Source organism: Rhinoderma darwinii, chromosome 2 (genome assembly GCF_050947455.1).
Source record: "Rhinoderma darwinii isolate aRhiDar2 chromosome 2, aRhiDar2.hap1, whole genome shotgun sequence".
NCBI classification, from domain to species: Eukaryota; Metazoa; Chordata; class Amphibia; order Anura; family Rhinodermatidae; genus Rhinoderma; species Rhinoderma darwinii.
In genome coordinates, this window is record NC_134688.1 from 211235859 (window position 1) to 211307947 (window position 72089).

Genomic DNA, 72089 nt, shown 5'->3' on the forward strand with positions numbered 1-72089 from the left:
TCCTCATCTCTGCTACATCTATTGAGTCCACCTGTGGGGTCTAGTAAATGATGATGTGGGTTTTTTTAGTGAAAAATAACTGGACCTAAAAAATTTGTCTGTGCCGTCATTTAGCATCATTTTGCATCATTGCGTTCTGAGAGTCATAACGTGTTATTTTTCCGTTGACGGAGCTGTGTGAGGGCTTGGTTTTGTGGAATGAGCTGTAATTTTTATTGGTTCAATTTTGGGGTACACACGATTTTTTTTTTATCACTGTTTATTCCATTTTTGGGAGATGAGGAAACCAAAAAACAGCAATTCTAGCACTGTTTTGTTTCTTCTGTTTTACAGTGTTCACCGTGCAGTATAAACAACATGTTAACTTTATTCTGTGGGTCGATTCGATTACAGCGATACCAAATTTATATGTTTTTTTGACGATTACTACTTTCCCACAATAAACATACTCTTTTCTAAAAACAAAAATAATGTTTTAGTGTCGCCATTTTCTGTCAGCCATAACTTTTTTATTTTTCAGTTGATATTCCTGTGGGAGGTCTTCTTTGTTGCGTGACGAACTGTAGGTTTTGTGGGTACCATTTTGGGTACTTGCGACTTTTTGATCACTTTTTATTAGGTTTTTTTTTTAGACATGGTGACCAAAAAATATAAATTCGGTCATTGTTTTTTATTTAATTTTTTTACAGTGTTCAGCGTACGGTAAACATAACATGATATTTTTATAGTTCAGGCCGTTCCGAACACGGCTATGTTTTCATTTTTTTCCAATTATAAAGGACTTGATCAGGGAAACAGTGTGATTATTGTTTTTATTACATAAAACTTTTATTTATTTATTATTCTTTAAAAAAATGTTTTACTTTTTTTAGACTTACTATGGGATTTGAAAACCTGATCTTCTGATACAATACACTGCACTACTTATGTCGTGCAGTGTATTTCAACTGTGATTTTTCAACTGACAGAAGGCCTATTAGGTCCTAATAGGCTTCCATACAGGAAGTTGTTGCTAGGCTTCCTGGTTGCCATAGAAACCATCGGCACCCAAAGATCACTCGCGTGGGGGGTACATAGGAAGCAACCTCCCTCTGTCAACCACTCAAATTTGAAGAGGTTAAACGGCGGCAATCGGTGGTAACTACGATCGCCGCCGTTGCAGTGGGATGTCAGCTTACCCCAGCTGAAGATAAAGCGAGCATTGCTCCTATTCCCCGCTTTATCTTTTGGACGTGCAAGTTACCTGCAATCCTGACGTACTAGGCATGTCCATTTGCAGGAAGGGGTTAAGCAATGTTTATAAACACTGAATGAAAGATGCAGAAACTTTTTATAGATGGTTCTCAAATTTTAACCTAAATTAATTTTCATACAAACATGGTCAATAGATCAGTTCTAATTAGAAATAAGGAACATTGAAGTCACACCAAGACTCCTTACTCCATCTTTGTTCTTAGGACAGTGATAATTCTGTCTTGATGCAAAGGCCTTAAATTGAAAAGACTGGGGTTGTTAGCCAGAGTTTCCCGAGCAGCCATACTGCCAGGTATGGATTAGCATTTCACCTTCATACTGGATTATTAGGCCATGTTCACATAGGGCGGATGGCCATGTTCACACAGAGCGGATGGCCATGTTCACACAGGGCGGATGGCCATGTTCACACAGGTCGGATGCGCTGGGTAAAAGTACCAAATTGAGGTGCAGTTTTTCAGGCAGAATGTCCACTGTGATAAACTGTGTAGTCCAGCTTTTGTGATGGCTTCCGTGTGCGGTCCGTTGTTTTAATGGACTAAATTATTAGAAAGACTGAGACTGATACCGCGAAAAGCGGACAGGAGTAGGACCTGTTCTATTTTTCTATTTTAAAATAACAGAAGTGTACATGGCCCCATAGAGATGAATGGGTCAGTGTGCTTAAAAAAACGGATAGCACACTGAAGCATTTCACTGAAGTGTGCTTGAGGCCTAACGCCTCATGCACACGACCATATGCGCCGTCCGAGTCCCGTCACTGATCTGGGGAAAGATAGGACATGTTCTATCTTTCCTCAAATCGGAGACTCGGACCATTTTTCACGGACCCGATTCACTATCTAAAGTGAATGGGTGACTATCGGGTGACACTCGGATGCCATCAAAAACGGCCCGAGTGACACAACGGTCTTGTGCAAGAGACCTAAGGGTATGTTCACACAGAGTATTTTGCAGGCAGAAAAATCTGCCTCTAAATTCCTTCAGGAATTTTCACGCAGATTTTGACCTGCCGGCAGAACACTTGCCGCATTTTTCGCTGCATTTTTTGCCCAAGGCCATCGAGTGTGGCGAAAAACACGATCTCTGCCTCCCATTGATGTCGATGTGAGGTCAGAAATGGAAACGCACGAAGAAAGGGCGTGTCGCTTATTTTTCCCGCGAGCGTTTTTTACTGCTCGGTGGGAAAAAACACCTCCGCCTTGGAGGCGATTTTGGACGTTTTTCTTCCGCGTCAAAAACTCTGTTTCAACTATCCCTAACTGTGCTGACAGCAAAGAAGAAAACTTGGCAGCATTCAAGCCATATCATAGATAATATTGATGTTATAAAAACAAACCAAGAATGACCTAACATCATGCAATTGCGTGAATTTCATGGAAATTTGCTTGTTTTTCATGGCAAGGCTTTTGGTCAAGGCCAAAGTCAGGAGTAGATCCAAAATCTAGGTAAAGTATAAGGCTGGGTTCCCACATAGCGTAAACGCTGCAGAATTTCCGCAGCGGAAATCTGTGCGGAAAATCCACAGCATTTACAGTAGCAGCAGGAAAGTGGATGAGATTTGAACAAATGTGGTTTTAATGTGGTTTTGCCCCAACGAATGTAAGGCTGGGTTCACACGACCTATTTTCAGGCGTAAACTAGGTGTATTATGCCTCGATTTACGCCTGAAAATAGGGCTACAATACGTCGGCAAACATCTGCCCATTCATTTGAATGGGTTTGCCGACGTATTGTGCAGACGACCTGTAATTTACGCGTCGTCGTTTGACAGCTGTCAAGCGACGCCGCTTAAATTGACTGCCTCTGCAATTTTGCAACGTAATTTGAGCCGTTCTTCATTGAACTCAATGAAGAGCAGCTCAAGATTTATGAGCATCACAGACGCCTCGTATATTACGAGGAGGAGCATTTACGTGTGAAACGAGGCAGCTGTTTTCTCTTGAAAACAGTCTGTCTTTTCAGACGTAAATGCCTGCTATCGTGTGCACATACCCTAATGGAAAGGTAAAAGCCGCAACAAATATCAAATGTTGCCATTTTTGTGGCAGAAAAGCTGCAATTCTGCCACACATAATGCAAAACTGAAAAAAATAAACTTTTTTTGAAATTATTTTTTATATGGCATTGTCATAGCGGCTGTTCCTTGTTGCCCCGGCTGTTCTTCGTGCAGCCCGGCCTCCTAGGATGGAGTTTTATCCCATGTAACTTCAGCAGCCAATCACAGGCTGTAGCGGTCACATGGGCATTATCACAGGAGGCAGGTCTGCATGGAGACCAGGTAAGTATTGGCTTTTTTTTCTGCTGTTTTCCACAGCAGTGATTCCGAATGGAAATCTGTACCACAATTTGATGCGATTTTTCACCTTGAATTCCCTGCGGGTATTAGGTCGGATATGCTGCATACTTTTATGCGACCTGTATGAACATACCCTTCACACGACCTATTTTCAGTATTATGCCTCGATTTACGCCTGAAAATACGGCTACAATACGTCGGCAAACATCTGCCCATTCATTTGAATGGGTTTGCCGACGTACTGTGCCGACGACCTCTCATTTACGCGTCGTCGTTTGACAGCTGTCAAACGACGACGCGTAAAATTACTGCCTCGGCAAAGAAGTGAAGGACACTTCTTTGAAGCGTAATTTGAGCCGTTTTTCATTGAATTCAATGAAGAACAGCTCAAGATTACGGGCGTCAATGACGCCTCGCAAAATGCGAGGAGGAGCATTTATGTCTGAAACGACGGAGCTGTTTTTTCCTGAAAACAGTCTGTAATTTCAGACGTAAAAGCCAGTTATCGTGTGCACATACCCTTAAGGAATGACATATATTAATTTCTTATGTATCCACTTCTGTATTTTGCTCTAAAAACTGCATGTGTGAATCCAGCCTAAGGGTGGATTCACACACAGCGTTATTGTACGTTCTTCCTGGCATTTTTTGCTGGCGTATTTAATAGAGTTTTTTTGCGCCATATTTAAATGTGTTATTTAGTGTGGCCAGATGTTACATTAAAGTCTATAGAAAAATATAAAATGCACTACACACAACTGCGTTTTGAATTGTGTTGTTTTTGAGCCAGTTTTGTGATCAGTGGCACTTCTTTCCAAATACAGCATCCTCTCGGTATGGTGTATTTTTTTTTTAAGCATATTTTCCCATAGGCTTCTCTATAGGACTTCAAAAACGCAATAAAAAATGCACGTACACAATGACACCACATAAATGCACATGATCATTGTTTTCTTCAGTATTCTATTTGTTTTTTTGCGTATAGCATATTGAACTATTCATTTCTATGGGATCATGCACACATCCGTTTCCTTTGCGGATCCGTGCGTACGTTTCGAAAATTATAGAACAGGTCCTATTCTAGTGTATGGGTCTGAAAAAGAACGGACAGCACACGAAAGTCACTAGGATCCGTGTTTTTCGGTTAGCAAACAGGAACGGCAGTGTGCATGATGCTTAATCCTGTACAACACGTTTAATATTAGCTATGCACAGGAGCAGAAAATGCAGGACTTCTGAAAATCATGGCAAGGCTACACTAAATCAGATATTGGTCTGGCAAAATCCACAACACCATCTTTGTGGCAGCTTTAGGGATTTTCCACACGAAGCGGAATTGCTGCATATTTTCCGTCCGGAATTCCAGACGGAAAAAATGCAGCAGAGTACAGTAGCAGCAAAGTGGATGAGATTTAACAAATCTCATCCACACGCTGCGTTAAAATTCCGACCAGAAATTGTCTTGTGGTGCATATTTTTCGTACCGCTGCATGTCAATTCCTGCTGCGGAAAGTGGACTGAATAACAAAATATGCACAATTTTCTGCAGGAAATGATGCTTTTTTTTTTTCGCAGCGGAATATCTGCTACTTTCAATGGAATTGCTGCAGACATTTTCTGCAGCAATTCCGTTACGTGTGGACAAGCCCTAATTCTACACTAATTTAGTCTGATAAGCAACTGTTCGTAAACAAAATAAAGGATCCAATGTAGGATCCCACACCTCAGGTAGACAGCAGCAGAAATATCCAATATATCCATATTTCATTAATTACAGGTCACAGATTAACATTTGTAATAATATAATCTGACTGCAAACTGTCAAAATAAGTAGGCGCACAAACAGTATCAGTATCAGTACCACCTCATGAAGCGCAACCTGCCAATAAAGCCTCCAGCTATTTGTGGTATGCAAAAATAATGTGCTGCAATTATATAGCAAAGGATGTTCACTGGCAGTTACACAGATATCTGAATAAAAGTAAGAACAAATATACTGGAATCATTGTGTATAAATAGGAAAATAAATTAATTATGTTTACTTGAATTGAGAGAATCAATTCCTGGGAAGTTTTCCAGTTCAGTTTTACACTTGGGGGCAAATTACAAAACGACATTACTTAGAAAAAAAAGTAGGCAGGAAACAATCCCAGACCAAGTCTCCATTTCACGCTTTATTCGTCACCTTTTAGGCCAGGATCACACACGCAGCTTTGATGCAGTTTTTGGCGCAGTTTTTATGCATTTTTTTTAGCCTAACAGGTGTGAACACAAAAGGAAGGAGATGCATCAGTCTTTTCTTTATACCTTTGCTTCCTTACAGATCCACTTCTGGCTTTGGTTCAAAGTACTGAGCTAAAAGCTGCACCTGCATCCAAACTATGTGTGTGATCCTGGCTTTATGGTGTCTTTAACAGGGCCGGCCTTTGGGGTGTGCGCCCTGTGCCATCCCACGGGGCGCATCACTCCAGCAGGTGGAAGGGGGCACTGCGCTGGCTCCCTTCTCCTGCTTGTGAAGAGCCTGGGCCCGGTGACTCTGCAGCTGCCTTTCTGTCTGGGCAATCCTTCTCTGCTTAATGGCACAACTACCACTGTAGCAGCCAAAGCGGAAGCTAGCAACGCCACTGGGGGGACATTATACCGAGGGGCAGAAAAACGGACAAGGAGGCAGCACTTCCAAAATGTAGAAAAACGTTTATTCACCCATGCAACGTTTCAATCCCTCAGGATCTTTCTCAAGCATGAGGGATTGAAACGTTGCATGGGTGAATAAAGGTTTTCTGCATTTTGGAAGTGCTGCCTCCTTGTCCATTTTTATGCCTGATATTGAGGACCTTGGACCAGGTTCTGAAGAGGCGTGCACCCTCCTGGCGGTTCGGTGCTGTGGTAACTCTCTACTTTTCATTATACTGAGGCGGGCACTAAGGGGACATTATACTGTGTGGAGGGCACTAAGAGGACATTATACTGTGTAGGGTCACTACAGGGGGCAATATACTATGTGTGGCACTTAGGGGACATTATAAGGTGTAGGGGGCATTATACAGTGTGAAGGCACTATAAAGGCCATTATACTGTGTGGGGGGCACTAAAAAGAGAATTATAATGTAGGGGGGCATTATACTTTTTTATAGTGCATTTATTTATGATGGGGTGGGGCGCCAGAAGAAAATTTTGCACGAGACACCATCTATCCTAAGGCCGGCCCTGACACTGTTTTTCTGATTGACTTTAACATTAGTAACCATGGCATTTATTTATCACTGTTTCATATACAGCGCTAAAATATTCTGCAGCGCTGTACAGAAATTCATTTTCTTCAGTCCCTATCCGTAATGGAGCTCACAATCAAAATTCCCTTTTTCAAACAAACACACAAACTTATCACTATTTTTTTGGAGTGTGGAAAAAACTGTCTCAGATACACACATTTGAAACCAGGACCCCATTGATGCATGTTAACTTCTAACCATTGAGCCACCCTGCCGCCCCATGATGCAGTTTTCCATGTAAACAGTTCTAAAAATATTTTACTACAACAATAGTTTAGCAATATTTTGCAGTGTTGAAATAGAACAGCTTTTGGCCACAACAATTACCATCCCATGTGAAAGTCGTTTAAGCTTTCAGAATGTCTCCTAGAGGGTAGAAACACACAGCGTAAACATTGCGGACTTTTCGCAATGGATTAGTGGTGGAAAAGCTGCAGCGTATTACAGTAGCAGCAATGTGGGTGAGATTTCAACAAATCTCGACCCCACACTGCGGTAAATATCTGCCCAAAAAACGCACATAAATTGACCTGTGGTACGGTTACTTCAACCGCAGCATGACAATTAATTCTGCGGATGCGCAACTCTTCTGTTGCGGGTTTACACATTGAATTCAATGGGGTGCTTAAACCCGCAAAACAAAGCAGTGTGTGTTGCGATATTTGCGGCGGAATCGCAAGTAAGAATAATAATAAAGTTATACTTACCCAGATTTCCCTGCTTCTCCAGTCCAACCTCCCTGGATGACGTTGCAGGCCATGTGACCGCTGCAGCCAATCACAGGCCAATCACAGTGTCACATGGCCTGCAACACAATAGATTTGAAGAAAAAGCTGCAGCACTCAGATATCCAAAAAAGTGTTGGTCTTTATTCACCAAGCAGTAAAAACTACAACGTTTCAACCCCTGTTGGGTCTTTGTCAAATTTTTTTTTTTAACCAATAGTTTTTTCTTTGTAAAAGTAGTAAAATATGCTATTTTTTCCTATTATCTGTTGTCTAAAACCTGGGTGCATCTTATGGTCAGGTGTATCTTATAGTCCGAAAAATACGGTCCTTTCTACTTTAACTAAAAAAATGAAATGTGTCAAGAACTGCATCGCAAACTTCATGGATAAATCTAGCCTTTTGCCTCCTTCATTCAGCGTTTTGGCAATTTTTTTTTCTTTTAAAAATGCATTATCTCGGGCATTTTTCAAATTCTATAGAGAAACCCATGGGAATAATGGCCAAAAAATACAACGCCATACCCATAGTATGCTGCCTTTTGAAAAACTTACCTCAATAACACCACTAAAACGCTGCAAACCAAAATGCTTTGTAAATAGACTTTTCAATATTTCAGTAAAGACTTCCAGTAACATCAGGCCACAGCATTTTTTACCTGACGAGTTACCGACCCGGTTATTGAGGGAAAATTCGGCGAGGGGAATGAATGAGACCCAATCATATTGACAGTCAGAGATAAAACACCTTAAATATTGTTCTAAAGACTGATTAGTCCTCTCAGTTTGGCCATTAGTTTCAGGATGGAAGGCAGAGGAGAAGGACAGATCAATCTCCAACTTTTTACAGAAGGCTCTCCAAAACAAAGAAACAAATTGTACCCCTCTGTCAGAAACAATATTGACAGGGACCCCATGGAGACGCAGGATGTGTTTGACAAACAAGGTAGCTAACGTCTTAGCATTGGGTAGTTTCTTGAGGGGCACAAAGTGTCACATCTTACTGAAGCGGTCTACTACAACCCACACCACCGACTTGCCTTGAGATGGAGGCAAATCGGTGATAAAATCCATGGAGATATGTGTCCAAGGTCTCTGGGGAATGGGCAAAGAACGTAGTACAAACCTCACAAGCGGCGACGTAGGCCTTAACGTCTTTAGGCAACCCAGGCCACCAATAATTTCTGGCAATGAGGTGCTTGGTACCCAGGATGCCTGGATGACCAGATAGTGCGGAGTCATGATTTTCCCTAAGTACCCTTAGCCGGAATTGCAGGGGAACAAACAGCTTGTTCTCAGGAAGGTTCCCGGGAGCTGAACCTTGATCAGCAGCAATTTCAGAGACTAAATCAGAATCAATAGAGGAAATGATTATACCTGGAGGCTAAATACAAGCAGGATCTTCCTCCGAAGGAGGGCTGGCCATGAAGCTATGCGACAGTGCATCAACCTTAATATTTTTAGACCCAGCCCTATAGGTAACCAAAAAGTTGAATCTGGTAAAAAATAACGCCCATCGAGCTTGTCTTGGGTTTAGCCTCCGGGCAGATTCTAGGAAAACCAGATTCTTGTGGTCGGTAAGGACCGTTGCCTGGTGCCTAGCCCCCTCCAGGAAGTGGCGCCACTCTTCAAATGCCAATTTAATGGCTAAGTGTTCGTGGTTGCCAATATTATAGTTACTCTCAGTGGGCGAAAACTTCCTGGAGAAGTAGGCACAGGGACGGTGATGGGTGAGGGAACTGGTACCCTGGGACAAGACAGCCCCCACTTCCACCTCGGACGCGTCAACCTCCACGATAAATGGCTCCATTTGGTTGGGCTGAAACAGCACCGGGGCCGAGATAAAGCACTTCTTAAGGACCTCAAAAGCCTGGACAGCCTCAGGAGGCCAGTGGAGGAGATCAGCACCTTTGCGAGTGAGGTCCGTAAGAGGCTTAGCAATGACCGAGAAGTTAGCAATAAATCTCCTCTAATAATTAGCGAACCCCAAGAAGCACTGTAACGCCTTCAGGGAGGCAGGTTGGACCCATTCCGCCACAGCCTGGACCTTGGCGGGGTCCATGCGGAATTCATGAGGAGTGAGGATTTGACCCAAAAATGGTATCTCCTGCACTGCAAACACACATTTTTCGGTTTTCGCAAACAGTTTGATTTCCCGAAGGACCTGGAGCACCTTCCTGACATGCTCAATGTGGGAGGACCAGTCCTTGGAAAACACAAGTATGTCATCAAGGTACACTACAAAAAATACCCCCAGGTAATCTCTTAAAATCTCATTCATGAAATTCTGGAAGACCGCGGGAGCATTACACAACCCAAAGGGCATGACGAGGTATTCAAAATGACCTTCGGGCGTGTTAAACGCAGTCTTCCACTCAACCCCCTCTTTGATGCGGATAAGGTTATACGCCCCCCGTAGATCAAACTTAGAGAACCATTGGGCCCTCTGAACCTGATTAAAGAGATCAGGAATCAAAGGAAGGGGATACTGGTTCCTTACAGTGACCTTATTCAAGTTACGGTAGTCAATGCATGGCCTAAGACCACCATCCTTCTTCCCTACGAAGAAGCCAGCACCTACCGGAAAAGTAGAGGGGCGAATGTAACCCTTGGCCAGGCATTCCTGGATATACTCTCTCATGGCTTCACGTTCGGGACAAGAGAGATTAAATATCCTACCCTTAGGGAGCTTAGCTCCTGGTACCAAATCAATGGCGCAATCGTATTCTCTATGAGGAGGTAACACTTCGGAGGCCTCCTTAGAGAAAACATCAGCGAAGTCCTGAACAAACTCAGGTAGCGTGTTCCCCTCCTCAGGGGGAGAAATAGAATTAACAGAAAAACATGACGTCAAGCATTCATTACCCCATTTGGTAAGCTCCCCAGTATTCCAGTCAAACGTGGGATTATGAAACTGCAACCAGGGCAGGCCTAAAACCAAATCGGACGATAATCCCTGCATCAACAGTACAGAGCACTGCTCCAAATGCATGGAGCCAACAAGGAGTTCAAAAACAGGGGTATGCTGTGTAAAATAACCATTAGCAAGAGGAGTGGAGTCGATACCCACTACAGGGACAGGTTTAGGCAAATCAAACAAAGGCATAGCTAGAGACATAGCAAATTCCACAAACATGATATTAGCAGAAGACCCTGAATCCACGAAGGCACTGCCGGTAGCAGACCTATCACCAAAAGAGACCTGAAAGGGAAGCAAGATTTTATTACGTTTCATATTTACGGGAAATACCTGTGCGCCCAAGTGACCTCCCCGATGATCACTTAGGCGCGGAAGTTTTCCAGCTGCTTATTCTTACGCCTAGGACAGGTGTTCACTTGATGCTTGTCATCCCCACAATAGAAGCAGAGACCATTCTTCCTGCGGAACTCTCTACGTTGTTGGGGGGACACGGAGGCCCCGAGTTGCATAGGTACCTCCGAGTCTTCCGTGGAAGAGTGAAGCAACGGAACCTCGGGAGGCATCATGGGGGAGTCAGAGGGGAAAACACAAAAACGTTCAAGTTGTCGTTCCCTGAGACGTTGGTCAAGTCGTACCGCTAAAGCCATAACCTGATCTAGGGAGTCAGAAGAGGGATAGCTAACTAGCAGGTCTTTCAGGGCGTTCGACAGACCCAAGCTAAACTGGCACCTTAAGGCAGGGTCATTCCACCGAGAAGCTACGCATCACTTCCTAAAGTCAGAACAATTCTCCTCCACAGGTCTCTTACCCTGACGTAAGGTCACCAGCTGACTCTCGGCAAAGGCAGTCCTGTCAGAGTCCGAGAGCAGAAAAGAAAAGATCAACGGAGGAAAGTTCAGGGGCGTCAGGAGCCAAGGAGAAGGCCCATTCTTGGGGCCCTTCCTGGAGCCGGGACATAATTATACCCACCCGCTGGCTCTCAGAGCCTGAGGAGTGAGGCTTTAAGCGAAAATAGAGCCTACAACTCTCCCGAAAGGAGAGAAAAGTCTTCCGGTCCCCTGAGAACCGGTCAGGCAACTTGAGGTCTGGTTCAAGAGGTGAGGTGAGGGGCACTACCATGGTAGCATCAGGCTGGTTGACCCTCTGAGCCAGGGCCTGGACCTGTAGGGAGAGACCCTGCATTTGCTGAGCCAGGGTCTCAAGGGGGTCCATAGTATTGTGAGGGACCAGGGTAGACTAGGTAAAGGGCTTGTGATTATGTAATGATTGGGGTAGGGAAACAGACAAGTGAGCCCTAATCTACCCGCCACTCAGTCCGTGCCTACTTGCAACGACCCACCCTAGGCGACGGGGTACAACTGGGCGACGGTCCCTACGCTCAGTAAGTGCACGACAGACAAACAGACAAGGGTACACAGAAGCTAAGGGAAATGGGGCAGTTGCCCACGGCAACACCGTGAGCAACAAGAGTGGTGAACGAGCCGAGTCAAACCAGGAGTGTACGAGGTACCAAACGCAGAGCAGGAGAGTAGTGAACAAGCCAAGTCAAACCAGGAGTGTACGAGGTACCAAACGCAGAGCAGGAGAGTAGTCAGTAAGCCAGGGTCATATGAAGCAGGGTCAAATAGTACAGAAGTTGCAGCAGGGCTAGGAAACCAAACGAGAAGAATCACAAGCAAGGAGGAACAGGAAAGACAGGTATAAATAGACAGAGGGCGGGAGCTAGCTCCGTCTGGCCAGGCTGTGATAGGCTCTCCCACTCCTAAGCCTGCCATCCTGAGTGGTGGAAGATGGAGTCAGTCTCACAGACATAGAAGCAGGTGCAGACTGATTACCTATGGGCGTAGACACAGAAGCTGTGCCTGGCAGATCCTTAACAGTTGTGCAATATATTAGATAAAATGTTAAAAACAGCAATGAAATCTCAGAGTCCAGGTGTAATCTTGTACTCTAGATTCAGACCCCCTGGGGTACAAGGTGTCCAGCTCGAAAATCCAACGTCCTTTCTTTTTAGTGACTTCTGTCTGTCCCCTCCCCTTCTGAGTGTTGGGATACAATCTATCACCCTAAATCTTAATTTCCATGGGCAGAACAATGATTGATGTATATATATATATATATATATATATATATATATATATCAATTGTTTATTGAAGATGTATTGTATGTCGTTTTTATACACAGTTTTTCATTATATAACAAGTTGATTGATGTCGATGAGACTAATTTATAATTCACCTGAGAGACACTGATCACGATTTTCACAGGCTGAAATGTACCATGTGATTTTTTGTATTCACCTATTTAAAGATGATGTTTTTAGACATAATGTTAGGCTTGACAAAGACCCCACACTCACGACTGTTTGCCGTGGATGTTTTGACAATAAAGCCACTTTGAAAACCTGGAGACGTGTGCTGTTGTCCTACTACTTTTCTTGGAATATCCTGTGATATGTCATAAATGTTCATGATATGAAAACCCTTCAAGAAAAACATAAGCTTTATCTTATGTAATTGCTTTATAACTATGTCATTGGCCACAGTTTTGTGAAAATCGCTGCAAAAAATTATGATATATCCGTAACCTGTCATTAGATGCTAAATTTTAATTCCCCCCACATATAGCGTTTACCCTCATCCCGACAAACAAAACAATGTATTAAGAAGTCCCCCTTCCCAAAATAGTAAAATCTTCCCACCCCCACAAAAATACATAATTCCCTTACCCCGCACTTAATATTTACAGTCAAGTCCCCCCTCCCCCACAAAAACGATTTATAAAAAATCCTCTCCCTCACACATAATATTTACAGTCAAGTCCCCCCTCCCAAACAGAAACGATGTATAAAGAACCCACACACACACATAGCATTTACAGACAAGTCCCTCCTCCCCACAAAAACGATTATACACAATCCCCTCCCCCCACATACAACACTTACAGTAAAGTCCCCCTCCCCATAAAAACGATTTATAAAGAATACCTCCCACAAACACACACACATAACACTTACAGTTCCCCACTACTTGCTCAGAACCTACACAGCTATACTTACCAGTCCTGAACTCCATAGAGAGCGTACACATTGCAGGCAGGAGGAGAGCTGTATGCATGACTGCTCCTCACCTGCTCTTTCTTCCTCCATTCTCCCTGCCTGTCTGCAATGTAAGTAGCTGGGGTCAAACACGGTGCTCCCCTCCCCGGCAGAGCGTACGGCCAACTGCATAATATGACATCAGATGTTATGTATAATGCAGCCGCCCGGAGCATATATGCTCTGCCTGTTCAGAAGAACATTGTGCATTACATAACACAGCTCCCGCTCCTGTCCCCTGCACTGCCCCAGCTTTTTAAGAAATGTTACAGCTATTGGCGGCCTCACTGCTCCCCGGCCCACCCCGCTCCTGGTTCAGTACATACACAGATGTATGCTGGACTGTACTGGAGAGTGGCCCGTGCTCAGTGGAGTGGCTGGCCCACTGGGAAAAATTTTATCTCTGGTTTACTTTCATCATTAATTTCTAGGTTTAGTGTTCCTTTACAAATGACATCGTAAGAAATTAAGTCTCCTGAGACATGATTTATAACATTTTCATTTTATTAAACTACTGTTATTGTAAAATATAAAAATTTCCAATTTAAAAAATGCACTCAGTCTGACAAAGTGAGATCTGTACCTTAAATGTCTGACGTGACTTATACATGAGAGTTAATCCTTGGGGCATTCATTCATTTTGAAAGTCTCCACCACACCCTCCTCATACTTCATTACTCTTTACAAACTAAATTTAGCACTGGACATTGTTTGCATTGACCAGACGTGTTACCACCCTACAGCACGTCAACTGATATCTATCTAAGGTGTCTAGGAAGTAATAAAATGTATCACTTTCCATGCCATCATAGTAATTCCTACGTGAATTCTTAAAATATGTATGAGTGTATATAGCCTGAGAGAACTTGTAGGATGAAAGATATTTTCTTAGTTATACAAGACGCAAAGCATTTTCAACTCAGAAATGTTTGTCTCACACAATTTCCTATCTCTAGTGAAATGATTCCCATTCTAAAGGTATTTTTTTCCAGGAATGCTTTTGAGATGAACTACAACACATACATAAATCTGCTGTCCCTCTGAATGTAGTTCACATTGTAAAGGGTATTTCGTTTATGGGAGAAAATAGGGAACAAAGCCACGTAATGAAACATTATTGTATTTTGCCAGATAATGATTATTGATCTATGATGTGACAAACAGGTAAGTACAGTATTTCAGATGGAGGTTATTACTTCTACAATACAGGTACACTAAATATAAATAAATACAAAAAAAAAAGATTGATAATGTAAATTAACATGCATGTAGAGGTAAAAACAATGAAACATACTACAAGCTTCAATGAAAGAATAACTAATTTAACAGTAAAAAGAAAAACAAATATAAAATGTAAAATAATAAAAATAAAATATAAAATTTAAAAAAGTCTACTATCTGGAAAAAGACTGCATCAAAATATTTTGTGCTATAAGGATATAAGCAATAATAGTCCATGCATATATTCCATTATTAAAGGGGCTTTCTATTTTATAAATATTTAATTGAGGCATGGTGGTGTATGGGTCAGACCTGAGACCTTGACAAATACACTAAAGCCATTCCTTTATATTTACATAACCCTGAATCTTTGATCCTGCGCTTTATCAGCGCTCAATTTCCCTTCCATATGACATCATCACTGAAATCAATGGCTTTTTTTAAAATCTTGATTCATGGAAATTTGCAGGAAGTTTTGAAGGGGTTAAAGATGATTAAACAGCTCTACAGTAATGAACACGTTAGGATCCAAGGTAAACATCCTGCCTTAGCAGGATAACTATTAAAACATAAATAAAAGTATTTATCCCTATGTACCTATCATGTCAATTCAGGCTGCTGCATGGATGTGCATATTTGAACAGTCATGCCTCTTGCTGCTGCAGTTACACTGACCCCCACTCAGGGATTGCATGTCAATGTACAGTATACTATAGCACTAGATTATATTTACCATTATAAAAACATAAAGCAATAGCTTAAGTATTTCATTTAAATGTTTTCGCTATGTATTTAAGAAAACTTTCCTGGGACGGCCATTTTGGAGATACTCACTTCCTTCCTGTATTGACTGTATAGACAGTGCAGCAGTGTTTGTGTGCTTTATGGCAGCTGAAATTAATGAGAGTAAATTGAGAGAGAAATGTAGTAGATTACCACAGTCTTCAGGAAGAGACCAGTGATTAACAGGGGAGATGCATACAGAGCCTTATTTGTGTGTATAGTGTTGTTATTCCTTATCTAGGCCTCCAGCAGTACAATACAGCATCTACACGTAGGGGGACTTGAGCGGTAGTTTAATGGGATCATATCAATTTTCATGCTGTTTTTCATTCCCTCTTTTTAACTTTGGATATCCCCGTCCCTTTTTTTAAATTGATATTTGGATGTCACATTATAAAATATTTATTTAATGCACTTGACTTTTTATGTGTGTTACTACATTTTCATTATTACTTGTCTTCTGTATTTTATTTTTTGAACCCCTTTTCTGCACACCTTATCAGGGGATGAGTACTGCAGGAGGACCATTTCTACCTACACTCCTCAACATTAAAATTGCAACACCAAGAAGGAAAAATTTTGGAATTGTGGAAATCACAGGATCGATAGACATGTTAATGATATGCAAATGATAAAAAAAATAGAAACAAAATATTCCAAACATCTTGATTTATTCAGTATCGAGTATGAGCACCATGCGCAGAAATACAAGCGGTTACACGCCTTGGCATGCAATCAATGAGGTTATTAATGGTTGTCTGAGGAATGTTATGCCATGCTGAATGCACTTGGGCACGCAAATCATCAAGATTGGCTGCTGGCAGTTACCTCTGCAATTGCCAACGAATGACACCCCAGATGTGCTCGACGGGAGTCATGTCCGGAGACACTGCATGCCATGGTAGCACATTTAGGCCACGCAGGTTGCTCACATTAGCACAAGCAACATGTGGCCTGGTGTTGTCCTGTTGAAAAATGGCTTTTGGGACACTTTGGAGAAATGGCCGTACCACTGGTTCCACGACCAAATCACGGTAACGCTGAGCTGCTAGTGTACTTGAAATGAAGACTAGAGGGGTCCGGCTGCCGGAAGTAGAATCTGTGTGACACTCCCTTGTGAAGGCCACTTCATGGCGTTGCCCACGTGGTCTCCAGACCAATCACCGGCTATTATTGTGTCTGAGACAAAAGAGGGACTCATCGCTGAAGAGGATAGACCTCCATTCCAGACTACATTGCCATTTTGCTGTGAACCATGATAGGCTTTGAGAGAGGTGGACTGTGGTCAATAGTGAACCTGTAGATGAACATCTGGCTCTTAGCCCAATGTCATGCAAACACCTTTGGATGGATTGTATTGATTGTATTGATACTGGTTGCTGCCCTAGGCTTAGAATGGGATGTTGAATTTCACTTTCAAGACAGAATGGATCAGTACGCGCTATTCTTCCAATCAGACGATTCACTAACCCTAAAAATGCAAGTAAAAATAAAAGCCACCTCAAAAAAGCCATGTTCGTAGGGCATTTTATATTTCCCCATTTACTTTAAGCTAACATCTGGCTGCAGCATTTTTTGGCCGCAAGAAACGTTAGAAAAGATTGCCAAAAACGCTTTGTGTGAATCCCCCCTTATCCAAAACATTTGCACCACTGTTAAGGGACATTTGTATTATTTCCTACAGAATTTTAGAACTTAGTTTCTAGTGTTAAACAAATTAAGACTAGGAAAATGTATTTATGTTTGAATGCTGTACATTCATATTTCAATGATACATTTAAGTTTTAACTACAGTAAATAATTAATGTAAAATCAGCATAATTTATTAAATAGAAAACTAACCAGGTAGAACAGCACTAGTAACAGTAAATACATGCTCCAAGGGTATATTTTAATGAAACTGTCCCTTTAACCCGTTAGTGACCGGCCCATAGTCTTTTTACGTCGGTCACTAACGGGCCTTATTCCGATGCCATAGACTTTTTACGTTGCGGCATCGGAATAAGTAAACAGAGCAGGGAGCTGTCAAATCTCCCTGCTCTCAGCTGCCAGAGGCAGCTGAGGGCTGTGGGTGTCCCTGCTCTGCCGTGTGAGATCGATATAAGTATGGATCTCACCCGTTTAACCCCTCAGATGCGGTGCTCAATAGCGAGTACCGCATCTGAGTGGTTTTGGAGGGAGGGAGGGAGCTCCCTCTCATCCCACCAACACCCGGCGATAAGATCGCTGAGTGTCAGTGTCTCCGATGGCAGCCGGGGGCCTAATAAAGGCCCCCAGGTCTGCCTGTGGTGAATGCCTGCTAGATCATGCAGCAGGCATGTCCTAGCAGATGCCTGTCCGTTTTAAACGGACAGGCAGTAATGCACTGCAATACAAAAGTATTGCAGTGTATTATAATAGCGATCGGAGAATCGCATATTAAAGTCCCCTAGTGGGACTAGTAAAAAAGTAAAAAAAAAAGTTTCATAAAATTAAATTTAAAAAAAATGTGAATTAAAAATTAAAAACCCACTTTTTCCCGTTACAAAATGCTTTACTATTAAAAAAACAAAATAAAGTTAAAAAGTTACACATATTTGGTATCGCCGCGTCCGTAACGACCCCGACTATAAAGCTATTACATTACGGAAAAATTGCTGTTTTCTGTGAATCCGGACTTTAAAAAAATGTTATTAAAAAGTGATCAAAAAGTCGCATCTACTCCAAAATGGTACCAATAAAGACTACAAGTCGTCCCGCAAAAAAAAAGGCGAAAAAATAAAAACGTTCTTCAAATATGGAGACACAAAAACAAATAATTTTGAAAAAAATGCGTTTTTACTGTGTAAAAGTAGCAAAACATACAAAAACTATACAAATTTGGTATCGTTGCAATCGTAACAACCCGCTGAATAAAGTTATTGTGTTATTTATGCCACACGGTAAACGGCGTAGATTTAGGATGCAAAAAAGAGTGGCGAAATTTCAGATTTTTTTCTATCCCCCCCCCAAAAAAAGTTAATAAAAGTTAATCAATAAATAATATTTGCCTCAAAATGGTGCTATTAAAAAATACAACTTGTCCCGCAAAAAAAAGACCTTATACAGCTATGTCGACGCAAAAATAAAAAGGTTATAGCTCTTGGAATGCGACGATGGAAAAACTTTAAAAATAGCCTGGTCATTAAGGTCTAAAATAGGCTGGTCATTAAGGGGTTAAGGAGCACTACCAATTTTTTTTTTATTTTGTAGTTGGAAAGTAAGTGATAGATATAGATAGATACACAGATGATAGATAGAGAGAGATAGATAGATAGATACACAGATGATAGATAGAGATAGATAGATAGATAGATAGATAGATAGATAGATAGATAGATAGATAGATAGATAGATAGATAGATAGATAGATAGATAGATAGATAGATAGATAGATGATAGATAATCAGAGGCGTATCTAGGTTCTCCAGCACCCGGGGCAAAGATTCAGTTTGCGCCCCCCCCCCCCAACCTCTTTCCCGACATCACCTTACCCCTCGCCGTGTTTGTTTTCTCTACCAATCAATGGCGTGTCATTTCTTTTCAACATTTCTTTTTATGTGACTTGAGCATAAAAACATTTGTACATTTTACAAGCAATATAGTTCTATACACAACACCAGAACCAAGCTCAGTACATACATACAGCACCAGCACAAATACAGCTCAATTTAGTGCAACCCCTGCTGTATAGGTATGTACGGCGTAAAACTACAGCTCCCAGCATGGCCCGAACAATGGTAAGGATATGCTGGGAGATGCTGTTTCACAAAAAATAAATCATATCATAATCATACCACCCATCATCTTACTGCAGATCCTACAGTGACTACAGTACTGATTACAATTAAACATTTATATTAAGTGACTCACCGGTGACGTCTCAGATTCTAGTTCTTTTTCTCCATTCTGTCCAGACCTCTATGATGACTTCTCCCGGTCACAGCCCATTTCTGCAGTTTGCCGCTCAGATGTCTTCAACTTCTCATTTTTCCAACATTTCTACACCTATAAATAAAGATAAAGTTCTCATTATACCACACACTACGCCCCTAAATATAATAGCACCATACACTGCACCTCTTTTTATAATAGCACCATACACCATGTCCCACACACACACCCCTGTAGATAGTGCCCCTCATAGATAGTGCCCCCATATAGCCCACCCCTGTATATAGTGTCCCACAAATAGCTCCCCCTATAGTGCTCTACAGATAGCCCATCCCTGTATATAGCCGCCCTGTAGATATAGCCCACCCTTGTATATAGTGCTTCATAGATAGCACACCCCTGTATATAGCCCCCCTTTAGATATAGCCCACCCCTGTATATAGTGCTCCATAGATAACTCACCCCTGTATATAGCCCCCCTGTAGATATAACCCACCCCTGTATATAGTGCTCCATAGATAGCCCACCCCTGTATAAAGCCCCCATAGATAAAGCCCCCCCTGTAGATAAAGCCACACACTTTTTTATTACAATAAAATAACAAACTATTCAAACTCACCTTAATCCCGCTCCCACGCCGGCCGGCAGCAATGGAGACCTGCTCTCTTCTGCGCAGGTCCCCTGGGGTTGAACGAAGCATCTATGAAAGGCGCTGATTGGCTGGGCAGAATGACTTTCCCTGTCAGTCAGCGGCTTTCAGCGACGGAAGTGCAACTTGTACAAATGAGCTGAATGGTCGGGCATGGAATGTACCCGGCCATTCATTGATTCTAATTGTACCTGTGTCCTATAGACACAGGTACAATTATAGTGCAGGAGGAGGTGGCGGTGGCGCCCCCCTCTAAGTTGCGCCCGGGGCACATGCCCCACCTGCCCCCCTCTAGCTACGCCCCTGAGATAAATAGGTAGATAGATAGACAGACAGACAGACAGACAGACAGACAGACAGACAGATAGATAGATAGATAGATAGATAGATAGATAGATAGATAGATAGATAGATAGATAGATAGATAGATAGATAGATAGATAGATAGATAGATAGATAGATAGATATGAAATAGATAGATATGAAATAAATAGATAGATAGATAGATAGATAGATAGATAGATAGATAGATAGATAGATAGATAGATAGATAGATAGATAGATAGATATGGTTTGAATAGGTTTCTGCTTTGCTCTCACACTCCAAAAGAACACCCCCTAGAGGTTAATTAGCATTCTGTCAAACCAGCTCTAATGTGTGTGCTGTAGATTGGGAAGTAAGTATGTAAGTCCCATTGGGGACATGGACTGATGTGAGGGCATTCTCCTTACAGTCTGAAAGAATATGGAGGTGGTATATAAAGAACAGGTGGTGGCTGAAATCAGAAAAGCAATCTGTTTAAACATGTATTAACATTGCATTGTTTTTAGCATACCAGCTGGAAGTTAAACATTGCAGTATGGTACAGATGAGATTTCTAGAAACCGGCTCATGCTATATCTATTAAATTTTTTTTTATAGTACTGAATTGTTCTACACACACTAGATAGCAAAGGGTGATCCTTAGATGCTATGCTCCATCTGCTCCCTCCAATCATCCGTCACTTTTAATAATTTGCTGATAAAAACATAAAACTCTTTGACTTGAATGGGGATGGAACATATATTCGTCGGGAATTTCAATCACAAAAGGATGTTATTTAGAGCGCTAATAAGAACTTGGCTAGTGTTCATATTGGTAGGTCTGTTATTCTTAGGCTGTATTCAGACAAGAGTTGCAAAACCTGTCTGTGTTTCTTCAGTGAAAAACTAAAATTTTACAGAGTTGAATCAGTATTGTCAGATTGTGTTTAGTTTGTCAATGTCCGTGTAGCATCAGTGATTATTAGTTTATCACGTCCGTCAAAAATGAAACTTTATACCTTCTTTTCGGTGTCTCCTAGTAACCCATTCATGAAAAATGGAGCGCTCGGATGGCGTCCCTTTGCTGTCCGATTTCTTTCAAAACCCCACTGACTTGAATAAGCGAGTCAATTCTAAAAATCGGTGCATGCTGTGATTTTCTTTGCACAGACGCGCAGTCTGTGCAGACAATCTAACGTGAATTAGCCCATTGACTTTAATGAGTCAGTGTTCAGTCCGTGTACTGTCTGTTCTTTACTCGGAAAGCACACAGACATGAATAACACTTGTCCGAAGAAACCCTTAGCAAAACTCTGATAATCCAGCAATCACAGAACTAAAAAGGTTTCAGATTACCTGAATTACCAAATAAAGGGGGGGGGGGAACCAAATACAAGATTCTTATAGATGTACTTGTAGCTAAGGTTAGCAGGGGCTACAAGTATAGCTGCTATGGCGGCCCATCAACTAAGGAGGTCCACCTCTACTGAATGGTAAGGTGCAGTAACTAATAACTGTGGATGATGAAAGGCAAGAGTGAGGAAAAAAAGTAGATAACTGGGAGTCTAAAGAAGTAAGGAAAAGACACGGGACAGTGGAGACCAATAATAATTAAAAGTCTTTTATATCCTGATGGACGCCCCTCAAGGTTAGTGTACACCCCAAAACATAAAAACTTTAATACAAACTAAGTCTTGTAGATTACCTGTAACAGTTTACTGAGCTCCACAAGGCTCCAAATCATCTGCATACACATAGAAAACAGAACCTTCTGACTGCCTGGAGCCACCACTAGAGGGAGCTTAGAAGAATACCCCTTGCTGTCTTATAATTATAATTTTTTTTTTTTATTATACCATATTAAAGTACAATACTTGGAAACTAAAAAAAAAAATACATCACATCACATTATAAAAACTCTCCCTCTTGTCCAGCAGACCATTGTCTTATTATCAATTTCAATGCATAACAATATACAGTAAGTTCCACTTCCCCTCTAATGTTGGCTGCAGGCAGTCAAAACATGTTTTAAATCTATGTCTATACAGGGGATTTAGAAAATGGAGCTCTAACTGCTATAAAGATACTATATATTAAGGAGTTAAAGGGGTATTCCTTTCAGAAAATACGCAGTATTCCTTGTATAGTGAAAAGTTTTTAGACTATTCCAATATACCTTCTGTATCTGTATCAGTTACAGTGTGTATCAGAGCAGTGTCTACTAAAGATCCCAGCACCTGTGTACTCATCACATAACCAGGACAGATTTGTATCCCCTTGTAGTAAACAATGTAAGTTCCTATTAAATGACTGCAAACAGAGATCTTGAAAATAGCAATACATTTAGACAGAAAGTATGTTGAAAAATTAAATAGCATTTTTGTTTATACAAAAAAATAACATTTATTTGCTGAAACAAATACCACTTTAAAAAGCGGGATTTATCAGATTTATCAATGTGCTGATACAAATTTCTCATGTAAATACTTTAAAAAAAAAAAAAGACTTTCAGATCCAAGATTTTGACTCCATGCAACTCTCTTAGGCTATATTCACATGACAGTGAAAAAAAACGTCCATTCAAAACTGATCAACTGTCAGTTTTTCATGGCCGTTTTGCATCAGTGGGTCTCTAAATTTTCATCCATTTCCAGTCCGTCTGTCCGTTTTTAATGGCCGTTTGACATCCGTTTTGCATCAGTTATTCATGGCCGTTAAAAAAAACTAATGAATTTCATTGGTCAGACTTTTTTTGTCCCAGCCCCCTGAAAACACCCAAACGAAAGTCACATGTTCACCTAGACACTATTTACAGCCTCCCAGAATATGATGCCACACACCTCCCTGTATATGATGCCACACACCTCCCTGTATATGATGGCACACACCTTCCTATATATGCCGCACAGCCTCCCTGTATATGCCACACAGACCCCCTGTATATGATGCCACACAGCCTCACTGTAGATGCAACCACACAGCCCCCCTGTAGATGCCACACAGCCCCCCTGTAGATGCCACACAGCCCTCCTGTATATGATGCCACACGGCCCTGATGTATATAATGCCCTACATACTCACCGATGCAGCATCTGCTTGCAACAAACTCAGTATGAACCCAGCCTATAAGTCTCCTTTTAATAGCTAATAAAAAATTAATCTAGAAAAGTGACCGTGGAACTACCCATGCTTTTAAGTCTACATAGCAGTGGACCAATGTGGTCGTTGTTTATTTCTAAGTGTATAATAAACTCATAATCAACTACAGTATATTTTTACTTCAATATTCTAAGTAACAATTAAAGAACCAATTTTCTCTTAGTATCAGAACTCTGCTAAATAAGCATCGTATGTTAAAAATGTGCAGAAGCAGAAAAATGGGCCTGTCCTGGGAAAACTGGGACACATGGGAGCCCTAATAGTGTTTCTATATTACTCCGGAATATTCAGTGTTCCAGAACAAAGAGTTTCTTTCAAACTAGAATCCATTAGAGGACGAAAAATGACACTAAGAAAAGCATTTTCTTTCTGTATCTCCTAGTACCAAAGTCTCTATTCAATTGACAAATTTCATTTGATGCAGCTGCAAGCTGAAAATTGAATAGTATATCAGGAGCCATATTCATTTGACACATCGCTCTGAATTTACAAGACCTGAAATGTATAAGGAATTTTTAAAAACATGAATTGCTATATCAAGTTTACAAATATGTTCAGAGTTTTGTTTACATTCGAAATGCAAGAGATGTATTCTGATGATAATGCTGGAACCAAGCGCAGTAACCAGCTATATATCTATATAAATGGCCGAAGCTTTCAAACGTGTCTTTAATAACTGCACACACTAGGCAGTATAAACCGTAAATGAAATGTGTATTTATCTGTACTTAAAAACTTGGATCAGCCAAATAATTTATTAGGCTTTCACATTGTTTTAATTTCATTTACTTAGATGAGCCGATTTACTACAAGTACAGGTTTTCCAAACCTATATCAATTTTCTTATGCAGAGGAGAACATTAAGTCTACAAAGTTCATGCGTACATTCTGATGTTTAGATGTTTACAAACTCTCAATAGTAGTAAAGTACAAAACTTTTTGCACATATATTTTTTCTTAAGGTTCTCAGAAATAGACATATTTGAGCAGGGGCGTAACTAGGAAAGACTGGGCCCCATAGCAAACTTTTGACTGGGGCCCCCCTCCCCTGGGTGTCACACAACCCCCCCTTGTAGATAGTGCATTTTTTTACTGCCCTCTCCCCTGTAGATAACGCCATACAGCCCCCTTTGTAGATATCTACAGAGGGGGCTGTATGGCATTATCTACAGGGGGGACTCTGTATGGCGTTCTCCACAGTGGGGGCTGTATGGTGTTATCTACAGGGGGGCTGTATGGCGCTGTCTACAGTGGGGCTGTATGGCGTTCTCTACAGAGAGGGCTGTATGGCGTTCTCTACAGTGGGGCTGTGTATGGCGTTATCTACAGAGGGGGCTGTATGGTGTTATCTACAGGGGGCTGTGTATGGCGTTATCTACAGAGGGGGCTGTATGGCGTTATCTACAGAGGGGGTTGTATGGCATTATCTACAGGGGGGACTCTGTATGGCGTTCTCTACAGTGGGGGCTGTATGGCGTTATCTACAGGGGGCTGTATTTCGTTATCTACAGGGGGATGTATGGCGCTGTCTACAGTGGGGCTGTATGGCGTTCTCTACAGAGGGGGCTGTATGGCGTTCTCTACAGGGGGCTGTGTATGGCGTTATCTACAGAGGGGGCTGTATGGCGTTATCTACAGAGGGGGCTGTATGACGTTCCCTACAGGGGGACTGTATGGCGTTATCTACAGAGGGGGCTGTATGGCATTCCCTACAGGGGGGCTGTATGGCGTTTCCTACAGGGGGGGCTGATTGGCGTTCTCTACAGAGGGGGCTGTATGGCGTTCTCTACAGTGGGGCTGTATGGCGTTATCTACAGAGGGGGCTGTATGGCTTTATCTACAAAGGGGGCTGTATGGCGTTCCCTACAGGGGGGGCTGTATGGCGTTCCCTACAGGGGGGCTGTATGGCGTTATCTACAGAGGGGGCTGTATGGCATTCCCTACAGGGGGATGTATGGCGTTCCCTACAGGGGGGGCTGTATGGTGTTATCTACAGAGGGGGCTGTATGGCGTTATCTACAGGGGGGCTGTATGGGGTTTTCTACAGGGGGGACTCTGTATGGCGTTATCTACAGGGGGGACTCTGTATGGCGTTCTCTACAGTGGGGGCTGTATGGCGTTATCTACAGGGGGCTGTATGGTGTTCTCTACAGGGGGGGGCTGTATGGCGCTATCTACAGAGGGGGCTGTATGGCGTTATCTACAGGGGGGCTGTATGGCCTTCTCTATAGTGGGGGCTGTATGGCGCTATCTACAGGGGGGCTGTATGGCGTTATCTAAAGGGGGGCTGTATGGCGTTATCTACAGAGGGGGCTGCATGGCGTTGTCTACAGAGGGGGCTGTATGGCGTTATCTACAGGGGGGCTGTATGGCGCTCTCTACATGGGGGGCTGTATGGCGTTATCTACAGAGGGGGCTGTATGGCGCTAACGCCATACAGCCCCCCTGTAGAGAACGCCATACAGCCCCCCCCTGTAGGGAACGCCATACAGCCCCCCCCTGTAGGGAACGCCATACAGGCCCCCCCGTAGGGATCGCCATACAGCCCCCCCCTATAGGGAACGCCATACAGCCCCCCCTGTAGGGAACGACGTACAGCTCACCCTGTAGGGAACGCCATACAGCATCCCCCCTCCCAAAAAAATGTGACCTACAGTGTATCCTACAAAAGACATGTATTCCTTATCCACGGGATAGGGGATACATGTGTGATCGCTGGCAGAGATAAGGAGAACGGGGGACTGAAAGTCCCCTGAAGTTCTCCATGACTAACCTCTGACTTCCGGCGTCTGCGCAGCTCAATAAAAATGAAAGGCCCGCTGGTCACGCATGCGCACAAGCGCGACCGGCGCTCCATTCAATTCTACGGAGCTGCCGACACAGACCCCGGAAGTCCGAGGTTTGTGATGGAGAGCTTCAGGGGACTTTCGGTCCCCCGTTCTCCCTATCGCTGCCAGCGTTCACACATGTATCCCCTATCCTGTGGATAGGGGATACCTGTCTTTTGTTTAATGGCAGAGCGGGGAGATACCTCCCTGCTCTGCCATAGTGTTCAGTGGCGTCCCGCTGTAGCAGCCACAGCAGCTGCTAGCGGAGCCTCCGGCTATGGTGGGGGCCCGTGCCGACGGGCGACACGGGCGCCCTCATACCGCGGGCCCCGTAGCAGCCGCTACGGCGGTAGTTACGCCACTGTATTTGAGATGAAGTAATGATCATGGGGCCGACATTTTCTAGACGCTCTTTCAGCAATCCAATTTTAGAATTGTAAAGTCAGCATCTCCCCAGCCTGAAATAGCTGCATACATGTGAAACAATGGGAAATCCAGCTCTCGCCTCCAAAAATTAAACCACTGGGGAAATATATCAAAACATTTACGTCAGTTTTGTGGCATACAAATGTTTGGGGCATGCCATATTTGCACAAAAATCTGCAACTTTTTAAAGGTTAAAAATACCAACGATTCCTGTTCTGTAGGTACAAATCCTAGTAATTAGAAAAAATAACTCTGTGTATGCCACACTACCATGGATGTCAGGTCTCTGAATATTTTCATAGAGAACAGTCATGAAGGAAAAATTAATTTACAATATACAGCAACATTAAGGCACAATGCACCGTCTTGATCTCCAATTTATTCACATCATTACCTGTGGCCGATGCGGAGTGTCTTTTTTTTCCACTACACCGTCTGCATGTGAGAGTATGCTTAGATCAAGTAGCTGAGGGATGGCAAATTTTTTCATACAGGTAACAATACAGGAGGTTGCATTTAACTGCTCAGCAATATACAGTAGATATATTAAGCAGATTATACATAATTAGAGATAAGTGAATCAATTCTACACCAATCAAATTCATTATGGATTTCCCAAAAGTTTCAGATTTTAGCGATTCTGAAACTTTTGGTATTCGTCCAGCACGAATTGTTTAAAATGGCGGTCACCATTTTACAAATCAGAGGAAGACAAGAATACAGAGAACAAGGATCACATGACCTCAGGCAGTGGCCAGGTGGGCTTCCCCATAATGCCTTACAGGCAGCCCTCCCTCTATCACAGTCATTCATGGGTATAAGTGTGAGTCACTTATGATTGAGTGGATGACAGCCATATGAGCTGACAGTCATATGAGCCATAGTCACTATAAATAGCCCAACCAGGAAATGCTGGTGCTTTGTGGGGATACAGAGAGGACAGAGAGGATGTCAGACAGAGAGTAAGAGATAGTAAAGCACAGAATGCAGGTACATAGTGGGTTAGTGTCAGTGAGTTTGTTTCAAAGTGAGGGGAAAATAAAATCCCTTATAAGGCCACATCTTGAATATGGGATTTAGTTTTGGGCTCCACATTGTAAAAAATATATACAGTACAATGTATTCGGAATGTCTTCAGACCCTTTAAATTTTTGTAACAGTTTGTTATATTGAGGCCTTTCCCCATCATTCTGCACTGAATACCCCATAATGACAAAGTGAAAACAGAATGTTAGTAATCTTTGCTAATTTATTGAAAATAAAAAACTAAAATATTGCATTGACATAAGTATTCAGACCCTTTACTCAGTACTTAGTTGAAGCACATTTGGCAACGATAACAGCCTCCAGTCTTCTTAGGTGGGATGCCACAAGGTCTGCACACCTGGATTTGGGAATTTTCTGCCATTCTTCTCTGGAGATCCTTTCAAGCTCTGTCAGGTTGGATGGGGACCGTCAGTGGACAGAGATGTTCTATTGGGTTCAAGTCAGGGCTCTAGCTTGGCCACTCAAGGACATTCACCATGTTGTCCCTAAGCCACTCCTTTTTGTCCTGTCTGTGTACTTAGGGTCATTGTCTTGTTGGTAGGTGAACCTTTGGTCCAGTCTGAGGTCCAGAGCACTCTAGATTAGATTTTCACTGAGAATATCTCTGTACTTTGCTCCATTCATTTTCCATCAGCCCTAATTAGTCTCCTGTCCCAGCAAAAGAAAAACAAGCCCACAGCATGATGCTGCACAACCATGTTTCTCCCATCTGCACAAAGGATCTTGGGAGCTCAGTCAGAGTGACAATTGGGTTCTTGGTCACTTCTTTTACTGCCCTTCTCCCCCGATTACTTAGGTGGTGGGGTGGCCAGCTCTAGGAAGAGTACTGGTTGTTCCAAACTTATTTTAAGAATTATGGGGGCCACTGTGCGCTTGGGAATTTTCAGTGGAGCATAAAAAAAATTTGTAGCCTTCTCCAGATCTGTGTCTCTGCACAATCCTGTCTCTGAGCTCTACAGGAAGTTATTTCCTCCTCATAGCTTGGTTTTTGTCTGATATGCAGTGAGACCTTATATAGACAGGGGTGTGTATTTCCAGATCATGTCCAATCAAATGAATTGACCACAGGTGGACTCCAATAAAGGTTTAGAAACATTAGAGCTAAATTTCAAGTCTCATAGCAACAGCTCTGAATACTTTTATGTCCATGCAAAATTTGAGTTTTTGATTTCTAATAAATTTGCAAAAATTTCTAAAATTCTGTTTTCACTTTGTCATTATGGGGTATTGAGTGTAGAATGATGGAGAAAACTTGATTTTTTTTCTTTTAGCATAAGGCCTCAACATAACAAAATGTGAAAAAAGTGAATGGGTCTGAAGACTCTCCGAATGTACTATGGGAGAGCTGGAGAGGGTTTAAAGATGGGCAACTAAATTGTTAAATGGGATGGGAGGTGTCCCTTACAGTGAAAGGCTAGAAAAACGTGTCTTTTTCAGCTTGAAAAAAAGACGCCTTAGAGGTAATCATATTAACATGTATAGGTATATGAATGGTTAATAATCTGTTCTTCCCAAGGACTTTATAAAGGACCAAGGGACATTCATTGCATGTGGAAGAAAGGTGTTACAGACATCTATATAGGAAAGGGTTCTTAGTCAAACTATGGAATGCCCTACCACAAGAGGTAGTAATGGCAGATACTATGTCTGCAATTAAAAAAAGGATCAATGTTTATTTACTTACGAATTGTATCAAGGGTTATAACTATATAACTATACTAGCAACGAAAGACAGGTGGTTGAACTTGATGGTCCTGTGTCTTTTTTCAAACTATGTAACTATGTAACAGTTGAGGGCTAGTGTTTCTAAGAAGAAAAAACATTAAAAAAAACCTTCCAAAAACAGCTGTAGAAATACAGAAGAAGCATAATTATTGGGCAATTGCTGTTTCTTGGGATTAAATACTGAACAAGTTTTTGTTTTGTTTTTTTTGGCAGAATGTTTTTGTTCTGCGGCTCACTTAAATGGATTGAAAAACTGATGATAACTTTGCTTTCAAAATCAATAACAAAATGAAAGTTGACCTCAGAGAGAAAAAAAAATGATCTTGACAAATCCTGTAAAAAAGAAAAAAGTGATCTTGATGGAACTGGTGATTCAAACTGATGTCAATTGATTCAATTTGTGAAGTATAGTGGAACATATAATATATGAGTCTTTCCATTTTTTTGTGAAGCCAGACTGCATTTTATAATCTACCACAGAATCTGACATGCTATCTGTAACTGTAAGGCCAAGTAAACTAGAAAAACTCAAAGACCGCAAAGCCCGTCAGGAGTTTCTGGTAGCTGACAATGGTCAGCTTTGATGACTTGTCTTCCTGCCCCCCAGTTCTGTCACTGCTCCAAGATTCGAGCCAAGCTAAGTAATTTGTTGTTTCACTAGTGATTTTTTTGTCATACTTTTTATCTTGTTACATTATCTCTTTTTTCTTTCTCTACAAGAAGTATCTAATTTATCTCAATACTGACTTGGCTTCCAGGTATTAATTTGTACATTACGATCATGAAGAGCCCTCAGTGCAACTCTTGATGTCAGAAGTGGAGATTTGGTGGAGCCCATCTTCTAGCTGGGTGCACTAATGTGCACATTCGGCAGCCCCTAGCTCATGAATGGAGGGTATGCAGTTATCCCCAAGGCGTCGCCTTGTCTCGGTTGGCTGTCACCACATGCCCGCATGGAGCTGGCATAAGGTTGGCTGTGCTGCAAACCTTAATAAACATGGGGTAAGTTAGGAGGCAACTGATAAAATGAATTGACAGGAAAAAAGAACTTAAGGATTTTTTATTTAATGATGTAAATGAACATATTTGTGTTTTTTCTTTAAGGTATCATGGCAGGTGTATAAAATCAAGCACCTAGCCATGCAGTCTGCCTTTCCAAACTTATTGAAAGAACGTGTCATTCTAAATAGCTCACTAAATCCTAGCATGGTACTGTAATAGGATGCCATCTTCGCAAAATATCTGTTTGTAAAATTTCTCCCTCCTAGTTATTCCACGATCATCTGTGAGTGATATTATTGTAAAGTGTAAGCATTTAGGAACCATAGCAACTCAGCCATGGAGTGGCAGACCATGTGAAGTTATGGAGCCAGGTCGCCGACTGCTGAGGTGCATAGTGCATGAAAGTCCAAATGCTCCTCTGACTAGGGAGTGACGACTCATGCTTCTCTTTCTGACAGTCTGATGGACGAGTCCACAGAGACGACTCAGCACGGACGTGTATTGATACTCTTTACTCCCTTTTGAAATGGGTAAGACTGCATTGTTATAACTGCTCACTATTTCATTACTGATCTTCCCGGTGTGACTCTCTCCTTACCTAATAGTATCCTTCATGCTTATATAACTGAGAGGACACTGCGGATGATCAGTATACAATCCACATGGATGTAACATACTATTATTACTTTTGTGGGTAGTATATACAACTTTGCGGTATACACCACTTCGTCTGTTTTACTTAAATTCTCCTGTTCTGAATGACGTACCACAGTACTAGTACTAGAGTCTTCGAATGATGTGTTTTTAAATGTATGTTATTTTGTAATAATAAAATTGATATATTCTTATATACTCCGACTATATGCTCTATTCTTTCTTCGGTATGGTTCTATATTTACAGAGCAGTCTATCCGATACATTATGGGGGGAAGTTGGCCTCTTAAACTTTACCTAGCCTGTAACCAATATGTGCTTGGAGTCTATTTATCTAAGTATATACATATAGTAGCTGCCGTCTTACAACGAAACAGCTGAAAACCACGTCAACATGCTGCATTCCCACGAGTCAGCGCAGTTTTCAAATGATTGTTAATGTCCATGCAGTTTTTTGCAGACATTAACAATTATTTTAAAAAAGCACCGACTTTTGGTAAAACTGCATGTGCTATGTGTCGTACTGGACAACTTTTGTTGTTATGATCTGATTGTTTGCATTAAAGGCTAGGTAACTCTTGGAAGGAGATTCTTTTTTTTTAAAAAAAAAAAGGGCAGTCAGTGTGTTTTGTGGAACTTTATAATTAGTTTTTGTTAAAAAATAATTTTACTTTTTGAGATACAGCTGCTCTGTATCCTGTATACAGAGCAGCTGTATCTTATGCTGAATCCTGAACACGTCAGGTGCGTCGGACTGACGGGTTCAGTGTCAGCGTGTCCTGTGTGTCTCTGACACGTAGGTTCCATCTATAATAGATCACATCTAATTTACATAAATGTGATAGATTACAGGTGAATACAGTTGACTACTCTATTGATTCCACCAAAAAAACAGAAACCTTGTGAAACAGAGACAAACGGAAACCATTAGCAATGAAAGCGTTACCATTGAAATCAATGATAATGGTAACGGAAAGCTATGGTTTCTGTTTGGTTTCCGTTCGTGGGTTCCCCTGACGGAAAGGTCTGACAGAACCCATGAACGGAACCCCGACGCAGGTGAGAATTAAGCCTAACTATTACTGTATGATCTGTACAGATGGTGGAGGGTACTATTTTTTGGGGTGTAAGCAACTCCCAGTATATCATTACCATTGTTCAGGTCACACTGGAAGCTGCTAACCTGACTTTGCAAATGATCTCTGTACTGAAATGTATTTGTACTGAGCTTGGGTTTTGTGCAGTATTTATGTACTGAGCTTTGTTCTGGTGCTGTATATATGTACTGAACTTGGTTTTGGTGCTGTATAGATGTACTGTGCTTTGTTCTGGTGTTGTATTTATGTATTGAGCTTTGTTCTGGAGCTGTATATATGTACTGAGCTTGGATTTTGTGCTGTATTTATGTACTGAGCTTGGTTTTGGTGCTGTATAGATGTACTGAGCTTTGTTCTGGTGTTGTATATATGTATTGAGCTTTGTTCTGGAGCTGTATATATGTACTGAGCTTGGTTCTGGTGTAGAGCAGATGGCATTGTTGTAATTCATTGTATGTTTAATCATAATCTGTCTGGTAGTTTTAACCCCTTGAACCGCCACCATACAGTTTTACATGACCTGACAATATTTCCAAACATTCCCCTCTATGTTTATTTCAGATGCAGCAAAATCTTTAAAATCAACTTTTAAAATAGTGCACGCTATATGCTAATTACTCTATAAAGGGTCATGGGTCGGTGCCGCTATTCTGTAGACTCACACAGTCCTAGCTGAAAACCCACCTTTCCATGCTTGGTTGGCATCCCCCTGGCTATTATACATCACTACCAGTCTTCTCCAACTTTCTTGGATGCGCCATTGCCTTGTACTCCATGAACACGCACCGTTCAGCGAGTTGTACTCTGCCCGGCTTCATCACTGCACCGTTCATGCCAGGGGAGTACAAGGCAAAGGAGAAGGCTGGTAGTAATTAGAACAGTCAGGGGGATGCCAATCAAGATCTGGGGGGTGCCATTTCAATTTTCGCCTCAGGCAGCAGAAAAGCTAGAATTGGCCCTGGGCGGCGGCGCCACTGAAACCAGCTGCCACCACCCCCTCATGCACTAATTCTATCTGCCTTACAATGACGCTGATTGGCAGGGCAGAAAGACTTGCCCCGCCAATCAGTGCCTTTCAGTGATGCTAGCGGCGCACCGCTGCTGTTGTTGAAAAGCCCTGATTGACGGAGCAAGTCATTCTGCCCTGCCAATCAGCATTGTCGTTCAGCCCCAGCAGACCTGCTCAGAAGAGAGCAGGCCTGCATTGACATGGGATGACATGGGAACGGGATCGAGGTGAGTATGTAAAGTTTTTTTTTTGGTCCTTTTTTCCACTTAAAAGAATAATAAGCATGTACATTATTCTTATGGAAAAGCAGTGGATTCGTTGGAGTTGGAGCTATCAGGAACTATTCCTCTTTTCATTTACACCTGTTTTAATAAATCTCCCCATGTCTTGTATAGCTGAAAGCTGGTCCCATGTACTCCAGCCCAACACTGGTGGCTGCGTATGGCCTGCGGCGGGCCTGTCTGCTTAAAAATGCCAGGGCTGATTTTAAGTCCCAGTCCGACCCTGGTGCCAACTGTAAGGTTTGGTGGAGGAGGGAAGATGCTATGGGGTTGTTTCTCAGGGGTCTGCCCAGGCCCCTTAGCTTTAGTGAAGGAAAACCTTAATGCTTCGACATGCCAAGACATTTTGGACAATTGCATACTTCCAACTTTGTGGGTACAGTTTATGGAGCATTGTGCCCCAGTGCACAAAACAAGGTCCATAAAGACATGATTGGATGAGTTTGGTGTGGCGGAACTTGACTGGCCCGCACAGAGTCCTGAACTCAACTCCATCGAACACCTTTAGGATGAACTAGAATGGAGATTACGAGCCAGGTCCTCTCATCCAACATCAGTGTCCGACCTCACAAATGCTCTTCTGGATGAATGAGCAAAAATTTCCACAGACACAATCCAAAATCTTGTAGAATGTCTTCCCAGAAGAGTGGAAGCTGTTTTAGCTGCAAAGGGGGGGAGCAACTCCAAATTAATTCCTATAGAATTAGAATGGAATATCATAAAAGCTTATGTAGGTGTAATGTGTAGGGATCTCATTACTTTTGTCCATATAGTATGTGTGTGTATATATGCAGTTTATAGTATGTTGCTGCAGCACAAACGAAGTGGGAGAAAGAATGCATGGAATGTGTGAAGTGGAGCGATCTAATAAGCTGTGAACTGCGGTGCTGTTCTTTATACCGTATCTGTGTATTGCAATGATTTTTTTTTTATTGGATAAACTACAAAAGAGAAGAAATTACCTAATTTCTTATATTATTGTGTACATACTTTAGTGTTAACAAACAAACATGTTTACTTTATATTTTAATGTTACATTACATTAATGTTTAATGTGTATGGAGTGAAATAAGCCCTTGTTTCTCATTGTTTATCTGTATTGTTATATAGTGAAGAACAGCTGAAAAGAACTGAAGAGAAGAAGAGAGTTACAATCAGTCAGACCAAAGGGGGTGGCAACAGGTGACGTAGAATGGAGGGCGATAAGGTGGTACCTTGTATGGTGGCACATACGGCACGGCCCCTGCTGCTCCTCCCTTAACACAGACAACATCACATGCCACAACACCCTAATAAAAAAGAAAAGAGAGTAACTTTGCTTTCTTTGAATTTGTTAAATTATCCTGGCACACACATAGTGTACTGACATACCACATACATACGTGTAATAAAGTAAACATTATTGGTCAACGGTTTGAAAATATTGAATATATGCCAGCAAAAGAACAGTTTGATTAGGTTTATATAGTAAAGTAATAAAAAGTACATTTACAGAGGTGGTTATTCGGTGTGAAATAACAGGGGAAGGAAGCCACCCTGGAATACTGACCTGACACAATTACAATTGACCATTAGAAACATGTTTTTGCTATTGCAGAAAACCTCAAAGGTCACATTAGATAGTTACCTAAAGTGTACCTCTCATTTAAAAAAGAGAAAAAAAAATCTGTATTTGTGATAAAATGCTGCTGCAATATATCCTAACCGGTTGTTTTACCTTTTAAGCCAATTTTTTTGGACTTTTCCCTATGTCTACACACCGCTGGGACCGTTCAGAATCAATGCTGCTTCTTGGCTTAGGGGGCAGGAACACACTGCAGTGTTTGCCAGTACATTGTGTACTGACGCTACTGTCCCCAGTTTCCACAGTTCATTGCTATCAGCATAGTCTTTACTGTCTTTACTAGCAGCGTGTGCTTCAAGAGGACCACAAGAGTGCACACGCTGAGCAGGACAGAAAGACATTCATATACACAGTACAGGAGTGAGGTATACAAATTTTACATGGCAACGGTCCACACAGGATTTGTATACTAGGGAAATGCAACATAGCATCAGGGAATATTGAGCTGAAAATACTGATTTCTGAGTTAAAAATAGTTATTAAATACTATATTAGAAAGTTATAGACATACCAATGCAAAATTTGATTCGTAAATTTTTTTTTAATGCTAAGAAGTGAAAAAAAGTGTTGGACTGACAAAATTATAATATGATATTTGTTACTTTGTATTATTTATTTGATGAAGGGCTGGTGAAAAGTAAGTAGTAAGTAGCCCTGGACTGAGATTTTCCCAAGTTTTAAAAGTCACCCCGTACAGTCTACTGCCATGAGCTGAGTTATTTTGCCACTTCCCTTAACAGAGTTATTTCTTCCTAAATATCGGGAACAGTTAATATTTTTTTTAAAACTTCATATTTTTTAAGTGCAGGTTGTCCAAAAGAGCCTGAAGACCTGACAATTTGAGATGTGTGTTTACAACGATGCCCAGGTGCTGCACAAGTAAACCGACTATCATCAGGCGTTATAGCTTTCAAAGGCACAGCGATTGCAGCATACTGCACACCAACAAGTCTTGCCATCAGTGTGTGAAGAGTGGGAGAAGAGGGTTGCATTGACAATCCAACACAATGGGCAGCACTTTGAACACATTTTATAAGTGGTCAGAAACTTGTAAATAACTCATGAAAGAATAAAGTAACGTTAAAACCAAGCACACCATTGTTTTTCTTGTGAAATGCTCGATAAGTTTGATGTGTCACATGACCCTCTTCCCATTGAAAAAACTAAAGTTGGATACAAAATGTCCAACTTCAAAATGGCCGCCATTCACAACACCCAGCTTGAAAAGTTTCCCCCCTCCCATATACTAATGTGCCACACACAGGAAGTTAATATCACAAACCATTCCCATTTTATTTAGGTGTATCCATATAAATGGCCCACCCTGTATATATATTAGCAATAAAGTCTGTTCCCTGGGAATGCCTCACTGTCTCCTATATGCAAGCACTGGCCCCTGGGTATGCCACCACTGTGTTGCCTGTATGCCATCACTGTCCCCAGTGGCGGATTAAGTAGACCATGGGCCCTGGGCTGTTACCCAAACTTGGGCCCCCCTTCCTCACCGTAACTATTTTTAACACTACCTTTTTGGGCAAGCATTAACAGTGTTACGATTCCCCTTGTCACAGCGCGGTGTCCCTACATACTGACAGGATCACACTGTGCAGGGACACAACCTCCTGACAAGGGGAATTGTCTATCAGTCCTGGACCGCAGAAAGACTTTTTGTGAAATACAAGGATTTCCTATAATAAACATGTCAGGAGAGGTGACAGATTCTCTATAAATCTAGTGACTCACAGGTGACGACGTCTCAGATTCTAGTAGTTTTTTTCCTCTTTTCTTCTCCATCCGGTCCAGCGCTCATGACGACTTCTCCCGGCCATGACTCATTTCTGCAGAATTTGCCACTTAGACGTCTCCTCACTTTTCCAACATTTCCACACCTATAAACGAAAATAAAGTTATCATGGTGCCACATAGTGTACCCCTAAATATAATAGCACCAAACACTGCGCGCCTGAATATAATACCACACACTGTAAAACACCATACACACAGCCCCCTGTACATAGTGCCACACACAGCCCCTGTAGATATTACACACCCCCATAGATATCGCCATACACAGCCCCCTCTATATATCACACATCCCCCTCGTAGAGAGCGTTACACACAGCCCCCTATAGATAGTGCCATACAGCCCCCCTGTAGAGAGCGCCACACAGCCCTCCCCCTCTTGTAAATAGCACCAAAAAGCCCCCCCTATAAAGAGCGCCACACACATACCACGGTGGATAGCACTACACAGCCCCCCCTTGCCTCACAGCGCTCCCCCTTGTATATAGTGCCTCACAGCGCTCCCCCTTGTATATAGTGCCTCACAGCGCTCCCCCTTGTATATAGTGCCTCACAGCGCTCCCCCTTGTATATAGTGCCTCACAGCGCTCCCCCTTGTATATAGTGCCTCACAGCGCTCCCCCTTGTATATAGTGCCTCACAGCGCTCACCCTTGTATATAGTGCCTCACAGCGCTCCCCCTTGTATATAGTGTCACACAGCGCTCCCCCTTGTATATAGTGCCACACAGAGCTCCCCCTTGTATATAGTGCCACACAGCGCTCCCCCTTGTATATAGTGCCACAAGGTTATGTACACATTTAAAAACTTTATATTATAATTATATATATATATATATAGTATGTCTGTGTATCAGTGTGATTGATTGATTTTATTAAAAAATATTTTTACTTTTTGAGATACGGCTGCTTTGTATCCTGTATCCGTCAGGTCAGCAGGACTGACGGGATCAGTGACACGCAGGATCCACCTCAAATCTATCACATCTAAGATTATAATTTAGCGCAGGGCCCGTTTCACTGATCCCGTCAGTCCTGCTGACCTGACGGATACAGGATACAAAGCAGCTGTATCTCAAAAAGTGAAAATATTTTTTAATAAAACGTAATTACAAAGTTGCACCAAACACACATTTTTATAAAAAAAAATAAAACCGACGTTATTTTTGCGACGTTTTTTCCGTAGACAATGCAGGTTTCGTTTTTTATCGTTTTTATGCACACATTTTTTGCCATTTTAGAATTTTTATTCATAAAGTTTGAAAATAATAGTAAAAAAAGAAGCTTTTTTACGTTTCAGCTATTTTTTTTTGGTAATAACATTGTTTTACCCTAAAATAGACCTTTTATCTGTGATCGGCATTGTCTACCGTAAATTTTAATATATTACATGTCTATATTAGGGTAATTGGGTCAGCGCTAGCGTTACAACAATGATTGGCGGGGGGGGAACGTTTTTTTTGGGGTGGGTATTTTATGTGTATTTATTATTATTTATTTTTTTTGCACTTTACTATTTTTTATTACTATGTTCTGATCCTCAAAGGTCAAAAAAGACCTTTGGGGAACTTTATATCTACTTTCTCTTTGTTTTACACCATGTTTTTCCACTGTAACTGGAGCTGCACAGCAGCCCCAGTTACAGGGGAAATCAGCCCTCTCACAGTGACGATTGTCACTAATAGGGCTGTGCTGGGTCTAGTAAGACCCAGCAACAGTCTGCCACTAACGGCACCCGGCGATCATGTGACCTGTCACATGATCACCGGGAGGAATAGAGACAGCGCCGCTGCTGCTGTCTCTATTCCTGTACACAAGCGTTCATTGAACGCTGTGTAAGAAGACATCGGAGAAGATAGAAGCAGCGAAAGCTGCTTCTGTCTTCTCCTCAGGGTCCCCGGCAGTCACTGACAGCCGGAGACCCGACATTCAGCTGCCCGATCGCGCGGGCAGCAAGTTAAAACCCGAGCCGTAGAAAGTCTATGGCTCGGGTTTTAAGCACCCGTCCCTGACCGCTGGCCGTAAAAATACAGCCAGCGGTCGGGAACCAGTTGGGCAGGAGGATAATCCTGTACTGACCTCAGCGCCGGTGACCGCCCGCCGGCTCTTCTCTTGCTGCTTTGGAGTAACAGAACAGCCGTCCGTCGCTGTTCTGTTACTCAATGGCGGCGGCCCGCACTGTCAGGGAGGCGTGTCCTACCCCTGGATCCCGGCGAATTCCCTGCTCCTCCCCATCTTCGGCCGTTAGCAGCGCTAGCGCGCTGAATAGATTTACGAGATAATGTGCGTTTCGGGCTGCCATGGGCCCCCTGGAAGCCTCGGGCCCCGGGCGGCCGCCCGAAACGCCCATATGATAATCCGCCACTGACTGTCCCCTATGTGTCCATTGTAAATTACATTTTCCGAGACCTACTGTATGTCTGTGTGGTGGTCTATCTGGACGACATCCTGATTTACTCACCAGATTTTTTGACACATCGAAGCCATGTTCGCCAAGTTCTCTTGCAGTTAAGGGGGAATCGCCTATATGCTAAATTCGAGAAATGTGTGTTTGAGAAGAACTCTTTGCCCTTCCTGGGCTACATCGTATCTGACCGTGGTCTCAAGATGGATCCAGAGAAGGTGAGATCCGTCTTAGAATGGCCAGGATCACAGGGCCTTCATTCCATATAACAATTTCTGGGATTTGCAAACTTCTATCGGCAATTTATCCTGAACTTCTCATCTGTGACTGCTCCAATCTCGGCCCTCACCAAAAAGGGGGTGAACGCCATGGTTTGGCCTCCTCAGGCAGAATCAGCCTTTTCTGATCTCAAGAGCGCTTCTACCTCAGCATCTGTTCTCCTTCACCCTGATGCTTCTCGGCAATAACTTCTGGAGGAAGGAACTCTCTTATAGTCCAGAATCTCCTCCACCTCAAACACATCAGACGAACCGCTGGGAGCAACTGCAGACCTAGGAGACTTACTGAAGCGGTTCAGAACCACAGGCTAAAGGAGGGACACGTGGAATGAGTTGGGGATCTTGAGAGTAGGAGGCAACCGAAATGTATAGGATCCAGGGTTAATCCATTGCAGAACTTCGAAAGTACAGAGGAACCTGGTAGTGAATTTGTGAGAGGGCATCTTGATACTAATGTTTCTTGAGAATAGCCAGACCTTGACTCCAGGAGAGAACTGAGGAGGAACTTTTCTCCTTTTATCGGCATGCTTTGTAAAATGTAATTTACAAACTCATGGAACACAGCTGGGGCATTACATAGTCCAAAGGGCATCACGACGTATTCATAATGGCCGTCTCGAGTGTTAAATGCAGTTTTCCACTCGTCACCCTTGCGGATGTGGATCAAGTTATAAGCTCCGCATAGATCCAGCTTTGAGAACACCTTGGCCCCACGAATTCTATCAAAAAGTTCAGAGATAAGCAGTAGGGGGTACTTATTCTTAACCGTAAATTGGTTCAGGGCCTGGTAGTCGATACATGGACAAAGGGATCTGTCCTTTTTCTTCACAAAGAAGAATCAGGTTCCTGCCGGAGAGAATGACTTCCGGATGAACACTCTCTAGAGGTTCTCCTTAATGTAGGCAGACATGGCTAGGGTCTCTGGCAGGAAGAGAGGATAAACTCGACATCGAGGTGGCGAGGCCTCAGGAAGTAATTCAACAGGGCAAATGAAGATGCGATGGGGGAAGTCTCTCTGCCACCTTCTTACTGAAAACGTCCAAAAAACTGGAATATAGTGGCGGTAGATCGGAGAGTGACTGACTGAGGCAGTGAAAGCAAAACAGGACGAACCTGTGGCATGCAGCGGGCAAGGCATTTGGTCGCCCCATTTCAGAACTCCAGTCGAGAACTGGAGCATGTAAACGAAGCCAAGGCAGGCCCAGCAGGACAGGGTTGATGTCTTTAGGCAGGATGAGGAAGGAGATCTGTTCTGAGTGAAGGACTCCAATTTGTTAGGTCAGTGGTTTAGTGATAGACACAATCGGATCAGGCAATGGTAGTCCATTTACAGAGGCAACAGCAAGGGGTCTCTCTAGAAGAACTGTGGGTAGATGTAGGCGGTCCACTAAATCCTGCTGGATGAAATTTGCGGCCGCTCCGGAATCGAGACAGGGCAAAGGAGGAGTGTGATGTCTCTCCAGAGATGATGATCACAGGAATAGATAATTTAGAAGAGGTTTTGACATTTGGCATCGTCCCACCTAGAGTTCCCTCCCCAACCAACCCTAGGTGCTTGTCTTTCTCAGCTTTTGTGGACATTGGCGCATGAAATTGCCCTTAAGGCCGGAATACAGACACAGACCTGAAGAGCATCTGCGCTGTTTCTCCTGCTTGGACAACTTGACTCTGTCTACCTGTATCGGTTCTTCAGCTAGAGCAACAGGAGGAGGCAATAGTGATCTTTGGAATGAGGGTGCTAGTCTGTGAAAATGTCTCTCCCGCCGAACCTCCTGAGTGCGTTCCTGGATCCTGATGTTGACCCAGGTGGCCAACAGGATAAGAGCATCCAAGGTAGAAGGAAGGTCGTGGGCTGCTAGCAAGTCCTTGATGTGTGAGGACAGCACCTGCCAAAAGGTCACCACCAATGCCTCATTGTTCCATGCCAACTCTGCTGTCAGGGTACGAAAGGAGATAGCATACTCTCCTACTGTGGACCCTCCTTGCTTGAGGGTTAGCAGAGTGGCCGTGGCAGAAGATGTTCGACCCGGCTCCTCGAACACGGCATAGAAAATCTGAAAGAACAAGGCTAGGTCCGAGAATTCAGGTCCCGGTCATTCCAAGACGGGGTTCGCCCATGCGAGGGCCTTGCCAGTGAGAAGGGAGATAATGACCACTACCCTGGCTTTATCAGAGGGGAAGAGATGAGCTCGTAGTCTAAAATGAATAGTACATTGATTGATAAACCCTCTTCAGGCTCTAGAGTCACCGTCAAAGCGAGGAGGAAGAGGCAGTGAAACTGTGGATCCAGAACAGACAGGAGGAGTAATGGTCAATGGAACGGCAGCAGTATCTAGAAGAGGAGCAGGGAGTTGATCCAGTCGGACAATGATGGAGTTTACAGCCACGAGGAGTTGATCCTGGCACGCACGTAATCCACGCATATCCGTCTGTATTACCTGAACTGTGGTCTTGGGCTGGCCAGCGGGTTCCATGGCCTGACAGTACTGTCACAGTCTATGCTGACCAACTCACTGTCTATGCAAAATCTATGGAAGAAGTGTAGCACAAGTACCTGGTATAACAAAACCGAAAATGCAACATGGATCAATATAGCCCACTATATATACGAAATAGAAAAATGTTAGACAAAGTCACACGGGCTGATCAGAGGGTGTTCACCCAAAAGCATCACAATAGAATATATAACCCAAAAAAAGAATGATGCTGAAGAGACACGTAATGTATGAGGAAATAGAAAAATACTTTATTAACATACATAATATGAGACAATAGACAATGCATAAAAACAGAAAAAATCCATAGACCAACAGTTAAAACAGGGACAGTGGGCTGTGTATCTGTCAAATACTCATAAATAACAGATTGATATCTGTGATTTAACTTTCAGGAGATAGCATATATAATAAGACCAAAAAATAGAAACTATATATCTTGTAAGTTTGTGGATCCAAATAAGGTCCACAGAAAAGTAAGTGATGTATCAGAAAGGCCATGTATCAATGTAACACTAAATAAGATGGCGACAAACCATAGATGCAAAGTATTAGTGAACTACATGAGCACAAATAGCAAGAGTAAATAGACCATATGTATGGTCAAATGTAAGTAGATACAGCAATATAGATACAGCAATATATAGTACAAAAAGCGGTCTATATGTATGTAAACAAATACAACCTGGAAGAAAAAATCAATGAATGCATAGTGAAGGTGGCAATTTTACAGAGGATAAACCATACCCATAATGAGATGCCAGGAGAGACACACAGCCAACGTCCGCCCCAACGCGCGTTTTGGCGCAAATGCCTGCGTCTGGCCCACTTTTTGTACTATATATTGCTGTATCTATATTGCTGTATCTACTTACATTTGACCATACATATGGTCTATTTACTCTTGCTATTTGTGCTCATGTAGTTCACTAATACTTTGCATCTATGGTTTGTCGCCATCTTATTTAGTGTTACATTGATACATGGCCTTTCTGATACATCACTTACTTTTCTGTGGACCTTATTTGGATCCACAAACTTACAAGATATATAGTTTCTATTTTTTGGTCTTATTATATATGCTATCTCCTGAAAGTCAAATCACAGATATCAATCTGTTATTTATGAGTATTTGACAGATACACAGCCCACTGTCCCTGTTTTAACTGTTGGTCTATGGATTTTTTCTGTTTTTATGCATTGCCTATTGTCTCATATTATGTATGTTAATAAAGTATTTTTCTATTTCCTCATACATTACGTGTCTCTTCAGCATCATTCTTTTTTTGGGTTATAAGTACCTGGTATAGTCCAGATGGTGGCAAGGGCTCTGGAACAGATGGGGTTAGATGTGGCGGGTTGCACCAGACGTGGCGGAAGGCACTAAAAGGAGCAGATGACACCAGGTGTAGTGTATTCCATCAGTCATGGCAGGTTGCGCCAGACGAGGCGTATTGTATCCAGGATGGCAGATGGCACAAGACATGGTAAATTCCAGCAGGCGAGGCAAGGCATTGCTCCGATACTAAACAGGCTCAGGAACGAAACTCAGCACGGGATACATGTGGCAGGAGGCAGGGCGCAGGAACAGTGCAATACAAACATAGGAAAATTACAACAATGCTCAGGCAAGGAGTGGAAGGGCGGAGCCCTTCTTATAGTCCAGGTTGAACAGGGGTTAATTAGGGAACTTTAACATGTGCGCGCGTAGGCGTCTCGCCGGACGGCCGCAAGTGCTAGCGTCTCCTAGGAGGGAGACGCTGGCAGGATGCCAATGGTCTGTGGTCGCAGCCTTGACAAATTTGTTCTGGCGTCATTTTATTATGACGATCACGCAAACGCTGAAGCTCAACATTTCTTTCATCTGCAGTTTGCTGTTGCCGCCATGTTCTGTCATAATTAGCTTTTGCCATTCAGTTAACAAGGTTACATGACTGGGCTAACTGAATAGTTAAATATTGGAATTATTGTTATTACTGCAGCAGGTCTTTATTGTGTGTGTGTGTGTGTGTGTGTGTGTGTGTGTGTGTGTGTGTGTGTGTGTGTGTGTGTGTGTGTGTGTGTGTGTGTATGTACTTGTATTACATTGCTGTCTGTCTCTAGGTGATGTTGTCATGCCCATAGCATCCAAACAGAGTTTAGCTTTTCTTTAATTATATTGCTCTGCTAAAATAAAAAAGCAAATGTAAAGTTGTGCTGTGATTGGTTGTTATGGGCAACAAACCATTTTTCTTTTAGACAGTTTGGATAAATCTGCTCACTAAAAGAACACATTTATTAAGGGAACCTGACACCAGCATTTTCACCACTAAACCCACAGCACCCTCAGGTAGGGTATGAATTATCCTTCTTAGCTTTCCCTTTTTTATTTTAAAAATCGCATGTTTACATATAAAAAAAAACGCATTCAAAGCCATATGCTAATTAGCTGAGAAGAGTCACACACTGCCTGTTATCTGAGAAGTCAGGCTGAGAGGCTGGAGGGGGGTCACTTCAGATGCCCCTATCTTTGGCTCTATCACACATAGAACCATTGTTCTGGTGTCATGACCAGGGGTGGATTACAATAAGGGCAATCTGGGCAAGTGCCCAGGGCTCAAGTTTGCGAATTGGGCCCAAGAGCACTATAATTGTATCTGCGTCTATAGGACGCAGGGCAGGGCAAGAAACATTAGTTTCTTGCCCTGCCATTCAGCGCCTTTCAATGACGCAAGCGGTGCGATGATGTCATGGTGTCTCTCGTGTCATTGAAAGATACTGAATGGCAGGACAAGTATGTTCCTTGCCCTTCCATTCAGTGACGTAAACTGCGCAATGACATCAACCCGCCGCTTGCGTCATTGAAAGGCACTGAAAGGCAGGGCAAGTGTAATGGCAGTGAGGAGGTGAAGGGAACAAGTGAGCCCTAATCTACTCACCGCCCTGTCCCTGCCTACTTGCAACGACCCGCCCTAGGCGACGGGGTACAACTTGGCGGCGGTCCCTACGCTGTCTAAGTGCAAGGGAGTACAAACAGGGAACACGCAAGGGAATACAGTAGCCCACGGAACGCCGCGAGGAAACGGAGCGGTGAATGAGCCAGTCAGGATCAGGAAGTAGTGGAGTATACAAACGGGAGCACGGAGCAGAAGCAAGCCAGGGGCAGAGCAACGCAGGATAAACGGAACAGAAGCACGGCAGAAGCAGGCTGGAGCAAGGCAGCAGTGGGGCCAGCAATCCAAGAAGAATAACAAGCAAGGAGGAAGAGAAAACGGCAGGTATAAATGGACAGGGGGCGGAGCTAACTCTGACTGACCAGGCCACGATAGGCTCTCCCACTCCTGAGCCTGCCACCCTGATTGGTGGGAGCAGGTGTCAGTCTCAGAGGTCTGGCCTCAGTTGTCGACTGATTAATCCTGGGAGTATACCCAGACGTAGTGCCTGGCAGATCCTTTACAGTACTCCCCCTTTTATGAGGGGCCACCGGACCCTTACTTTGAGGACCCGGTTTAGTGGGGAAGAGAAGGTGGAACCTCCTGATCAATACCCCAGCGTGAACATCTCGAGCAGGTACCCAAGTCCTCTCCTCCGGCCCGTATCCTCTCCAATGGACCAGGTACTGGAGGGAGCCCTGGATCATCCTACTGTCCACAATCTTGGCCACCTCGAATTCCACCCCCTCAGGGGTGAGAAGGGGAACAGGAGGTTTCCTCGAGGGGGACCAGGACGGGGAGCAGCGTTTCAGGAGGGAGGCATGGAAGACGTCGTGTATGTGAAAGGATGGGGGCAGCTCCAGACGGAAGGATACAGGGTTGAGGACTTCAATGACCTTATAAGGTCCAATAAATCGGGGAGCAAACTTCCTGGACGGGACCTTAAGGCGCAAGTTCCTCGATGACAACCACACCAGATCCCCGACGACAAACCGGGGGTTAGCAGAACGTCTACAATCAGCCTGAATCTTTTGTACGCTCTGGGACGCCTCTAGGTTCTTCTGAACCTGGGCCCAGACTGTGCACAGTTCCCGATGAACGTCCTCTACCTCGGGATTATTGGAACAACCAGGGGAAACGGAGCAGAACCTAGGATTAAACCCGAAATTACAGAAAAACGGGGAGACCCCTGACGAGTTACTGACCCGGTTATTCAGGGAAAGGAATGAGACCCAATCAAATTGACAGTCAGAAATGAAACACCTTAAATATTGTTCCAGGGATTGGTTAGTCCTTTCCGTTTGGCCATTAGTTTCGGGATGGAAGGCGGAGGAGAAGGATAGATCAATCTCCAACTTTTTACAAAAAGCTCTCCAAAATAAGGAAACAAATTGTACCCCTCTGTCCGAAACGATATTGACTGGGGCCCCATGGAGACGCAGAATGTGTTTCACAAACAAAGAAGCTAACGTCTTGGCGTTAGGTAGTTTCTTAAGGGGCACAAAGTGCCACATCTTGCTGAAGCGGTCTACTACCACCCACACCACCGACTTGCCCTGAGATGGAGGCAAATCGGTGATAAAATCCATGGAGATATGGGTCCAAGGTCTCTGGGGAATGGGCAAGGAACGTAGTAAGCCCGCAGGTCGGGACCTAGGGGTCTTGGACCTAGCACAGACCTCACAAGCGGCGACGTAAGCCCTAACGTCTTTAGGCAACCCAGGCCACCAATAGTTTCTGGTAATGAGGAGTTTGGTACCCAAGATGCCAGGATGACCAGATAGAGCGGAGTCATGGATTTCCCTGAGTACCCTTAGCCGGTATTGCAGGGGGACAAACAGTTTGTCCCCAGGGAGGTTCCCGGGAGCTGAACCTTGATCAGCCGCGATGTCAGAGGCTAAGTCAGAATCAGTGGCAGAAACAATTATACCAGGGGGTAAAATACAAGCAGGATCCTTCTCAGAAGGAGGATTAGCCATGAAACTACGTGACAGTGCATCAGCCTTAATATTTTTGGACCCAGCCCTATAGGTAACCAAGAAATTAAATCTGGTAAAGAATAGTGCCCAACGAGCTTGTCTAGGATTAAGCCTCCGGGCAGATTCTAGGAAAACCAGATTCTTGTGGTCAGTAAGGACCGTTACCTGGTGTCTGGCCCCCTCCAAGAAGTGACACCACTCTTCAAAAGCCCATTTAATGGCTAAAAGTTTGCGGTTGCCAATATCATAGTTACACTCCGTGGGCGAAAACTTCCTAGAGAAGTAAGCACAGGGGCGGAGATGGGTGAGGGAGCTGGTACCCTGGGACAAGACGGCCCCCACTCCCACCTCGGACGCGTCAACCTCCACAATAAATGGCTCCCTTTGGTTGGGCTGAACCAGCACGGGGGCCGAGATAAAGCACTTCTTGAGGGTCTCAAAAGCCTGGACGGCCTCAGGGGGCCAATGGAGGACATCAGCACCCTTGCGAGTGAGGTCCGTAAGAGGCTTAGCGACGACCGAGAAGTTGGCAATAAATCTCCTGTAATAGTTAGCGAACCCAAAAAAACACTGTAGCGCCTTCATGGAGGCAGGTTGGACCCATTCCGCCACAGCCTGAACCTTGGCAGGGTCCATGCGGAATTCATGAGGAGTGAGGATTTGACCTAATAATGGTATCTCCTGTACCCCAAACACACATTTTTTGGTCTTCGCAAACAGATTATTTTCCCGAAGGACCTGGAGGACCTTCCTGACATGCTCCACGTGCGAGGACCAGTCCTTGGAAAACACCAGTATGTCATCAAGGTACACTACAAGAAAATTACCCAGGTAATCTCTCAGAATTTCATTAATAAAATTCTGGAAGACGGCAGGGGCATTACACAACCCAAAGGGCATGACTAGGTATTCGAAATGACCTTCGGGCGTGTTGAACGCAGTTTTCCACTCATCCCCCTCTTTGATGCGGATAAGGTTATATGCCCCCCGTAGATCGAACTTAGAGAACCATTGGGCCCCCTGAACCTGATTAAAAAGATCCGGAATCAAAGGAAGAGGATACTGGTTCCTTACTGTGACCTTATTCAAGTTCCGATAATCAATGCACGGCCTAAGACCACCATCCTTCTTCCCCACGAAGAAGAAGCCAGCACCTACAGGAGAAGTCGAGGGGCGAATGAAACCCTTGGTCAGGCATTCTTGGATATACTCCCTCATAGCTTTACGTTCAGGACATGAAAGATTAAATATCCTCCCCTTAGGAAGCTTGGCACCAGGCACCAAATCGATGGCGCAATTGTAATCTCTATGAGGGGGCAACACCTCGGAGGCCTCCTTAGAAAACACATCATCGAAGTCCTGAACAAACTCAGGAAGCGTGTTTACCTCCTCCCGGGGAGAAATAGAGTTAACCGAAAGACATGACATCAGGCAATCACTACCCCATTTGGTGAGATCCCCAGTATTCCAATCAAACGTGGGATTATGCAGCTGCAACCAGGGAAGACCTAATACCAGATCGGACGATAATCCCTGCATCACCAGTACAGAGCACTGCTCCAAATGCATGGAGCCAACACGGAGTTCAAAAACAGGAGTATGCTGAGTAAAATAACCATTAGCAAGAGGAGTGGAGTCGATACCCACTACCGGGATAGGATAAGGTAAATCAATAAAAGGCATTTTTAGAGACATAGCAAATTCCACAGACATGATATTAGCAGATGAGCCCGAATCCACGAAGGCACTGCCAGTGGCAGACCGGCCAGCAAACGAGACCTGAAAGGGAAGCAAAATCTTAATGCGTTTAGTATTAACGGGAAATACCTGTGCGCCCAAGTGACCTCCCCGATGATCACTTAGGCGCGGAAGTTTTCCGGCTGCTTATTCTTGCACCTGGGACAGGTGTTCAGTAGATGCTTGTCGTCCCCACAATAGAAGCAGAGACCATTCTTCCTGCAAAACTCTCTACGTTGTCGAGGGGACATGGAGGCCCCGAGTTGCATAGGTACCTCCGAGTCCTCCGTGGAAGAGCGAGGAGACGGGACCTCGGGGGGAATCGCAGGGCTGTCAGGGGGGAAAACATTGAAACGTTCAAGCTGACGTTCCCTGAGACGTCGGTCAAGTCGTACTGCTAGGGCCATAACCTGGTCTAGGGAGTCAGAAGAGGGGTAGCTAACCAGCAGATCCTTCAGGGCGTCAGATAATCCTAACCTAAACTGGCACTTTAGGGCCGGGTCGTTCCACCGAGAAGCTACGCACCACTTTCTAAAATCAGAACAGTATTCCTCAACAGGTCTCCTACCCTGACGTAAGGTCACCAGCTGACTCTCGGCTAAGGCAGTCCTGTCAGTCTCGTCGTAAATGAGACCGAGGGCAGAGAAAAACCGATCAACGGAGGAAAGTTCAGGGGCGTCAGGAGCCAAGGAGAAGGCCCACTCTTGGGGCCCTTCCTGGAGTCGGGATATAATGATACCCACCCGCTGGTTCTCGGAACCTGAGGAGTGAGGTCTTAGGCGTAAATAAAGTCTGCAACTCTCCCGGAAGGAGAGAAAAGTCTTACGGTCCCCTGAGAACCGGTCAGGTAACTTGAGGTTGAGTTCTAAAGGTGAGGTGAGGGGTACTACAAAGGCAGCGTCAGACTGATTGACCCTCTGAGCCAGGGCCTGGACCTGTAGGGAGAGGCCCTGCATCTGCTGGGTCAGGGTCTCAAGGGGGTCCATGATAGCGTCAGCGTAGAAGAAATGGTAGACTAGGTAAGGGCTTGTTATTATGTAATGGCAGGAAGGAGGTGAAGGGAACAAGTGAGCCCTAATCTACCCACCGCCCTGTCCCTGCCTACTTGCAACGACCCGCCCTAGGCGACGGGGTACAACTTGGCGGCAGTCCCTACGCTGTCTAAGTGCAAGGGAGTACAAACAGGGAACACGCAAGGGAATACAGTAGCCCACGGAACGACGCGAGGAAACGGAGCGGTGAATGAGCCAGTCAGGATTAGGAAGTAGTGGAGTATACAAACGGGAGCACCGAGCAGAAGCAAGCCAGGGGCAGAGCAACGCAGGATAAACGGAACAGAAGCACGGCAGAAGCAGGCTGGAGCAAGGCAGTGGGGCCAGGAATCCAAGAAGAATAACAAGCAAGGAGGAAGAGAAAACGGCAGGTATAAATGGACAGGGGCGGAGCTAACTCTGACTGACCAGGCCGCGATAGGCTCTCCCACTCCTGAGCCTGCCACCCTGATTGGTGGGAGCAGGTGTCAGTCTCAGAGGTCTGGCCTCAGGTGTCGACTGATTAATCCTGGGAGTATACCCAGACGTAGTGCCTGGCAGATCCTTTACAGCAAGGAACATGTCCCTGCCATACCGCTTGAGTTGTTCAGCTCCTGCAGACTTGGTCAGAAGAGACCAGACCTTCGTTGCTAGAGAATGGCGTTGGAACGGGATCAGGTAAGTATGTAAAGTTTTTGGTCTTTTTCAGTTAACAATTAGTGGCTCTATATGCAGGGGGCTCTATTTACAGTTGGCTACATTTGGGGCACTATCTACAGGGGCCTTCATGAAGGGCCACTATCTACAGGGGGCTCTATGTAGGGCACTATCAACAGGGGGATCTGTGTAGGGCACTATCTCCAGGGGGCTTTATAGTAGGCACTATCTACAAGGGGATCTATTGGAGGGGGGAACTATCTACAGGTGGCTCTATGGGGAGCAGTATCTATAGGAGGCTATATGGGGGGCACTATCTACGCAGGCTCTATAGGGGGCACTATGTATGAGGGGCACTATCTACAGGGTCCCTATGACTCTAGAGCGGGCACTATGTATGGGGGCAGTATCTATAGGAGTCTATATGGGGGGCACTATCTACGGAGGCTCTATAGGGGGCACTATGTATGAGTTGCACTATCTACAGGGTCACTATGACTCTATAGGGGGCACTATGTATGGGGGGCACCATCTACAGATGCCTCATTGTGGGGCACTGTCTACAGGGGGCTGTATGATGGGCACTATCTACAGGGGGCTCTAAGAGGGGCACTATCTACAGATGGCACTATCTACCAGGAGTTTTATGAGAGGCAGTGTCATGTCCGTGGCTGCAGGCCTTCAGGTACACTCTCCTCCTGACGGCCGCAGCCATGGGTCTGCAAGCGCTGGCTCCAGTCTCCACCTCAGGAGACGCCCGCGCTCACTTCCACTCACCTCGGCCGGTACCCCTAGGGTGCGCTTGCGCACACTCGTGCCCACTCTTAAAGGGGCAGTGCACATACCGGACTTCAATGTGTAATCAGCCCATGAGTGCCCTGGACTATAAGAGGGACCCAAACCCTTGCTTCGTTGCGTGAGCATTGTTTGTTGTATCCTAGTTTGTCTAAGCAAATTGTCTCCTAGTGTTTTCTAGTTCCCAGTGTTTCCTGTTCCTGTATCCTGTATCCCGTGCTATCCTGGTCAAGTGCCGTGCTGTGCTGTAGTCGTGCTGTGCTGTATTCCACGCCTGTCTTACTACTCCATGCCTGATGTCTAACTGCTGCCTAGTCCAAGCCGAGCCTGCCTTGCTACTGTACGAGCTGCCACAGGTACCCTATATAAACTATAGACTGTTACCTGCGCCCTGTTGGCCAGCTGCCATACCGCCAAGGTGGTATGGCCCAGTGGGTACATGAACCCAACGTGACAGTACGCTCAGGCCCTGGACCTTGCTGGTCGATCCAAGACCAAGATGATGTCATAAGAGATACAGACGGATATGCTGGACCTCCGGTCTCGACGGGACCAACTCCTCCAGGCCTTGAACATTCTCGCACATCGGCAGGAAGCACAAGCTGCCGTTCCTCCTACTACACCTCCTGGCAGTGTTGATCCTTGTTTTTCTTTGCCACTTCCTGACCGATATGATGGAGACACAGGTACCTGACGTGGATTTTTGAACCAGTGCCAGATCCACTTCAGCTTGTATTCTAGGGCATTTTCGTCTGATGGCGCAAGGGTCGCTTTCATCATCTCTCTTCTTACTGGCAAGGCCCTTGCATGGGCGAACCCTATCTGGGAGAGACAAGGACCAGAGACCCGGGACTTCCAGGGGTTCCTCTGAACATTTTGCACGGTGTTTGAGGAGCCTGGACGAGTCTCCTCTGCAGCGGCTTCCTTGCTGAACCTACGCCAAGGAGACATCTCTGTGCGCAAGTACACCATCCACTTCCGCACCTTAGCGGGAGAACTGTTGTATAACCAGGATGCCCTGGTGGCTGAATTCTGGCATGGACTGTCTCCTAAAATTAAGGACGAAGTTGTCGCTCGAGATCTGCCATCTACCCTGGGTGACCTCATCCTTCTGGCTGCCCGGATTGATTGAAGGCTCCGAGAACGGCTCCAAGAGTTTCGTCGGGAGGGAGGCCTTCCTAGTCCGGGCCCTACCTTGCAGCAACCCCTGCTATCCCAGATGCTGATCCTCCTAAGGAGTCTGTGAGGATGGACCAATGTAAGATATCTACCCAGGAGAAAAAATGCAGACGCACTTCGGGACTCTGTCCTTATTGCAGCCTCGGAGGCCATCTTGTGCGTCTGTGTCCCCAAAAGCCCCAAAGCCTAGGGTTGGTAGGAAAGACAACCTTGGGAAAAGAAGGACTCCTGTCTAAATTGTCCATACCCGTGACATAGTGTCCGGTGAGAAAATGCATCAGGTCTCTGCGTATCTGGACTCTTGATCCGCTTATAATTTCATTTGTAGAGACCTGGTGGACCTTCTTCAATTACCCACTACCCCTCTGGAGAGACCGTTGATGGTTGCATCGGTAAATGGATTACCTCTGCCAGACCCAGTTATAGCTGTGACCAAGCCGCTGAGGCTCCAAGTAGGGGCTCTCCACTCCAAACTTCTTTCGTTCTATGTCCTATCCAAGGCCGGTAACCCGTGCTGCTGGGCTTGCCTTGGCTCCGACTACATGCCCCAGTCCTGGACTGGAACTCTGGAGAGGTTCTCCAGTGGGACCCGAGTGTCACAGCCGATGCCTGGTGCAGATTCGTTCTGCTCAGCCTTCCCTGCCTCGATTATTGGCAGGATTGCCTGGTCAATTTGCTGCATTTTCGGACGTCTTCAGCAAGAGAGAGGCGGAGACGCTGCCTCCACACCGGGCGTATGACTGTCCTATCAAGCGGATTCCTGGTGCATCCATTCCTCGTGGTAGGGTATATCCTCTCTCCTTGCCAGGGTCTCTGTCCATGTCCGCCTATGTTAAAGAGAACTTGGAGAGGTGCTTCATACGGAAGTCTTCCTCCCCGGCAGGAGCCAGGTTCTTCTTCGTCAAAAAGAAGGATGGCTCCCTGCGTACTTGTATTGACTAACGGGGTGTCAACAAAAATCACGGTGAAGAATAAGTATCCGTTGCCACTGATCTCAGAATTGTTCGACCGTATACGTGGCGCCAAGATTTTTTCCAAACTAGACCTGCGTGGCGCTTACAACCTAATCCGGATTCGCCAGGGTGACGAATCGAAGACTGCATTTAACACCCGTGATGGACACTATCAATATCTAGTAATGCCCTTCGGCCTGTGAAATTTTCCCGCGGTCTTCCAAGAGTTTGTTAATAACATTTTCCGTGACCTCCTCTTTGTTTATGTTGTTGTCTATCTTGATTATATCTTGATTTTTTTCTCCAGATCCTATGACTCATCAGAGACATGTCCGTCAAGTTTTGCTGCGGTTAAGGGAGAATCGTCTGTATGCCAAGTTGGAGAAGTGCGTGTTTGAAAAGGATGCTCTACCCTTCCTGGGCTACATTGTCTCAAATAGAGGTCTCAAGATTGATCCTGAAAAGGTAAAGTCCATCCTGGAATGGCCACGCCCTCAAGGCTTGAGGGCCATACAGCGCTTTCTGGGATTCGCCAATTTTTACAGACAGTTTATTCCAAACTTCTCACTGACATCTATCTCTAACCTCACTAAGAAGGGCATGAATGCCAAGGTGTGGACTCCTGAAGCAGAGTCCGTATTCAATAGCCTGAAGAGTGCCTTCATGTCAGCCTCTATCCTCCATCATCCAGATGTTTCTCTACAGTTCTCGTTGGAGGTGGACGCATCCTCTGTCGGTGCTGGTGCACTCCTGTTCCAGAGAGGTTCCAAGGGCAAGTCAACAGTATGTGGATATTTCTCTAAGCTCTTCTCTTCCGCAGAACGCTACTACTCGATTGGGGATCGGGAGTTACTCGCCATCAAATTGGCCCTGGAGGAGTGGCGAAATCTACTAGAGGGTGCAGCTCATCCCATCCTGATTATTACGGACCAGAAGAACCTCACCTATCTTCAGACGGCCCAACGGCTGAAGCCTCATCAGGCCAGGTGGTCGCTGTTCTTTACCAGGTTCCAGTTTAAGCTTCATTATCACACGGCCGACAAGAATGTGAGGGCCGATGCCTTGTCCAGGTCTTTCGAGACAGAAGACAACATGGAGACTCCACAGAACATTATTGATCCATCTTGCATTGTGTCTGTCAATCCCCTAAAAGTTAAGGACATTCCTCCAGGGAGGACTTTGTGCGCCTGGCTGACCGAGGGAGAATCCTCGGCTGGGGACACTGCTCTAGACTGGCAGGTCACGCAGGGACCCGTAAGACCCGGGATCTGATTGCCCATCATTTCTGGTGGCCCACGCTGCCCTAAGACATTATGGACTTTGTTTCTTCCTGCTCAGTGTGTGCAGCTAACAAGGTCGCTCACTCCAGACCTGCTGGCCTGCTCCAGCCATTGCCTTTGCCCGATGCTCCCTGGCAGCATATAGCTATGGACTTTATCACTGACCTGCCTCTCTCTGCTGGATGCAGTACTGTCTGGGTGGTGGTGGATCGATTTTCGAAGATAGCCCACTTCGTTCCTCTGACGGTCTTCCTTCTGCTCCTCAAATGGCCAAGCTGTTCATCCAACACATCTTCCGCCTGCACGGCTTGCCGCAGCATATTGTGTCTGATCGGGGGGGTTCAGTTCTCCTCGAAGTTTTAGAGAGCCCTCTGTGGACTCCTAGGTGTGAAGTTGTACTTTTCCACGCCTACCATCCTCAGTCCAATGGTCAGGTCGAGAGGATCAATCAGATCATCAGAGAACTACTTGCACCACTTCATCTCCAAGCAGCATGATGACTTGGTGAAGTTGCTCCCGTGGGCTGAGTTCTCTTACAATAATCACACCAGCGAGTCCACACAGAAGACACCGTTCTTTATTGTCTACGGTCAACACCCACGAATTCCTCTCCCGGTCCTTGATATGTCAGAGGTACCAGCTGCTGACAAGTCTTTTAGGGACTTTCTGCAGATCTGGGAGCAGACTCGATCCTCCATCTTGCTGGCGGTCAACCACATGAAACGGAAGGCGGACAAAAGGAGACGAGAATCTCCTCAGTTTCTTCCTGGCACGAAGGTCTGGCTGTCCTCCAGGAATATTCGACTGAGGGTGCCGTCATACAAATTTGCTCCCAGGTTCCTCGGACCCTTCGAGATCCTGCAGCAGATCAACCCTGTCGCCTACAAGCTTCGGCTGCCTCCTACCCTGAGGATCCCCAACTCCTTCCATGTCTCTCTCCTGAAACCAGTGGTTCTGAACCGCTTTACTAAGACTCCTAGCCCTGCGGTTGCCTCCAGCAGCCCTTCAGACACCTTAGAGGTTAAGGAGATCTTGGACACCAAGTGAGTGACAGGAAAGACTTTTTATCTGGTGGATTGGAGGGTTTGGTCCTGAAGAGAGGTCCTGGGAGCCAGAGGAGAACCTCAATGCTCCTACCCTTCTGAAGAATTTTCTCTCTCGCTCTGGTCCCAAGTAGAGGGGTCGTAAGAGGGGGGGATACTGTTATGTCCGTGGCTATGGGCAGTCAGGTTCACTCTCCTCTTGATGGCCGCATCCATGGGTCTGCGAGCGCTGGCTCCAGTCTCCTCCTTAGGACACGCCAACGCTCACTTCCACTCCCCTCGGCCGTGTCCCATAAGGTGCGCGCGCACGCTCGTGCCCACTCTTAAAGGGGCAGTGCGTGTACCGGACTTTAATGTGTAATCAGCCCATGAGTGCCCTGGACTATAAGAGGGGCCCAGCTTCTTGCTTTGTTACCTGAGCATTGTTTGTTGTATCCTAGTTTGTCTAAGCAAATGGTCTCCTAGTGTCTTCCAGTTCACAGTGTTTCCTCTTCCTGTATCTTGTATCCCGTGCTATCCTGGTCAAGTGCCGTGCTGTAGTCGTGCTGTGCTGTATTCCATGCCTGTTCTGCTACTCCACGCCTGATGTCTACCCGCTGCCTAGTCCTAGCCGAGCCTGCCTTGCTACTGTCCGAGCTGCCACAGGTACCCTATACAATTTATAGACTGTTACCTGTGCCCTATTGGCCAGCTGCCATACCGCCAAGGCGGTACGGCCCAGTGGGTCCACAAACCCAACGTGGCAGGCAGTATCTTCAGGTCGTTCTATGCGGGGCACTATCTACAGGGGACAGTGTGTGTGTGTGTGTGTGTGTGTGTGTGACACAGTGTATGGCACAATTATATTTAGGGGCGTAGTGTGTGGCACCACGAGAATTTTATCTCTGTTAATAGGTGCGAAAATTTTTGAAAAGTGTGAAGCTGAAGACATCTGGGAGGCAGACTGTAGAAATGTTCCATGGCCGGCAGAAGTCATTATAGAGGTCTGGACCGGATGGAGATGAAAAGAGAAAAAGAGCGATTAGAATCTGAGAAGATGTCACCTGTGAGTCACTCAACGTAAATATTCTGCCTCTAATCAGTACTGTAGTCAGTGTATGATCTGCAGCAAAATGATGAACGGTATTATTATTTTTTGTGAAACAGCAACTCCTAGCATATCCTTACCATTGTTCGAGCCATGCTGGGAGCTGTAGTTTTATGCCCTACAAACCTATATGGCAGGGATTTCACTGAATTTACATTGGTGCTGTATTTATGTTATGATCTTTGTTCTAGTGCTGTATTTATGTACGGAACTTGAGTCTGGTGTTGTATTTATGTACAGAGCTTGTTTCTGGTGTTGTATATATGTATTGAGCTTTGTTCTGGTACTGTATATATGTACTGAACTTGGTTCTGGTGCGGTATTTATGTACTGAGCTTGGTTCTCGTGCTGTATATACTGTATGTACTGGGGTTGGTTCTGGTGCATTATCTATGTACTGAGCTTGGGTCCGGTGCTGTATATATAAACTGAGGTTTGTTCTGGTGCTGTATATATGTACTGAGCTTTGTTCTGGTGATGTAAATATTTACCTTATCTTAAGGTAAATGTAGATTTAAACAACAGAGACTGGTTCTTTAAGGTTATATTCACGCACAGCATATTTTTATTTCCGGAAACCACCAACAATTTAAAGCTCCTGACCTCTTTAGGATCTCAAAGTATTCTGCTTTTTCTCTTTTGTATGGCTCATTCTGCTTTTACAGCAAATTCAAAACCATGCCAGATCTGTGGCCGCCTAAATCCAAATTTGCAAATATACTGTACAGTGTCTTCAGAGTTCGGGTGGGCCAACACTTTGTGAACTGTCCGGGGCCCATGGTACCCTTAATCTGCCCCTGCTCATGACCCCCCTCTAGCCTATATGAGAGTGCTGTGGGTTTAGTCGTGAAAATGCTGATGACAGGTTCCCTTTAGATTAGTCCATTCTGGGATATGAAAAGCAGGCTGAGAAGCCATGCCTCAGCAGTTACAGTTAGCACTATGTATGTCTACTTAAACCTGCCACTGAATTGCTGAATTGGTTAAAACATGTGACCGCTGCAGCCAATCACAGAAGAAGTGAGTCGTTGGCAAAAGAGTTTGCCTTTTATATATTATGAGAAACTTGGAGAAGGAGAAGTTATTACGCCACAAATAAGTAGAAAAAATAGCAGATTTTATTAGGACATACAACACAATATGAAATCTAAAATTCAAAGACGGATCCGAATAAAAAAGGAACACAGTGTGGTGGCTACAAAAACATTAGGAGTTTTTAGGGGTATTGAACCCACCATGGCACAAAAATAAACCTAGGCACTAAGTTGAAGTCCAGCATAGGTCATGCCTGACATAATCTAAGCGAAATAGCAGCTACGTAGTTATAGAGTGATGCTAACATGTAAGTCTATGAAAGTATTTAAACACAGAGAAGATCGCTAGATAGGTTATGCATGTATACAAACACATTCAGTAGTGTCAGTGCCAGCGAAAGAAAGTAGAGTAGCAGCGATTCATATAGATCACAATAAGTATGTACCTTGCATAAAAATATGTAAAGGTGGGCTTACCCATAGAAATAGGTGTAGTGAAGGCCCCACACTGTAGCCTGAAAACGTGACGCCCCGACGCGCGTTTCGCCAATGGCTTCCTCAGGGGGTATGTTACCTATATATTATGTGGCGTGTTGAACACTGATTTATGACGCCTAACTTTCTACTTGACCTGGTAAGTCCTTATATTTCAATTCTTTTATATATTAGTATGAGATATCTCAAAGATGTTATCTGTCTGGTAAACAGGCAGAGTCAGGCTAGCCAACTGGAGGACTGGAGGATCCCCCAGTGGGCCCAGGCGCCGAGCTGCATTTCTCTACGGCGTCAGAATAGAGAGCCATTGGCTCCCTGCCCCGTGGCGTAATCTTGTAGGCCACAGGCTGTTTAAGGAGGACCTATCCGATTGTCTGCAGGCAGAGGACCTATCCGATTGTCGTGGGAGCGGGTTAGGTGTGATTTTTATTCATTGGTACAAAGGGGGCCTAACTACTATATGGAGGGCACAAAGAGGCCTAATTAGGTGGCCTAACTACTATATGGAGGGCACAAGGGGAACTTTACTATACTGAGGGCATAAGGGGCATAACTAGGGGAGCCTAGCTACTATATGGAGAGCACAAAGGGGCCTAACTACTATATGAAGGGCACAAGGGGGCCTAATTAGGGGCCTAACTACTATATGGGGGCACACAGGAGGTCTAACTACTATATGGAGTGCACAATGGGGCCTAACTACTATATGGGAGGCACAAAGGGGGCCTAACTGCTACTTGGGAGGCACAAACTTGGCCTAAACACTATTTGGGGTGGCGCAAAGGGGGCCTAACTACTATATGAAGAGCACAAGGGGGCCAAACTACTATATGAGGGGTACAAGGGTGCCTAACTACTATATTGGGGGCACAAAGTGGGCCTAGCTACTATATGGGGGGCACAAAGGGGCCTAACTGCTATATGGGGGCACCAAATGGGCCTAAATATTATATGGAAGGCACAAGGAGGCATTTTACTCCAAAATAGTGTCTAATCTGCTGTGAGATATTTATTAACCATTTGGGCCATAATTTAATGCCATTTGTGCCATGCATGTCAGTTTGTAAAAGTGGAGTGAAAAGTGGGTGTGGCTTACTGCTTGTCCAGGATTTAGACACATTTATGAAATGCAAAAAAAAGGCGCAATCAGAAAAGAAGTTGCAGATCTATTCCACCTAGACCAGGGCCTTCAAACACGCGGCCGCGTGCCACATGCGGCCCATGAAACTCATCTGCGGCCCGCATTGCACCGTAGCTCCCCCAGGAGAGAGAGAGCAATCTGAAGGAGGAGCGCGCCGGCGCTCCTTCATGCCGTCACACAGCCCCCTTGTAAATAGTGCACGCCCAGCGTGTTTGACAGCGCTACACCCTCCCTCTATGCAGATAGCTCTATTGGGGCTCGCTCTAGAAGTGGAATCCCCAACCAGAGCATTGCTGATGCTTTGTCCGGGGATTCCTCTGCTGGAGTAGCCCCTGAAGTCACTGTCCATATGTATGGACAGTGGTGTCAGGGGCTTCCCCAGAGAAGGATTCCCAGAGCAGAGAATATACTAGCGTTCTGCTCCGAGACTCCTGCTTTGGGGAAGCCCCTGATATCACTGTCCATATATGGACAGTGATGTCAGAAGCTGAGCTGGTGTCCCAGGCAGAGTGCTAGAAGCGGTTCTGCTCCAGGACTCCAGATGGGGAAGCCCCTGACACCACTGTCCATATATGGACAGTGATGTCATGAGCAGAGCTGGAGTCCCAGGCAGAGTGCTAGTAGCGCCTTGCTCTGGGACTCCAGCTCTAGGGGGCCCCTGATATCACTGTCCATATATGGACAGTGATGTCAGGGGCTCCTCCAGATTTCCTAAGCAGGGCCTATACTAGCACTCTGCTCTGGTACTCCGGCTCTGGGGTTTCCCCTGACATCACTGTCCATATATGGAGCAGAGCTAGTAGCACTCTGCCCAGGACTTCTGCTCTGGGATTGCCCCTGATATCACATTTCAGTCCAGGAGGATCCCCTGACATCACTGTCTATGGACAGTGACGTCAGGGGCTCCTCCAGCAGGGGAATCCCCGGCAAGAGTGTCGGCAATGCTCTGGCTGGGGATTCCTCTCCTAGAGATTCTGGCTGGGGATTCCACTCCTTCCTAACGGAGCCATCCTGTAATGGCAGGAAGGAGGTGAAGGGAAAGTGAGCCCCAATCTACCCACCGCCCCGTCCCCGCCCACTTGCAACGACCCGCCCTAGGCGACGAGGCACAACTGGGCGGCGGCCCCCACGCTGTCTAAGTGCACAGGAAAACAAACAGGGAACACGCAAGGGAAGGGGCAGTAGCCACGGAACGCCACGAGGAAACGAACGAACAGTCAGGACCAGGACGAAGTGAGTACACCCGAGCGGGCACGGAGACAGAAGCAAGCCAGGGGCAAAGCAAAGCAGGTCAAGCAGAACTGCAGCAAGGCAGAAGCACGGCAGAAGCAGGCTGGAGCAAGCAGCAGTGGGGCCAGGAATCCAAAAGAATTACAAGCACTGAGGGAGAGAACAGGGCAGGTAATAAAGGACAGGGGGCGGAGCTAACTCCGACAGACCAGGCCGCGATAGGCTCTCCCACTCCTGAGCCTGCCACCCTGGTTGGTGGGAGATGGTGTCAGTCGAACAGGTCTGGCCTCAGGTGTGGATTGATTAATCCCAGGAGTATACCTAGATGAAGTACCTGGCAGATCCCTAACAGTACTCCCCCTTTTATGAGGGGCCACCGGACCCTTACTAAGGGGACCCGGTTTAGTGGGGAAGAGAAGGTGGAACCTCCTGATCAATACCCCAGCGTGAACATCACGGGCAGGTACCCAAGTCCTCTCCTCCGGCCCGTATCCTCTCCAATGGACCAGGTACTGGAGGGAGCCCTGGACCATCCTACTGTCCATAATCTTGGCCACCTCGAATTCCACCCCCTCAGGGGTGAGAACGGGAACAGGAGGTATCCTCGAGGGGGACCAGGACGGGGAGCAGCGTTTAAGGAGGGAGGCATGGAAGACGTCATGTATGCGAAAGGATGGGGGGAGCTCCAGACGGAAGGATACAGGGTTGAGGACTTCAATGATCTTATAAGGTCCAATAAATCGGGGAGAAAACTTCCTGGACGGGACCTTAAGGCGCAAGTTCCTGGACGACAACCAGACCAAATCCCCGACGACAAACCGGGGGTTAGCAGAACGTCTACTATCCGCCTGAATCTTTTGTGCGCTCTGGGACGCCTCTAGGTTCTTCTGAACCTGGGCCCAGACAGTGCACAGTTCCCGATGAACATACTCTACCTCAGGATTATTGGAACAACCAGGGGAGACGGAGGAGAACCTTGGGTTAAACCCGAAATTACAGAAAAACGGGGAGACCCCTGACGAGTTACTGACCCGGTTATTCAGGGAAAATTCAGCAAGGGGAAGGAATGAGACCCAATCGAATTGACAGTCAGAGATGAAACACCTTAAATATTGTTCCAGGGATTGGTTGGTCCTTTCCGTTTGGCCATTAGTTTCGGGATGGAAGGCGGAGGAGAAGGACAGATCAATCTCCAACTTTTTACAAAAAGCTCTCCAAAATAAGGAAACAAATTGTACCCCTCTGTCAGAAACGATATTGACTGGGGCCCCATGGAGACGCAGGATGTGTTTCACAAACAAAGAAGCTAACGTCTTGGCGTTAGGTAGCTTCTTAAGGGGCACAAAGTGGCACATCTTGCTGAAGCGGTCGACTACCACCCACACCACCGACTTGCCCTGAGATGGAGGCAAATCGGTGATAAAATCCATGGAGATATGGGTCCAAGGTCTCTGGGGAATGGGCAAGGAACGTAGTAGGCCCGCAGGTCGGGACCTAGGGGTTTTGGACCTAGCGCAAACCTCACAAGCGGCGACGTAAGCCCTAACATCTTTAGGCAACCCAGGCCACCAATAGTTTCTGGTAATGAGGTGTTTGGTGCCCAAGATGCCAGGATGACCAGATAGAGCGGAGTCATGGTTTTCCCTGAGTACCCTCAGCCGGTATTGCAGGGGAACAAACAGTTTGTCCCCAGGGACGTTCCCGGGAGCTGCACCCTGATCAGCCGCAATATCAGAAGCGAAATCAGAATCCGTGGCAGAGACGATTATACCAGGGGGTAAAATACCAGCAGGATCCTTCTCGGAAGGAGGATTGGCCATGAAACTACGTGACAGAGCATCAGCCTTAATATTCTTGGACCCAGCCCTATAGGTAACCAAGAAATTAAATCTGGTAAAGAATAGTGCCCACCGAGCTTGTCTAGGATTAAGCCTCCGGGCCGATTCTAGGAAAACCAGATTCTTGTGATCCGTAAGGACCGTTACCTGGTGTCTGGCCCCCTCCAGGAAGTGCCGCCACTCCTCAAAAGCCCATTTAATGGCTAGAAGTTCGCGGTTGCCAATATCATAGTTACTCTCCGTGGGCGAAAACTTCCTAGAGAAGTAAGCACAGGGGCGGAGATGGGTGAGGGAGCTGGTACCCTGGGACAAGACGGCCCCCACTCCCACCTCGGAAGCGTCAACCTCCACAATAAATGGCTCCTCTTGGTTGGGCTGAATCAGCACGGGGGCCGAGATAAAGCACTTCTTGAGAGTCTCAAAGGCCTGGACGGCCTCAGGGGGCCAATGGAGGACATCAGCACCCTTGCGGGTAAGGTCCGTAAGAGGCTTAGCGACGACCGAGAAGTTGGCAATAAATCTCCTGTAATAGTTGGCGAACCCTAAAAAACACTGTAACGCCTTAAGGGAGGCAGGTTGGACCCATTCCGCCACAGCTTGAACCTTGGCAGGGTCCATACGGAATTCATGAGGAGTGAGGATTTGCCATAAAAATGGTATCTCCTGTACCCCAAAGACACATTTTTCAGTCTTAGCAAACAGATTATTCTCCCGAAGGACCTGGAGCACCTTCCTGACATGCTCCACGTGGGAGGACCAGTCCTTGGAAAACACCAGTATGTCATCAAGGTACACAACAAGAAAATTACCCAGGTACTCTCTCAGGATTTCATTAATAAAATTCTGGAAGACAGCAGGGGCATTACACAACCCAAAGGGCATGACCAGGTATTCGAAATGACCCTCGGGTGTGTTGAACGCAGTTTTCCACTCATCCCCCTCTTTGATGCGGATAAGGTTATATGCCCCCCGTAGATCGAACTTAGAAAACCATTGGGCTCCCTGAACCTGATTAAAAAGATCCGGAATCAAAGGAAGTGGGTACTGGTTCCTTACGGTGACCTTATTCAGGTTACGATAATCAATGCACGGCCTAAGACCACCATCCTTCTTCCCCACGAAGAAGAAGCCAGCACCTACAGGAGAAGTCGAGGGGCGAATGAAACCCTTGGCCAGGCATTCTTGGATATACACCCTCATAGCTTCACGTTCAGGACATGAAAGATTAAATATCCTACCCTTAGGAAGCTTGGCACCAGGCACCAAATCGATAGCGCAATCGTAATCTCTATGGGGGGGCAACACCTCGGAGGCCTCCTTAGAAAACACATCGGCGAAGTCCTGAACAAACTCAGGAAGCGTGTTTACCTCCTCCCGGGGAGAAATAGAGTTAACAGAAAGACATGACATAAGACATTCATTACCCCATTTGGTGAGATCCCCAGTATTCCAATCAAACGTGGGATTATGCAACTGCAACCAGGGAAGGCCTAAAACCAGATCAGACGATAATCCCTGCATCACCAGTACAGAGCACTGCTCCAAATGCATGGAGCCAACCAGGAGTTCAAAAACAGGAGTATGCTGAGTAAAATAACCATTAGCAAGGGGAGTTGAGTCGATTCCTACTACAGGGATAGGATAAGGTAAATCAATACAAGGCATCTTTAGAGACATAGCAAATTCCACAGACATGATATTAGCAGATGAGCCAGAATCCACGAAAGCACTGCCCGTGGCAGACCGGCCAGCAAACGAGACCTGAAAGGGAAGCAAAATTTTATTGCGTTTCACATTTACGGGAAATACCTGTGCGCCCAAGTGACCTCCCCGATGATCACTTAGGCGCGGAAGTTTTCCGGCTTCTTATTCTTGCGCCTGGGACAGGTGTTCAGTAGATGCTTGTCGTCCCCACAGTAGAAGCAGAGACCATTCATTCTGCGAAACTCCCTACGTTGTCGAGGGGACATGGAGGCCCCGAGTTGCATAGGTACCTCCGAGTCCTCCGTGGAGGGGCGAGGAGACGGGACCTCGGGGGGGATCGCAGAAAAGTCAGAGGGGAGCACACTGAAGCGTTCTAGCTGACGTTCCCTGAGACGTCGGTCAAGTCGTACTGCTAGGGCCATAACCTGGTCAAGGGAGTCAGACGAGGGGTAGCTAACCAGCAGATCCTTCAGGGCGTCAGATAATCCTAACCTAAACTGGCACCTTAGGGCCGGATCGTTCCACTGAGAAGCTACGCACCACTTCCTAAAATCAGAACAGTATTCCTCAACCGGTCTCCTACCCTGACGTAAGGTCACCAGCTGACTCTCGGCTAAAGCAGTCCTGTCAGTCTCGTCGTAAATGAGTCCGAGGGCAGAGAAAAAATGATCAACAGAGGAAAGTTCAGGGGCGTCAGGAGCCAAGGAGAAGGCCCACTCTTGGGGCCCTTCCTGGAGTCGGGATATGATGATACCCACCCGCTGGTTCTCGGAACCTGAGGAGTGGGGCTTTAGGCGGAAATACAGTCTGCAACTCTCCCGGAAGGAGAGAAACGTCTTACGGTCCCCTGAAAACCGGTCAGGTAACTTGAGGTCGGGTTCTAGAGGTGAGGTGAGGGGTACTACTAAAGCAGCGTTACCCTGATTGACCCTTTGGGCCAGGGCCTGGACCTGTACGGAGAGGCCCTGCATCTGCTGGGTCAGGGTCTCAAGGGGGTCCATGATAGCGTCAGCGTAGGAGAAATGGTAGACTAGGTAAGGGCTTGTAATTATGTAATGGCAGGAAGGAGGTGAAGGGAAAGTGAGCCCCAATCTACCCACCGCCCCGTCCCCGCCCACTTGCAACGACCCGCCCTAGGCGACGAGGCACAACTGGGCGGCGGCCCCCACGCTGTCTAAGTGCACAGGAAAACAAACAGGGAACACGCAAGGGAAGGGGCAGTAGCCACGGAACGCCACGAGGAAACGGAGCGGCGAACGAACAGTCAGGACCAGGACGAAGTGAGTACACCCGAGCGGGCACGGAGACAGAAGCAAGCCAGGGGCAAAGCAAAGCAGGTCAAGCAGAACTGCAGCAAGGCAGAAGAAATGTTCAGAAAATGATCGAACATGTCCGTTCTTTTGCATTTTACAGGCCGTGCTTCCATACTTTGCATGGCAGCATGGCCCGAAAATGCGTGCGGCCGTTGGTGGACGGCCATGCCAGCAATCGTGGGCCGTGATTACGGGCACGGTCGCATGCATGGGGCCTTGAACTGGAAAACTGGATTGTTAAAATACGCGTGCAGTAAACTTGCAAATGTCCTGTAAATTTAAACCTAGCGAGCAGTATTATTGTAGTATTGTTATAGTAATGTAGCATTATTAAAGTAATGTTGTTTTGTTTTTATAGTAATGTACACTACCGTTCAAAAGTTTAGGGTCACTTAGAAATTTCCTTATTTTTGCAAGAAAAGCACAGTTTTTTTCAATGAAGATAACATTAAATTAATCAGAAATACACTTTATACATTGTTAATGTGCTAAATGACTATTCTAGCTGCAAACGTCTGGTTTTTAATGCAATATCTACATAGGTGTATAGAGGCCCATTTCCAGCAACCATCACTTCAGTGTTCTAATGGTACATTGTGTTTGCTAACTGTGTTAGAAGGCTAATGGATGATTAGAAAACACTTGAAAACCCTTGTGCAATTATGTTAGCACCGCTGTAAACAGTTTTGCTGTTTAGAGGAGCTATAAAACTGACCTTCCTTTGAGCTAGTTGAGAATCTGGAGCATTGCATTTGTGGGTTCGATTAAACTCTCAAAATGGCTAGAAAAAGAGAGCTTTCATGTGAAACTCGAAATTCTTGTTCTTAGAAATGAAGGCTATTCCATGCGAGAAATTGCCAAGAAACTGAAGATTTCCTACAACAGTGTGTACTACTCCCTTCAGAGGACAGCACATACAGGCTCTAACCAGAGTAGAAAGAGAAGTGGGAGGCCCCGCTGCACAACTGAGCAACAAGACAAGTACATTAGAGTCTCTAGTTTGAGAAATAGACGCCTCACAGGTCCTCAACTGGCAGCTTCATGAAATAGTACCCGCAAAATGCCAGTGTCAACGTCTACAGTGAAGAGGCGACTCCGGGATGATGGCCTTCAGGGTAGAGTGGCAAAGAAAAAGCCATATCTGAGACTGGCTAATAAAAGGAAAAGATTAATATGGGCAAAAGCACACAGACATTGGACAGAGGAAGATTGGAAAAAAGTGTTATGGACAGACGAATCGAAGTTTGAGGTGTTTGGATCACACAGAAGAACGTTTGTGAGATGCAGAACAACTGAAAAGATGCTGGAAGAGTGCCTGACGCCATCTGTCAAGCATGGTGGAGGTAATGTGATGGTCTGGGGTTGCTTTGGTGCTGGTAAAGTGGGAGATTTGTACAAGGTAAAAGGGATTTTGAATAAGGAAGGCTATCACTCCATTTTGCAACGCCATGCCATACCCTGTGGATAGCGCTTGATTGGAGCCAATTTCATCCTACAACAGGACAATGACCAAAAGCACACCTCCAAATTATGCAAGAACTATTTAGGGAAGAAGCAGGCAGCTGGTATTCTATCTGTAATGGAGTGGCCAGCGCAGTCACCAGATCTCAACCCCATAGAGCTGTTGTGGGAGCAGCTTGACCGTATGGTACGCAAGAAGGGCCCATCAAGTCAATCCAACTTGTGTGAGGGGCTTCTGGAAGCATGGGGTGAAATTTCTCCCGATTACCTCAGCAAATTAACAGCTAGAATGCCAAAGGTCTGCAATGCTGTAATTGCTGCAAATGGAGCATTCTTTGACGAAAGCAAAGTTTGAAGGAGAAAATTATTATTTCAAATAAAAATCATTATTTCTAACCTTGTCAATGTCTTAACTATATTTTCTAGTCATTTTGCAACTCATTTGATAAATATAAGTGTGAGTTTTCATGGAAAACACAAAATTGTCTGGGTGACACCAAACTTTTGAACGGTAGTGTATGTAGTATTGAAGTAATTTAGTATTGTTGCAGTAATGTAGTATTATCATAGTAATGTAGTATTGAGTATTATTATTATAGTAATGTAGTATTATAGTAATGAAGTATTGTTATAGTAATGTAGTATTATAGTAATGTAGTATTGTTATAGTAATGTAGTATTGTTATAGTGATGTAGTATTATTATAGTAATGTAGTATAATTATAGTAATGTCATATTATTATAGTAATGTAGTAGTGTTATAGTAATGTAGTATTGTTATAGTAATGTAGTATTTTTATAGTAATGTAGTATTATTATAGTAATGTAGTAGTGTTATAGTAATATAGTATTTTTATAGTAATGTAGTATTATTATAGTAATGTAGTAGTGTTATAGTAATGTAGTATTATTATAGTAATGTAGTAGTGTTATAGTAATGTAGTATTATTATTATTATAGTAATGTAGTATTGTTATATTAATGTAGTATTATTATAGTAATGTAGTAGTGTTATAGTAATATAGTATTATTAAAGTAATGTAGTAGTGTTATAGTTATGTAGTATTATTATAGTAATGTAGTATTGTTATAGTAATGTAGTAGTATTATAGTAATGTAGTATTATAGTAATGTAGTATTATACTTTCTTGATCCCGCAGCACTCCGTGTTTCAACGGTGCGTGAGTAGGCATATAGCCAACGTATAAAAAATGGGAACTCAGCACTCCAAGGTATTAAGCAATAAGTGATATTTTATTTCACATATAGCGAAAAATAGTAATCCAAAAAATAGGTTTAACCTTTCGGTCTATACATTCGACCTTCTTCAGACACGGATTACGTCTGTGGATATGGATATGCGGCGCTTGCAACCTCGGTCGCTGTTAGGTAATGGCCATGGTTGCGTGGTCGTAAAGAAATTATTCCACTTTTGATAAAATCGTACCCTTATTTTTTGGGGAGATATAAATTAGGTTGCAGCTTTAGAAAAAAGCTTCATGTTTTATTTATTATTTGTCTTTTGTAGTTTGTGCCTTTTCTTTGTAGCCCAGCGATTGTGAACTGGCAGATTACACTACAATTACCATGCCGGTTCTTTAGAGCTTATTGAATGCACCAGAAATGCAAGATGTGTGTGCATTTGGATATGACTATCCAGTAGAGTTTTTGACAGATTAACAAAATTTCACAATATTTTCCTAATCACTGATATTGTCCTATAGCTATACATTATATAAAGTTCAGCAACATCTGACTAGCTAATAATGTTAATGTCTATATTAACCCCTTGAGTAGGTAGCCTGTTTTTACCTATCAAAGCGATTCTGAGAAGGTTTTCTCCAGACATATTGTACTTTATCTTTATATTAGTGAAAAAATTTGGTCAATAAATTCAATATTTATTTGTGAAAGACACCAAAATGTAGAGAAAATATGCAAACATCAAAATTGTTGTAAATTTAAATGAATCTGCTTGTAAAACAGATAGTAATACCACACAAAATAGTTACTAGTTAACATTTCCCATATGTCTACATTATGTTTGCACTGTTTTTTTAACATCCTTTTCTTTTTCTAGGATGTTACAAGGCTTAGAACATTAGCAGCAATTTCTCACATTTTCAAAAAAAATTCAAAAACCTATTTTTCAGGCACCAGTTCAGTTCTGAAGTGGCTTTTCGGGCCTTATATATTAGAAAGTCCCCATGAATCACACCATTTTAAAAAATTGCACCCCTTAATATTAAAAAGAGCATTCAGAAAGTTTCTTAACCCTTTAGGCGTTTCACAGGAATTAAAACGAATTAGAGGGGAAATTTACAAATGTAATTTTTTTTGTCTAAATTCATTTGTAATAAAAAAAAATCTGTAACGCAGAAGGTCTTACCTGAAAAATGCATCTCAATATTTATTGCCCAGATTCTGCAGTTTTTAGAAATATCCCACATGTAGCCCTAGTGTGCTAATGGACTGAAACACAGGCATCAGAAGCAAAGGAGCACAGAGTGGATTTTGGGGCCTCCTTTTTTTTTAGACTATATTTTAGGCACCATGTCAGGTTTGAAGAGATCTTGTGGTGCCAAAAGAGTGGAAACCCCCCAAAAGTTACCCAACTTTAGAAACTACACCCTCAAAGTATTTATAGGGGTATAGTTAGCATTTTGACCCCAAAGTTTATTTGCTAAATTTATAAAAATTTGTCTGTGAAAATGAAAATCTTTTACATTTTTGCAAAGAATAAAGGAGAAAAAGTACCCCATTTGTAAAGCAATTTCTCCCGATTACGGCAATACTCCATATGTGGTAATAAACTGCTGTTTTGACCCACAGCAGGTCTTAGAATGAAAGGAGTTTGCAGAGTTACTGCGGTACCAGTACAATGAAAATCCCAAGAAGTGACCCCATTTTGGAAACTGCACCCCTCAAAGAATTTATCTAGTGGTAAAGTTAACATGTTGACCCCACAAGTGGGGGTTTTGCTGAATTTATTGGAAATAGTCTGTGAAAATGAACATCTACATTTTTTCTGCAACAAACATAGAAATTTTACAAGGATTAAAGGAGAAACAGCACCCCATCATTGTAAAACAATTTCTCCCGATTGCAGCAATACCCCATATGTCGTAATAAACTGCTTTTGGAACCCCTGAAAGGGCTCAGAAGAGAAGGAGTGCTATTTGGAGCACAGATTTTGCTGGAATGGTTTTCGGGTACCATGCCACGTTTTCAGAGCTACTGAGGTACCAGTATTGTGGAAATCCCCAAGAAGTGACCTCATATTGGAAACTGCACCCCTCAAAGAATTTATTTAGGGGTGTGATCACTTTTATGACCCCATAGTTCTTTTTTTTTTACTGAATTTAGTGGAAATCTGGTATGAAAAATAAAAAATTAAATTTTTCACAAATGCATCATTTATTGGACAGATTTGTCAGGCACAGCATGTAAGTGAAGGAAAGCACCTCAACATTTATTAGGCTATTTCTTCTTTCTCTAGAAATACCCCAAAGTGGTCTAAATATGTTGTCTGGACACATAACAGTGCCTGGAAGTGAAGAAGCACCACAAGGATTTTGAGCCCTTATTTTTACTTGGATGATTTTTGCCCACACTCAATAAAATGGTGGAGATCATGCACATTTATTATAGTATTAGGTATTCATCTAGAGGTGTAATAAGAATTTTTGGCTTTGTTATATGCTTTTTAGAGTGTCCAATTTTAAAAATGGGTAAAAGACCAGACTGATAAAGGGAGGGGGTGGGGAATTTAAAAGTATAAAATTTTTAATCCAGGGAGGTGTGGAAGATGGGTTTGGATGGACAAATGTCGCACTGATATATGGTATCATTTCGGATACCCCTTTTTGCGCAAACACAGCACCTTTTTTGTGCCCTGTGTTTTTTTTGGTGTGGCAGGCAATTCACTTGGAAAGTACTGCCTAGGAATGATACGGCAAGGACTACTTGAAGCAGCAGAAGTTTCCCCCACCTCGTCTCCAAGCAAAATACATTTTATAATTTTTTTCTTGATATTCCAAGTATGTACCCGGGTGCCCAGCATTACGGAAAATTAAAAATGAATTGTATTTTGTCATTTGGACAAGGTACACTGCCAATTTCTTGTACCAGATTTTACTTTTTTGTTTGCCACTATAAGGTTTTAAAACCTGATCATTCAGGTCAAAACACCGCCCATGAATTTATTATATGACTGAATGCACACAGGCTTCATTGTGGACAATGTGAATCCACATGTGGGGACAGGGGTGCAGCTGGCGTCATGCATAGATGTCAACATGCAGATATCTTTTTTGTCCCTGTATTTTAGACACAGGACCCCATCCTGCAGCAATGCCCTACTTTCGCCAATTTGCAGGGATTGGCTGATGAGGGTCTTGGGAAGGTGCCTCTGATTTTTTCAGACACTCCCACACGCCACAGTTTTTTTGTCTTTTAGACATTTGAACAGGACTACACTTGTGCAGATGTGTAGCTAGGTTCTCCTGCACGCGAGGCAGATTCGGATTGGCGCTCCCCCCCCCCCAACTTCTTTCCCAACATGTCCTTCGTCCACGACATGTTTGCTTTCTCTACCAATCAATGAAGTGTCATTTTTTGAAAAAAAAAAAATTATGTAACTCAAGCATAAAACCATTTCTACATTTTACAAGCAATATAGTTATATAAAGGAGTTACAATAAGAATAAAAGAAAATAAATTAAAGGGGCCACACACAGCCCCCTGTAGATAGCGCCACACACAAGCCCCTTGTAGATAGTGCCACACACAGCCCCCTTGTAGATAGTGCCACACACAGTCCCTCTCTTTTAGATAGCACCACACACAGCCCTCCCTTGTAGATAGTGCCACTCACAGCTCCTCTCTTGTAGTTAACACCACACAGCCCCCTTCTTGTAGATAGGACCACACACAGCCCCCCTTGTAGATAGC

The 72089-nt window shown here is 44.5% G+C and overlaps 1 long non-coding RNA gene across 1 annotated transcript; it reads left to right on the forward strand.

Annotated features, from left to right (window-relative positions):
- The first annotated feature begins 31087 nt into the window (after positions 1–31087).
- Positions 31088–36307, forward strand: LOC142740956 (uncharacterized). Its single transcript, XR_012880936.1, has 3 exons — positions 31088–31153; positions 34775–34846; positions 36097–36307. It is a non-coding gene; the product is annotated as an uncharacterized LOC142740956 (long non-coding RNA).
- Positions 36308–72089: the final 35782 nt, after the last annotated feature.